The sequence below is a fragment of the Molothrus ater genome, chromosome Z, assembly GCF_012460135.2.
Source record: "Molothrus ater isolate BHLD 08-10-18 breed brown headed cowbird chromosome Z, BPBGC_Mater_1.1, whole genome shotgun sequence".
Classification (NCBI taxonomy): Eukaryota; Metazoa; Chordata; class Aves; order Passeriformes; family Icteridae; genus Molothrus; species Molothrus ater.
Window position 1 is genome coordinate 1 of NC_050511.2, and position 72,089 is coordinate 72,089.

Sequence of the window (72,089 nt, forward strand, 5' to 3'; positions counted from 1 at the left end):
TATTTACACATCTGCTGCTGCTGCTGCTGCTGCCCAAAGAAATGGAGATGTCCTTGGCATTGCTCCTTTCTTTTTTCCGGGAATCCTGACTGGCAGCGCTTCCAAATCCATTAACTCCGGACTGGCAATGGGAATTTTTACATCAATATTGTGGCTGGTTTGATTTCCTGGTTTCGTTTCATTATGCTCCTTTCAGGAAATCGTGTGCGGTTGGGGTTTGGGATTTCTCCAAGGATGGACTGGGATGATGCTAAAAATCCCTCCCATCCCAAACAATTCCCTGCCTCTCCGTCATTAAAAAAGCAGCACAAAGTTGCTCCAAGTTGATCCCTAAAATCCCTGGACAGTTTTGGCCGTTCCCTCCCCGATTCCCGTCCCGATTCCCTTTTTGCAGCTGCGTGACAGAGGTGGTGTGAAAAGGAATTGATGTTGTTCCGTGGTGGCAGACACTAAGGAGAAAACCCCAAACCTGCCAGGCTGCAGTGTAATCCCATTTGAGGAAACGTTGAAATCGTTGCTGCAGAAGGTTCAAGAAATACCGAGCGGGCTGAGTCACATCCACAGCATGGAAAATTTGATCCGAAACGTTTACAATTTAGCAATTGAAAGCTTTTGAATGCTGTGTTGGGTAAACTTCACTAATCTGCAAAAAATTCCAGTTCTCCTCGTAATAACGGGAACAGAATCAAAGCCGCGGGGATGAAACGGGAAAATCCCGTTGCAAATGTAAAAGGATTTCTGCAATATTCCTGCTCAGCAAAGGCAGGGAGGTGTGGAACTGGGAAGAGCAGAATACTCCCAGGGCTCAGCACGTTATCAGTGGCACCCAGAGGTTGGATGGCGTCACAGATCCGTGGATCTGCTGCCTTGGAGGGGTCACCCGGTGTCCCAAAGTTCCTGGGGCTCCTCCTGGCAGGAGAAGGTTCCGCCAGGTTCCACGGGGCTGTACAGGAGCTTTCTCCTTGCTGGAAGGGGACGAGTGGGACCAGAGCCTTGCCAGAGGGGACACCTGGGAACGGCAGCGGCGGTGACAAGCGCCACCAGCTGCGCTTGGGGACAGGACTGGCGGTGGCCTTGGCTGGAGGCAGCATCTCTTTTTCACACTCAGTAATTCCATCAGCGTGAATGCGTTCCAGTGCCATTGCAACTGTCACTGCCAGTGCCATCGTCACTGCCACTGTCACTGCCACTGCCGCTTCAATGGCCATGGCCATTGTCACTGCCATTGCCACTGCCATTACATTCCATTGTCACTGCCACTGCCGTTTCAATTGCCATTCTCATTGTCACTGCCATTGCCATTGCCATTACATTCCACTGCCATTGTCACTGCCACTGCCACTGCCACTGCCGTTTCAATGGCCATGGCCATTGCCATTACATTCCACTGCCATTGCCATTGTCACTGCCATTGCCATTGCCATTCTCATTGTCACTGCCATTGCCACTGCCACTGCCGTTTCAATGGCCATGGCCATCGTCACTGCCATTGTCACTGCCATTACATTCCATTGTCACTGCCACTGCCACTGCCGTTTCAATGGCCATGGCCATCATCACTGCCATTGCCACTGCCATTACATTCCATTGTCACTGCCATTGTCACTGCCACTGCCGTTTCAATGGCCATGGCCATCGTCACTGCCATTGTCACTGCCATTACATTCCATTGTCACTGCCACTGCCGTTTCAATTGCCATTCTCATTGTCACTGCCATTGCCATTGCCATTACATTCCACTGCCATTGTCACTGCCACTGCCACTGCCACTGCCGTTTCAATGGCCATGGCCATTGCCATTACATTCCACTGCCATTGCCATTGTCACTGCCATTGCCATTGCCATTCTCATTGTCACTGCCATTGCCACTGCCACTGCCGTTTCAATGGCCATGGCCATCGTCACTGCCATTGCCACTGCCACTGCCGTTTCAATTGCCATTCTCATTGTCACTGCCACTGCCACTGCCATTGCCACTTCAATTGCCATGGCCATTGTCACTGCCATTGTCACTGCCATTACATTCCATTACCATTGCCATTGCCACTGCCGTTTCAATGGCCATGGCCATCGTCACTGCCATTGCCACTGCCATTACATTCCATTGTCACTGCCATTGTCACTGCCACTGCCGTTTCAATGGCCATGGCCATCGTCACTGCCATTGCCATTGCCATTGCCATTACATTCCATTGCCATTGCCACTGCCGTTTCAATTGCCATGGCCATTGTCATTGTCACTATCATTGCCACTACCCTTGTCACTGCCATTGCCATTGCCATTGGCGTTCCCATTGCCATTGCCATTGCCATTAACATTCCATTCCCTTTGCCATTGCTGTTCCCATTGCCATTGTCATTGTCACTGCCATTGCCATTGTATTTCCCATTGTAATTCCCATTGACATTCCCACTGCCATTGTCACTGCCATTGCCATTGCCACTGCCATTCCTATTCCCAGTGCCATTGTCACTGTCATTCCCAGTGCCATCATTGCCATTGCCACTGCTGTTGTCACTGCCACTGCCATTCCCATGCCCGCTGCCATTGCCGTTTCAATTGCCATTGTCACTGCCATTATCATTGCCATTGTCGCTGCCATTATCATTGCCATTGCCATTGCCATTCCCGTTCCCACTGCCACTGCCACTGCCATTGCCATTGCCATTGCCATTGTCACTGCCATTCTCACTGCCGTTGTCACTGCCATTGCCATGACCATTGTCATTCCCGTTCCCGTTCCCACTGCCAGTGCCATTGCCATTTCCATTGCCATTGTCACTCCCGTTGCCATTGCCATTTCAATTGCTATTGCCATTGCCATGCCCACTGCCATTGTCATTGTCACTGCCATTACCATTTCCACTACCATTGCCACTATTGTTGTCACTGCCATTGCCATGCCCACTGCCACTCCATTACCATTTCCAGTGCCACTACTATTCCCATTGCCATTCCATTGCCATTGCCATTGTCACTGACAGTGCCATTGTCACCGCCACTGCCAGTCACTGCCACTGCTACTGCTATTGCCACTCACACTGCCATTACCATTGCCATTGCCATTGCCATTGTCACCGCCACTGCCGCTGCCATTGTCACTGTCACTGCCATTTCATTTGCCATTTCCATTTCCATTGCCAGTTCAATTGCCACCGCCATTGCCATTGTCACTGCCATTGCCATTGTAATTCCCATTGCCATTGCCATTGCCATTGTCACTGCTGTTGTCACTGCCATTGCCATTCCCATTGCGATTTCAATTGCTATTGCCACACGCACCACCATTAGCATTGCCATTCCTGTTCCCACTGCCATTGTCACTGCCATTCCCGTTGCCATTGTCATTTCCATTGCCATTGTCACTGCCCATTCCATTGCCATTACCATTGCCATTGTCACTACCATTGCCACTACTGTTGTCACTGCCATTCCCATTGCCATTCCCACTGCCATTCCATTGCCATTACCATTCCCATTGACATTCCATTGCCATTGTCACTTCCATTGTCACTGCCATTCTCATTTCAATTGCCATTGCCATTCCCACTGCCATTGCCATTGTCATTGCCACCGCCATTGTCACTGCCATTGTCACTCCCATTCCCACACGGCCCCATGGTGTCCCAGCCCAGGCCCTGGCCGGCGCTGCCCCCACCCCACAGCTGGGAAAGTCCCTCCTAGGCCATGGAGCTGGACCTGGCAGCCACATCAGGCCCTTCCCAAACTCCTCTAGGAACTTTGGAGCCCTGGCTCCTCACCACCTTCCCAGGGAGCCTCCAGCTGTGTTTTCATGGATTTTCTGGATTTTCTGGAGTGCGGGGAGGCACAGGAGGGACAGACACATGCCCTGCTGCTCCCTGCCTGAGTGCAGCAGGCAGCGTTGGAATTTCCATGCTTTCCTTGGCTTCTCCCAGGCTTTCTCAAACTGCCGCAAGCTCCAACAGCGTCCAACAACTCCCAGCTCTTTCCCAATGCCCCGGGATGAGCGATGTGCATTAGAGCTGTGGAATGATGTGCGGCAGCCACAGCTCCGTGTTTTCCTTGGAAGCTCCTGGACGGAGCCAGCCTGAGCATTGCCACTATTTTGACATCATGTATTTACTTTAGCAAACTCATAATTAAAGAAGGGAGCAATGGCTCCCTCATAAACCTCTAGCACAGAATCCTGGGATCGTTCCAGTTGGAAAAGATCTCCAGGACCATCAACGCTTCTGATGAATGGTTGGACACCTCCCTCCCACTCCAAACAACATTCCCAGTGTCCCCCACCTTCTATTTCTCTGCTCCCTTTGGGATTTATCGATTAGGATTTCAAAAAGCTTTCAAAACCCATTCCAAGCGTGTCCAATCTGATTTTGCATCACGAATCCACAGTTAGAGATACAGAACATCAATAAAATATAAGCAAAATGGATATGAAATACTAAATATCACAGCATGGAAAACTGAAACAAATCCCTGTATTTACCGTCAAACCAAGCCCAAAAAAATGAGGATGAGGACTTGGGAGGCCCTGGAATTTTATTCCTAATCCATTGATCCCAGTTGCCCCACCCCAGTGAGGGAGGAAATTCCATGTTCTTACTTTGTATTCTGGAATTGACAAAGGGAGGAGAGAGATTGTCATGTGAGCCGAGGTCTCTGCTCGCCATGTGGTCATAGTGAGTCCCATCTCCATAGTTCTGGCAAGAAACGGGGGAAAAAAACACAATTTTACACCTCAATTTGAAGGCTGCTCTAAAAACCATCATTCCCTTGGGGTTTTTTCCCTGCTGATTGGCTGGAGCGACACATTTTTAGTGCCGTTTCCAAGTTCTGTTCATTAGGAAAAAAAAAAAAAAAAAAGAGAGAGTCCTGACTGGAGAGCTGGGTGATGTTCCTGAAATCCTGTGTGGGGTAAACCAGCAAAAAAAAAACCCTCTGGGAAGAGTCCTCCTGCTTAGAGCAAGGAAAAAAGCCTCTGGAGGAAGGAGGTCTCCCGCTGGGGGAATTCCATTCCAGCAGGAAAAAGCGAGGTCAGGTTGTTTGTGGAATAATTCCTCGACTTAATGCCCGGCCTCGATTTAAAATTCCCCAATCCTTCTCAGGCTCGTGCTCCTTTTCTTTCTATCTCCCCACTTTCATTCAGGGCTTTGGAGGCAGAAATAATCGGTGTGTGCCAATTGCCCGATTTCCTTTTCAAAACATTTTTCCCTCGGAAGCAATACAAGTGTCAAGGGGAAAAAAAAAGGGCAGGAAAATCAAACTGACAGATGGAAGCTGGGATGACGTCAGGGATGCAAAGCAGGAAAGAAGAAAAGGTGCTGGGATTCCTTCCTTGGAGGCAGGAACGGGGAAATGAGAGCTCCCGGGGAAGGGACGTGGATGGAGGGTGAGGAGGGGATGAAGATCCTGCTCTTCCTCGCTGTCCTTCAAGTTAATTGGGAAACAATTCAAACAAATTTAAATAAGGGGCACGAGGAAGGCGCTTTCTGCTCTGTGTGTTTTAGGGATAAAGTGGTGCTGAGCCATGGAGGGAGGGCAGAACTGGGATGTTCCAGTTGGGAGCAGGAGCTGCCAGCACTCGGGAGGATCCAGCTGTGCTGCTGGAAAATCTGCTCTTCCCACCAAGCCATCTCCATCCCAAAGTGTCAAAAAAATGTGGATAACTGTCCACAGGCACAATTGAACTGACTGAGCCCAGCTGGCTCCTAAATCCCAGAGAATGCCGAGCCAGAGGGAGCCCACAGGGAATTCTGCTCCTGAGCAGGGACCGTGGGATGTGGCTGTGCCCAGTTCCAGCCCGGAGCACTCAGGGGATGTGCCAAAATCCCCCCAATTTTTCCACGGACAAAGAGAAGGGTTTGAGCTGCTCTGGTGAGGATCCTGGGCATGGAATGGGCAGGCAATGAAATCCCAGCACCTCCAAATCCTACCAAAAATCCCTAAAAATGCACCTGGGGAGCAGCCTCTGCGCCAGCTGCGCTTTGGGGTGGGGGGGCTGCCTAACCCCCTCAATAATTGCTTCATTAATATGCACAGAAATCGTGGAATGCTCTGGCTTGGAAGGGACCTTCTGGAGCATCTGAAAGGCAGTGGCAGGCTGAGGTTTGAAATGGAAACACTGAGAGGAGCCATTTTAATGAGAATGCGGATTCCTGAGCCCACAGGACTGCACATTTCCATCTGCAGGGGATAAAGATGAAATTCACTTACCCTGGATGGACTCGGATGTCCTGCATTCCCCCAGGACCCTGAGCTAGTTCTGTCTTCTACATCTGGGGACAAAAAAGTTCTTTAGGCTTCGTGGCAAATCATTCCCGCCTTTTGTGAGAAATTAATGCTTCAAATTAATCTCCTGGTGCCTTTAATTAAGAAGCAGGCGTGAGGAGCCGAGGCCAGGAAGTGGCTCCTGACCCCGGGGCTGAAATGAACTCATTGAAATTCACGGCGGGGATGGAGCTGGACCCTCAGGAACGCTGAGGTTCGAGCGGCAGCACAACTCCTGCCTGCCTGCCTCCAAAGTGATGGAATTTGGGAATCTTGGCATCCCATCTTCTCCGAGAGTCCAGCAGCAAGCAGGGACTGGCGGACACTGCCAGCAGGACAGAGCTGATGTGGTTTTACCAGAATCGCTCCTCCAGTTTTTATGGGATGGAAGGGATTTCAAGGATCAGCTGTCCTGGGTTGCTGCAAGCCCTGTCCCTCTTCCCTGCTTAAATCTCTTTAAATCAAACCCATCCAGGTTTTAGGATCAGTGGGAATTTCAGCTGGAGAAGGGTGCTGAGACTAAATCGGGGGAATTTCCAAGATTCCAAACCTGACACTTTAATTCTTTCCCCCAATTAGGATTCCTATTCTCTCCCATAATAGATGAACACGTTAATAGCACGAGACACTCGGAGGTAAATATTTAATTAAGCTCCAGGAAAAAAAAAAAAAAAAAAAAGGGAATGAAACTGTGGATCATTTACCTGACAGATCCGATCAACCATTCCATTAGGTTAATTAGGCAGATTTTTTAAAAATCAGTTGTGTTATGTAACAGACAATTAACTCTGGGGAGCCCCTGCTCAGAATGCTGGGATGGGGCTTTTTAATCAATAACTCCTGGGTTTGGGTGGGGAGGAGAGGTCCCAAACCCAGCACAGAAGGGCCTGGTGTCCACCTGGAGTGATTCTGGAATTAAAGGGATGATTTTAGGGATTGTCCAGAGTGGGGCAGCTCCCTGGGGAGGGATTCCCCCCCAGCACCCCAAAAATCCCTGGCCTCCTTCAGAAAGGGACGGGACTCGATCTTCAGCAGTTCCACCCCAATTTTCCTGGGATTTCACCCCAAAAGTGCCGAGCGCCGCCGCCCCTCTGTGAAGCATCACTGAGGAGCCCTAATGAAGTAACCCTGACGGATGAATCCATTTCTTTGTCCCTAATCAAATCCAAGCAGGTTGACATAAGCCAGGAACTGAATCCAGTTATTCCCTGGTAATTGGAAAAAGGCCCTTTAGTTCTCATTAAAACAATCTTTGGCCACGGGAGGAGAAGGAGGCTCCGGCCTCAATGGTGCCCAGGAAAAGCCCCAAAATGCAGCTCTGGAGGAACCTGGATCCTCCAGTTCCTGCTTCCAACTCCAGCTGAGCTCCAGAGGGAAAGGAGAGGATCCAGAAAAAAGCTACGGGAAAAAGCAGAACTTTTGCAACATCCTCAATTTCCAGCTGGGATATATGGAGAACTTCACAAGGTCAAGGTTGGAAGAGACCTTGTCATGGGCAGATTTGGGAATTGGCCTCAGGAAATCTGGGATGAAGGATTTGGGTTTAAAGGATCACCAGGGATGGGTGAGGAGGAGCCTCAGGATCCCAGAATCACCAGATCCATGAATCCCCTTGTCATGGGCAGATTTGGGAATTCTCCTCAGGAAATCTGGGATAAAGGATTTGGGTTTAAAGGTTCACCAGGGATGGGTGAGGAGGAGCCTCAGGATCCCAGAACTGCCAGATCCCTGAATCCCCTTGTCATGGGCAGATTTGGGAATTCTCCTCAGGAAATCTGGGATAAAGGATTTGGGTTTAAAGGATCACCAGGGATGGGTGAGGAGGAGCCTCAGGATCCCAGAACTGCCAGATCCATGAATCCCCTTGTCATGGGCAGATTTGGGAATTCTCCTCAGGAGATCTGGGATGAAGGATTTGGGTTTAAAGGATCACCAGGGATGGGTGAGGAGGAGCCTCAGGATCCCAGAACTGCCAGATCCCTGAATCCCCTTGTCATGGGCAGATTTGGGAATTCTCCTCAGGAGATCTGGGATGAAGGATTTGGGTTTAAAGGATCACCAGGGATGGGTGAGGAGGAGCCTAAGGATCATCTCATGGCTCAGCTCTGCTCCCAGCCCCATCCAGCCCAGAAGACTCCCAGCTTTTTGGGGCCACCTGGAGCGAGATGATCCCTAAATTTCCCCAGGATCTGCGGGAATTTTGTGTCAGTCCGAGGAGGGTGGGGGAGATGTGAGGCTGCTGGTTGTGGTCCTATTGCACTTCCCAAAAGCCCCTAAACTGGGCCTGCTAATCCCAATTAATTTCAACAGGCCTGGTTGGTGGATTGAGACCTTTCCTGCTGTTTTGCTCTTCAAAAGAAGTTGGATTTATCCGAGTATTAGCTTGAAAAACTACATGAAAAAACCCAGCTCAACAAAATACAGAAGGAGGATTAAAGAGGAAGATCAAGGGAAGAAGAAACCTGGATATTTGATAAGCTAAAGGAGTGGAAAATTTCAAATGCACATCCATTGATCCAATCTTTTTTTGAAGGTTTTGCTCTAAATATCATCAGGACATGAGAAGAAAAGCCCAAAACAACAGGCAGGGAGGTGATGTGGAAGAAGGACGGGATGAAGGCCTCAAACACTTGAAAAAATTCACTTTTGCAATGAAACATGGCATTTCATTTTCTGCCTGAATTTCCACAAATATCCACGGAGAGTTGGAGACCCCGCTCTGAAGCGGCAGCAGCGGAAACAAACCTGAACTGTTCCCAACAAAGAATCCCATTGTGCTGCTGGGGGTGAGCTCATCCTTGCCCACACGGTCCCAGCAGCCACACACGGTTTATTTATCCAGGCCATGCTCAGGGCTGCTGCATCCCAGGATTCTAGCAGCTCCATGGATTTCCAGCCTGGAGCGGTGGCAGGTGTCCCTGCTCCCTCAAACCCTTCCAGCCCAGAAATTGTTGCTACTGGGATGGCTCAGAGAGCTCCCGACCCCAAGAGTCAAAGGGGATTTTCTTATTTTAGCCTTTGGTTTGGAGAATAAATAAATTCCCAAATTTCTGCTCTTTGGGGAGCCCGTGAAAACGGGAGCTGTACGGGAACATCAGAATGTTCTGGGATAAAAACTGGGATGATGCTACAAACAAAACACTCCTGGATGTGGAAGAGAAAATCATTTCACTGCACAATTCCAACTTGGAATAATGTCATTTATTCCCTTGCTCCAAGAGTCTCCCAACTAATTGTGCTTTGGACAGAAAGGCTGAAATGAGGATAGAAAAGTCTGACGTGCCCGTGAATGCCAAATTAATTCATCACACGGATTAATTCATCACTGTGGGACACACAAAGCACAGCCAGGACACCGGGATTGCTTTGCTGGGGACACACGCAGGTAGGGCTGACAATGGTGAACAGCCAACAGTCCCACAATGGTTTGCTCTCAATATCAGGAACCTCCAGGAACCTCCTCCCAGCCCGTGGAGCTCACTGGGATGTCACAGACAATGGTGGACACCCAATGGAGTCACCAGTGCCACAATGGTTTGCTCTCAATATCAGGAACCTCCAGGAATCTCCTCCCAGCCTGAGGAGCTCACTGGGATGTCACAGACAATGGTGGACACCCAATGGTCACCAGTCCCACAATGGTTTGCTCTCAATGTCAGCCTGAAGGAATCACCCAGCCTCTGGAGCTCACTGGGATGTCACAGACAATGGTGGACACCCAATGGTCACCAGTCCCACAATGGTTTGCTCTCAATGTCAGCCTGAAGGAATCACCCAGCCTCTGGAGCTCACTGGGATGTCACAGACAATGGTGCACACCCAACAGTCACCAGTCCCACAATGGTTTGTTCTCAATATCAGCCAAAGGAACCTCCCAGGAACCTCCTCCCAGCCTCTGGAGCTCACTGGGATGTCACAGACAACGGGGGACACCCAATGGAGTCACCAGTCCCACAATGGTTTGCTCTCAATATCAGGAACCTCCAGGAATCTCCTCCCAGGCTGAGGAGCTCACTGGGATGTCACAGACAATGGTGAATACCCAACGGTCACCAGTCCCACAATGGTTTGTTCTCAATGTCAGCCTGAAGGAATCACCCAGCCTCTGGAGCTCACTGGGATGTCACAGACAATGGTGCACACCCAACAGTCACCAGTCCCACAATGGTTTGCTCTCAATATCAGCCTGAAGGAATCACCCAGCCTCTGGAGCTCACTGGGATGTCACAGACAATGGTGCACACCCAACAGTCACCAGTCCCACAATGGTTTGCTCTCAATATCAGCCTGAAGGAATCACCCAGCCTCTGGAGCTCACTGGGATGTCACAGACAATGGTGCACACCCAACGGTCACCAGTCCCACAATGGTTTGCTCTCAATATCAGGAACCTCCAGGAATCTCCTCCCAGCCCATGGAGCTCACTGGGATGTCACAGACAATGGTGAATATCCAACAGTCACCAGTCCCACAATGGTTTGCTCTCAATATCAGGAACCTTCCAGAACCTCCCAGCCTGAGGAGCTCACTGGGATGTCACAGATGATGGTGGACACCCAATGGAGTCACCAGTGCCACAATGGTTTGCTCTCAATATCAGGAACCTCACGGAATCTCCTCCCAGCCCGTGGAGCTCACTGGGATGTCACAGACGATGGTGGACACCCAATGGAGTCACCAGTCCCACAATGGTTTCAATATCAGCCTGAAGGAATCTCCCAGCCTCTGGAGCTCACTGGGATGTCACAGACAATGGTGCACACCCAACGGTCACCAGTCCCAGAATGATTTGGGATCTCAGGGATGATCCCATTGCACTCCTTCCAGCAGAGCAGGTTTCTCCAAGCCCTGCCCGAGGCCTTGGACACCCACGAACTGTCCCAAGGTTATATCCAAAAGGATCTGCAAAAGCTCTTCCAACCTCCACGCCCGCACATCTGCTCCTTGCCCTTCCCTGGGCATTTTCCCTGAACTCATTTCCTGCAATGGAAGCCTGAGGAATTTTCTGGCACTTCTGGAAAAGTTTCCCTCTCCCTGCAGCCCTTGAAGGCTCTGCCAGGGATCGCTTCTGTTTGATTTTGTGCGGAAAACTCACGGAGCGAGGGGCCCTTGAAGGTTCCTTCATCTCCTACCTCTGAGCTCTGCCCTTTGCTCCAGCAGCATCTGCTCCCTTTCAAGCTGCCCATATGCTCTGCAGAAACTTCCAGAGCTCCAGCCTGTTCCCACAAGGCAGCAGCTCCTTGCTGAGGGGACTCATTAAAACTGGAGATCCTAACGATGGAAATGCACCCGTGGCTGGCCACGGGACAGGTTTGGCCACTTGATCGTGCCTCAAGTCATCTCCTCATCAGAGAACACCTCTGGAATTCCAGCTGGGAGAGAGGCCCCGTCTTTCGGAGCACATTCTGTGGTTTTTCAGCCGACGGGTCATTAGGAACTAAATTATCCTTACAAGTGTCTTGTGAAAGGAATAAATGACATCCCCTGCACCACGGAAGGATAAATTCAGCCCCATCTCCCTGGAATATTCATCCCTGTCTGCATTGCGAGCCCAGCCCGAGCTCAGTAGGAGCAAACAGAGGTGGGAACTCTCCACTCACCCTGTCTGGAGGCAAATCCTCTTCAGCCTCAGGGAAGATGAAGGGGGGCCTTTCCTGCCGAGCCCGGGGAAGGTCTCACTGAGCCGAGGGAGCTGCACCGAGCCCCGGGCAGGGCTTGGAGGGAGCTGGGCTCGGATTTGTCCCTCAGTGCCCTCAGGGAGCTGCTCCAGGCAGCCCCGAGCCCAGGATTTGTCCCTGGAGCCCAGGATTTGACCCTGGAGCCCAGGATTTGACCCTGGAGCCCAGGATTTGTCCCTGGAGCCCAGGATTTGACCCTGGAGCCCAGGATTTGTCCCTGCAGCCCAGGATTTGTCCTCATGCCCTGAAGGAGCTGCTCCAGCCGCCCCAAGCCCGGGATTTTTCCCTGGAGCCCAGGATTTGACCCTCATGCCTTGAGGGAGCTGCACCGAGCCCCGAGCCCAGGATTTGTCCCTGCAGCCCAGGATTTGTCCCTCATGCCCTGAAGGAGCTGCTCCAGCCGCCCCAAGCCCGGGATTTTTCCCTCATGCCCAGGATTTGACCCTGGAGCCCAGGATTTGACCCTGGAGCCCAGGATTTGTCTCTGGAGCCCAGGATTTGTCCCTCATGCACTGAGGGAGCTGTTCCAGCCGCCCCAAGCCCGGGATTTGTCCCTGGAGCCCAGGATTTGACCCTGGAGCCCAGGATTTGACCCTGCAGCCCAGCATTTGTCCCTGCAGCCCAGGATTTGTCCCTGGAGCCCGGGATTTGTCCCTGGAGCCCAGGATTTGTCCCTCATGCCCTGAGGGAGCTGCTCCAGCCGCCCTGAGCCCGGGATTTGTCCCTCATGCCCTAGGGAGCTGCACCGAGCCCCGAGCCCAGGATTTGTCCCTGCAGCCCGGGATTTGTCCCTGCAGCCCAGGATTTGTCCCTGGAGCCCAGGATTTGTCCCTGGAGCCCAGGATTTGACCCTCATGCCCTGAGGGAGCTGCTCCAGCCGCCCTGAGCCCGGGATTTGTCCCTGCAGCCCAGCATTTGTCCCTGGAGCCCGGGATTTGTCCCTGGAGCCCAGGATTTGACCCTGGAGCCCAGCATTTGACCCTGCAGCCCAGGATTTGTCCCTCATGCCCTGAGGGAGCTGCTCCAGCCGCCCCGAGCCCGGGATTTGTCCCTGCCGCGCTCCCCCCGTGCCTGGGGCCCGGCACATCCTGTTTACAGCCCGAGCTGCTCCTTCCCAAGGCATCCGAGCGTGGCAATTGTTGTCCTTTGGAATATGGTAATTGGGATATTTTTACCCAGCTTCAGAACATATTTCCAGCCCACAGCAGACTTTCGACAACAATGCAACTTGGAAAGCTGTAAATATGGGACAATCATCCCCAAACACCCAGCTAGCCTTCAACACGTCTTGGCATTTGGGACAGCAGCTCCACTCCAAACATATGGCAGGGAAAGCTTTGCCTTTGCAAGGAATGAGGGGCTTTGCTCCCTCCTGATTTCGGTTTTGGGGTGTTTGAAGGGCTCTGTTCCCCATTTCCAGCCCTCCCCGTCCAGCTGGAACAGGAATGTGAGGAGGCGGCGCAGGGGCGGGCACGGACGCCACGCCCAGGCGAGAGCTTCAATGCGTTTCCCTCCAGAAAATCCTAAAATCCTGCAACAGTTTCGATGCAGGGACTGCTCCAAGCCCTGTCCTGGGACGCTCCAGGGTCCAGGGAGGGAGGAATTCCTGCCCAAAACCCCACCCAGCCCCGTCCGGTGGGTTCTGGTTCAGACCCTCCCTGGGTTCTGTCCCTCCAGGTCCCTCTCCCAGCAAGGCCTTGGCAGTTGTTGGAGGGGATTTCCACAAATGCAGGACTGGAGAGGCCCGAGGATTTAATTAGCTTTGTTTAGAAACGGGTAAACAAAGAGGGATGGCTTTAATGAAAAGGGACAAACAGCATGGAAGCAGCTGGAAGGGGTTTTTTTCTATCCCAACTGCTATTTTATTCCAGTCTTGAGTCACTTCTACCCCCACATAAAACAATTTTAATTCAGGCCAGACACCTAAGACCGGTTTCATTCACACGGGCAGCTAAACCTTGGAGCAACCTGGGCCAGTGGAAGGGGCTCCCTGCCCTTGGAATGGGATTTTCCTTCGGGTCCTTCCAGCCCAAACCATCCCAGAGCCCTGCTGCAGGAATGTGGTGTCAGCATTAATTGGGAACTCTTCCAAACCCCACCGTTCACTCCAGGGGTGTCTTTAAAACCCAAACCCACCATAAACTTGTGCCTCTCGTGGTTTCTTTGTGCCTCATGAAAGGCTCTTTTTATATCACTCTCCGCTTGCTCCAAAGGGCCCGCAGCAAAGGGCAGCGTGGGCCTGGAGTGACCCCAAGGAGCAAATCCCAGCAGAGCCAGGGGAACCCAGGAGAGTTTCCTTGGAGGAAAAGCCAGGAAAGGCAGGAATTTCCTTGGAGGGAAACTGAGGAAAGGCAGGAATTTCCTTGGAGGAAAACTGAGGAAAGGCAGGAATTTCCTTGGAGGAAAACCCAGGATTTTCCTTGGAGGAAAAGCCAGGAAAGGCAGGAATTTCCTTGGAGGGAAACTGAGGAAAGGCAGGAATTTCCTTGGAGGAAAAGCCGGGAAAGTTTCCTTGGAGGAAAAGGCAGGATTTCCCTTGGAGGAAAACCTAGGAAAGGCGGGAATTTCCTTGGAGGAAAACCCAGGAAACCAAGGAAAGATTCCTTGGGGGAAAACCCAGGAAAGGCAGGAATTTCCTTGGAGGGAAACTGAGGAAAGGCAGGAATTTCCTTGGATGAAAACCCAGGATTTTCCTTGGAGGAAAACCCAGGAAAGGCGGGAATTTCCTTGGAGGAAAACCCAGGATTTCCTTGAAGGAAAAGCCAGGAAAGGCAGGAATTTCCTAGGATGAAAACCCAGGAATTTCCTTGGAGGAAAAGCCAGGAAAGGTGGGAATTTCCTAGGATGAAAACCCAGGAATTTCCTTGGAGGAAAACCCAGGAAAGGCAGGAATTTCCTTGGAGGAAAACCCGGGAAAGGCGGGAATTTCCTAGGATGAAAACCCAGGATTTCCCTTGAAGGAAAACCCAGGAAAGGCAGGAATTTCCTTGGAGGAAAACCCAGGAAAGGCTGGAATTTCCTTGGAGGGAAACCGAGGAAAGGCAGGAATTTCCTTGGATGAAAACCCAGGAATTTCCTTGAAGGAAAAGCCAGGAAAGGCAGGAATTTCCTTGGAGGAAAACCCAGGATTTTCCTTGAAGGAAAAGCCAGGAAAGGCAGGAATTTCCTTGGATGAAAACCCAGGATTTTCCTTGAAGGAGAACCCAGGAAAGGCAGGAATTTCCTAGGAGGAAAACCCAGGAAAGGCAGGAATTTCCTTGGATGAAAACCCAGAATTTCCTAGGAGGAAAACCCAGGAAAGGCAGGAATTTCCTTGGAGGAAAACCCAGGATTTTCCTAGGATGAAAACCCAGGAAAAGCGGGAATTTCCTTGGAGGAAAAGCCAGGATTTTCCTTGAAGGAAAACCCAGGAAAGGCAGGAATTTCCTTGAAGGAAAACCCAGGAAAGGCAGGAATTTCCTTGGAGGAAAACCCAGGATTTTCCTTGGAGGAAAACCCAGGATTGGTTCATCTTGGGTGCATCCATTGAGGAGAACCTTTTAATAATATATATCTAATAATATAAATATAATATACAAATACATAATAATATAGAAATAAAATTTATGTAAATAGAAATAAAAATTATATAAAGTTTATATAAAGATATGTTTAGATAGAAATATATATTTATATAAAAATATATAATCAATATATTTATATAATATATAATTTATATATTTATATAATTTATAATTTAGAGATTTATTTAACATATACAATTCATATATTCATATAAAATATGCATTTTATAAGTTCATATAACATATAGCTTATATATTTATATAATATAAATTTTTAATTTATATAATATAATTTTTTAAAATTTATTTTATAAATTATACATAAATTTTTATAATATAAATTTTTTAATTTTTTGTATAATGTATCATTTTTACATTTCTGTCTTTTGTATATGATGTAATATATAATTTATGTCTTAGTATAAAACTTATAGAAATATATAAAAAATGTCTATTAAAAATATAAACAATATATAAATAATACATATTAATATAACTATAATATTCTGTAGCTCTGCCTGGTCTCTGTTTATATAAATATAAATAAAATTGATATTAAATGTATAAAAATATATATTTCTATATAAATATATAATTACATAAATACATAAAGTACATAAATACATAAATACATTATATATTTGTATAATATCCGTAACTTATATATTTATAGAATAGATATCATTTATATATAATATAATATATCATTTCTATCTTTATAAAATATATAATTTATATATATATATAAAATTTCGAGAAATGTATATAAAATTTATATAAAATAAAAATAGTATATAAATAATATTCCCAGATATTAGAATATAATCGTATTTGGGAATATTATTCATTTACTATTTCTATATTATATACAGAAATACCATTTATATTTATGAAATATAAAGAGTATATCAATAATATTCCCCAAAAAATCCTAGAAAAATCCCCAAAAAATCCCCAAAAAAATCAAAAAAAATCCCAAAAAAATACAAAAAAATCCCAAAAAATCCCAAAAAAATCCCCCAAAATTCCCCAAAAGTTCCAGAAAAATCCCCAAAAATCCCCAAGCAATCCCCCGAGCTCTCCTGCCCCGGCCAGGCTGGCTGTGTCCCCCGGGAGCACCAGCGGCGCAGGACGCGCCTCATTTCCGAGCCTTTGGGGCCTTCCTTCCTCCGAGCGCTCCTGCTTTCCTGTTTGTGAGGGCCCCAACGCCACAGAGCACTGGGAACGGGTGGGACAGCAGCGGGGATCCCACAGGGACCCACAGAGCTCAGGGATCCCACAGAGCACTGGGAACGGGTGGGACAGCAGCGGGGATCCCACAGGGACCCACAGAGCTCAGGGATCCCACAGAGCACTGGGAACGGGTGGGACAGCAGCGGGGATCCCACAGGGACCCACAGAGCTCAGGGATCCCACAGAGCCAGGGGGATCCCATAGAAACAGCAGGGAACCCACAGGGACCCCACAGAGCTCAGGGATCCCACAGAAACAGCGGGGATCCCATAGAAACAGCAGGGAACCCATAGAGATCCCACAGAGCTCAGGGATCCCATAGAAACAGCAGGGAACCCATAGAGATCCCACAGAGCTCAGGGATCCCATAGAGGCAGCGGGGATCCCATAGAAACAGCAGGGAACCCACAGGGACCCCACAGAGCTCAGGGATCCCACAGGGACCCCACAGAGCTCAGGGATCCCATGGAAACAGCAGGGAACCCATAGAAACAGCAGGGAACCCATAGAGATCCCACAGACCTCAGGGATCCCACAGAGCCAGCAGGGATCCCATGGAAACAGCAGGGAACCCATAGAGATCCCACAGAGCTCAGGGATCCCACAGGGACCCCACAGAGCTCAGGGACCCCACAGAGCCAGCGGGGATCCCATGGAAACAGCAGGGAACCCATGGAGATCCCACAGAGCTCAGGGATCCCACAGAAACAGCAGGGAACCCACAGGGACCCCACAGAGCTCAGGGATCCCATGGAAACAGCAGGGAACTCATAGAAACAGCAGGGAACCCATAGAGATCCCACAGAGCTCAGGGATCCCACAGAGATCCCACAGAGCCAGCAGGGATCCCACAGAACCAGGGATTTTTTGGGATTTTTTGGGGATTTTTGGGGGGATTTTTTTTAAATTTTGGGGGGATTTTTGGGGGATTCTTTCAGGATTTTTTGGGATATTTTTGGGATTTTGGGGGGATTTTTTCAGGGATCTCACAGAACCAGCAGGGGTCCCACAGAAACAGGGATTTTTGGGATATTTTTGGGATTTTTGGAGGGATTTTTCTGGGATTTTTTTTTAATTTTTGGGGGATTTTTGGGGGATTTTTCGGGATTTTTGGGGGATTTTTCGGGATTTTTGGGGGATTTTTTTGGTGGGATTTTTCGGGTTTTTTTTCAGGGATCCCACAGAACCAGAAGGGACCCCACAGAACCAGGGATTTTTTGGGATTTTTCTGGGGATTTTTGGGGGAATTTTTGGGGGATTTTTTTTTAATTTTTGGGGGATTTTGGGGGGATTTTTTTGGGATTCTTTCGGGATTTTGGGGGGATTTTTTGGGATTCTTTCAGGATTTTGGGGGGATTTTTGGGGATTCTTTCAGGATTTTGGGGGGGATTTTTCGGGATTTTTTGGGAGATTTTTTGGGAGTTTTTTCAGGATTTTTCAGGATTTTTTGGGGATTTTTTCAGGGATCCCATGGAACCAGCAGGGCTCTCACAGAACCAGGGAATTATTTGGAATTTCCTGCCTTCCTTGGCCTCCAGGGCGCTCAGGTTCCTCCCCTCAGCACTCAGGAGGTTCCGCTCCACAGGAATTCCTCTGGGATGGGCAAAGAAACCCCAAATCCCCGAGGTTTTGCAGCTTGGAAGGAAGTTCCCACACAGCACAACTGGGAGCCAAACAAAAGCCATTGTGTGCAGAGGAGAATTAATAAGAATTAATATGGTTTCCATTAATTGGTGAAACATAGCGTGGCAAAACTTGAGGGATTTGGATAAAAACAACCCTGAATTTACTGGAAAATGAAATAGGATAGGATCAGCTGAGCCTTGAGTTTCAGGAAGCCCATCCCAAATGGGAGGAATTATATTTGTGAAGCTGCTCTTGATCAGTTCCTGTGCAAATCAAATCCAAATCAGCCCCGAGAAACGACGACATCTTCCCCCAAAATCCCCAGGAATCCCACGGCAGCTCCATTTCTCCTTTGCCCCAAGCTCTCCTAGGTTCTACCCATTCCCAGTTTCTGCAAAAACCAGGAATTGGGAAAAGAAACCAACAGCTCAGCCCAAAGTGAAGCCCAGCCCAGCCCAGGATGGTTTTTTTGCCCTGAGCTGGCTGTGTATTTATTTTTTATAGGAAATCTGGCAAATGGAAAGCACATCCAAGGCCTTGGATTTTTCCTATAAATATCTCAGCAGTCCCAAATCTCCAAGCACAAGGCAAATCCGTTTGAGTCCTTTCAGGAAATTCTCCATGACTTCCTGTCACAAAGTCCAACAATCACTGTCTCTTCTCCAACCACTTTGCTTCCAAAGCCAATCCTGACTTTCTCTCCAGAATTCCATCAAAATTCTCATCCCTGCTGTCATTTTTGCCTGGAAGTAAACCCAGAAAACCTCTTACTCCTTGCCAGAAATCCAGTGTAAGGTATACAGGAATACTTGGAATCATGGAAATCCCCATGGGAAAATCAAATTTGGGAATTTGACCGGTTGGGTTGTGGAGCCGGGAGTTTATGGATGGAAATAAACGGATTCGTTCCCGCTTCCACGGAGATAAAATTCCTTTAAATCTAGAATATGGAAATGCAGGGATCCGGTTCCCTGTTAGTTAATTACCCCTGGAAAATAATTGGGTGCCAAATCTGGGCAGGCTCCTCACTTTGGCAGCTCATGACAAGATTTCTCCATAAAGTGCTGAGAAAATAAAGACAATTTTAGAGCAAATTGATCAGAGCGCAAATATTGATCCTTTTGGCCTTCCTTGCAGTTCATTAACGAGGGATTCTCCCCCTTTAAGAAAGCAAATTTTTGTGTGATCCCCCTTGCTCGGTGCTAATGAATCCTTTCATGCAAAATTCCCGGAGCCTCCGGCAAAGCCTGAAAAAATCCAGCAAATAATCTGGAGTGTCGGGAATAACCCCGGTGGATACCTGCAGCTCCCTTTGCCGTGACCTTTGGCCAGGAGGATTTGCCAGCAAACTCCCAATAAAGGAGTTGGCAAACACGTCGGGAGGCAGCCGCAGCTTTCCTGCTCTCTGTGGGAAGTTTATAGCCTGGATTCCGTTCCAATGGCTATGCATATCATTAGCATATTTAAATAGGCTGCTTCCCAAATTAAAGTGGAAGCAGCTATAAAATGCTGTTGGCTCAGCGGCTCCTTCTGAATCAAAATTCAGCCTTCCTGAAGTTGTTTTTTTCCTTGACTTTCGACGGAGAGGGAAGACTTTGCAGGGAAAATAAACGAGGCAAAAAGGCAGTTGAAGTACTCGGTGTTTACTACTGAGATACTCCTGACTGCGTTTACCAGGAGCGCCGGGGAGAAAAGCAATTTGAATTCTGCTCAGACAAAAACTCCAGGCCGGGCCAGCTTTCCGTCAGAATTCTCCTTGGTGCTGCATTTTCCTGCTGTGGATCCCCCAGAGCGCAGGAGCTCCAGCCCTGAGAGCATTTCTGGGGTTTGGAACAACCTGGGGGACCCCTCAAATCCCTTCCACCTTCAAATGTCTTCCACCTTCAAATCCCTTCCACCTTCAAATCCCTTCCACCTTCAAATCCCCTCCACCTTCAAATCTCTTCCACCTTCTTCAAATCTCTTCCACCCAAACCGTTCCATGATTGCCAAAGAGTGCCAGGAAAGCCGCTCCCTCCCTCCTTCTGGCCCACATTTCTTTTAAATGTATTTTGACAATATTCTCCTGCATTTATTGCACTTTTGGCTTTCCCTGCCCGCTCTCCAGCCCGTTCTGGACTCAGCAGCCACAGCCTGGATGTCCATCCCCACATGATGCAAAGCAGGAGGGAACCGCTCCCTCTTTTCTCCTCTTTTCCTGCTGAATGGTGGCACGAAAGCAGAAGGAAACACATTCTCCTAGTCCAGCAGAAATATTCAAGGGGGTGAGTCAGGAGTTCCAAAAATACATTTCCTAAGCTGCAAAACAGAGCTGGATGTTGCCATGGCACTTTGGGAAAATTCCCAAGTCTCCAGCTTGTTTCAGAGATGAATCAAGTGGGAGCGAGCGGAGTTTTCGGTCACTTTTACCACTGATTTCATTTGTTGCTCTTTCCCCTGGCTTTCAGGTTTAAAAGCAAACCTCTGAGAGGGATTGAAAGGGGCAGGTCAGCGTTTAGTATGGATTTCCACAAGTGGATTTCCAATAATGGCAGAATCCCGACACCTCCCACTATTCCAGAATGTTCCAGACACCACCCAACAAACATCCAACATCCAACCAACGAGCTCCGTGCTTCCCAAAAGCCTGTTCGAGTTTCCCAGTCTGCAAATCCTGGATGGAGCCAGCCCCGCATGAAAACCTCGGTTCAATCACTTCTTGCACACAGACAGCAAGATGCACTCAGAGGTGGGTGTTCCCAAAAAAGAAAAAGGAGGAAAAACCAAAAGCACATTTCCAGTCCAGGCTCTTATTCGCGCCTGTAGAAGCGCGGACCGTGCGACGTCACCTCGCTGTCACCTCACCCTGGATCCATCCCCAACCCATTCTGCAGGGAAAAAGCAAAACCTGCTGCGACCCTGGCTCCTGCTCCTCCCAAAAATGGCTGGAAGCTGAACCCTTAAGAAGCCCCTTTTCAATTCCAAAGGAAGAACGGGAGGGATGGATTTGGTTTCCTTGCAAAATCTCCAGTTCCTGTGAGATGCAAATCAGCTCTCAGCCATTCGCTGGGCTTTGCAGAAATCAAAATTAGGTGAGAAAATCAATAAATTAGCGATTTCCCGGGATTTAACAATCCTGCCTCCATCATTCCCTCCAGCAGATCGGCCCTGGCTTTACATTTCCAGCCTTCCTGTCAAAAATAGATTTAACACCATTCTAACATTTTGTGCTTTTCTCAAGGATGGCAAGAAACAACTCCCAGGGAGCACTTCCATCAATCAGAGCAGGAGGAGGAGGAGGAGGGAAAAAGTCAAGGAAAAGCAACAACCAAGTGTCCAAGGCCAGGCTGGATGGGGTTTGTCCCAGGTTTTGGCAGGGATTGCAATGGGGCGACCATCAAATCCCTTCCGTCCCAAACCATTGGGATTTTCCATCCAATGGGGCGACCATCAAATCCCTGCCATCCCAAACCATTGGGATTTTCTATCCAATGGGGCGACCATCAAATCCTTTCCGTCCCAAACCATTGGGATTTTCTATCCAATGGGGCGACCATCAAATCCCTGCCATCCCAAACCATTGGGATTTTCTATCCAATGGGGCGACCATCAAATCCCTGCCATCCCAAACCATTGGGATTTTCCATCCAATGGGGCGACCATCAAACCATCCCAAACCATTGGGATTTTCTATCCAATGGGGCAACCATCAAATCCCTGCCATCCCAAACCATTGGGATTTTCTATCCAATGGGGCGACCATCAAATCCCTTCCATCCGAAACCATTGGGATTTTCTATCCAATGTGGTGCCCATCAAATCCCTGCCATCCCAAACCATTGGGATTTTCTATCCAGTGGGGCGACCATCAAATCCCTGCCATCCCAAACCATTGGGATTTTCCATCCAATGGGGCGACCATCAAACCATCCCAAACCATTGGGATTTTCCATCCAATGGGGTGACCATCAAACCATCCCAACCCACTGGGATTTTCTATCCAATGGGGTGACCATCAAACCATCCCAAACCATTGGGATTTTCTATCCAATGGGGCGACCATCAAATCCCTGCAGACCGAAACCATTGGGATTTTCCATCCAATGGGGCGACCATCAAACCATCCCAAACCATTGGGATTTTCTATCCAATGGGGCGACCATCAAATCCCTTCCATCCCAAACCATTGGGATTTTCTATCCAATGGGGTGGCCATCAAATCCCTGCCATCCCAAACCATTGGGATTTTCTATCCAATGGGGCGACCATCAAATCCCTGCCATCCCAAACCACTGGGATTTTCTATCCAATGGGGTGGCCATCAAATCCCTGCCATCCCAAACCATTGGGATTTTCTATCCAATGGGGTGGCCATCAAATCCCTGCCATCTCAACCCATTGCCCAGCTCCTGACACAAGCAGGGCACTGTCCAAGGAAGAAAAGGGAGTGGAAAAGGAGAATGCTGGAGCCCTTGGAGTGGTTTTATCCGGAGTTTAGCGGGTGAATGCTGTGAATCCCAGGCTATTCAGCATTCCAGCAGCAGCAGCAGCAGCAGCAGCAGCTGCACAGCCCGAGCCTCAAACACCGCCCTCCTCCCATCGCAGCTCATTTTATCCATTGTCCCTGCGGAGAGGAGCCACAGGAACATTTGCAGGGTTCCATAGGAAGTGCCAATGGCGGCTGATGAGAGCAATTGGGGATTTCAATGGGAGGAGAGAGGTAATCACAGCGCAGCGAGCACAGCTCCACTCCAGGAACCTCAGCACGGCCCGGGGGGAGCATCTGCAACGCCACCACCATTCCTGAGAGACGGAACAGGACAAAAATTGGTTTATAGGACCTGAGCACAAAATGAGAGCCCCCCGGAGCAGCGTTTCCAGTTCCTGCTGAAACCCCAGAGGCACGGCTCGGCTTCCAGGGGTGCCATCCACCCTCTCATTTCTTGTGCCACCTCTGCCCAAATGCTCAGTGTCTCCAGCCTCTCCCAGCCCCAAAGCCAGGGGGAATGCTGGTGCCCACGCTCCCTCCCTGTGTGCCAGTGTTCCAGAGCCATGGGCACTGCCAGCCCCGGTCTGGGTGAGCTGTGCCCACTCCCAGCCCCAGCCTGGTAAGGATGAGCTGTGCCCATGTCCCAGCCCCAGCCGTGGTGAGCTGGGCCCATGTCCCAGTGCCAGCCTGGTCAGGATGAGCTGTGCCCATGTCCCAGCCCCAGCTGGGGTGCACTGTGCCCGCTGCCAGTGCCAGCCTTGTCGGGATGAGCTGTGCCCATGTCCCAGCCCCAGTCTGGGTGCGCTGTGCCCATGTCCAGCCCCAGTCTGGGTGTGCTGTGCCCATGTCCAGCCCCAGTCTGGTCGGGATGAGCTGTGCCCACTCCCAGCCCCAGTCTGGGTGAGCTGTGCCCGCTCCCAGCCCCAGTTTGGATGAGCTGTGCCCGCTCCCAATGCCAGCCCCGGGTCAGGATGAGCTGTGCCCATGTCCCAGCCCCAGCCTGGTCGGGATGAGCTGTGCCCATGTCCAGCCCCACTCAGGATGAGCTGTGCCCATGTCCCAGCCTGGTCAGGATGAGCTGTGCCCATGTCCAGTACCAGGTCAGGATGAGCTGTGCCCATGTCCCAGCCTGGTCAGGATGAGCTGTGCCCATGTCCCAGCCTGGTCAGGACGAGCTGTGCCCATGTCCCAGCCTGGTCAGGATGAGCTGTGCCCATGTCCCAGCCTGGTCAGGACGAGCTGTGCCCATGTCCCAGCCTGGTCAGGACGAGCTGTGCCCATGTCCCAGCCTGGTCAGGACGAGCTGTGCCCATGTCCCAGCCGAGTCGGGACGAGCTGTGCCCATGTCCCAGCCGGGTCGGGATGAGCTGTGCCCATGTCCCAGCCCCGGGTCGGGATGAGCTGTGCCCATGTCCCAGCCTGGTCGGGATGAGCTGTGCCCATGTCCAGCCCCAGCCTGGTCAGGATGAGCTGTGCCCATGTCCCAGCCTGGTCGGGATGAGCTGTGCCCATGTCCCAGCCTGGTCGGGATGAGCTGTGCCCATGTCCCAGCCTGGTCGGGATGAGCTGTGCCTGCTGTCAGTGCCAGTACCAGGTCAGGATGAGCTGTGCCCATGTCCAGCCTGGTCAGGATGAGCTGTGCCCATGTCCAGCCCCAGTCAGGATGAGCTGTGCCCATGTCCCAGCCTGGTCAGGATGAGCTGTGCCCATGTCCCAGCCTGGTCGGGATGAGCTGTGCCCATGTCCCAGCCGGGTCGGGATGAGCTGTGCCCATGTCCAGCCCCAGTCAGGATGAGCTGTGCCCATGTCCCAGCCTGGTCGGGATGAGCTGTGCCCATGTCCCAGCCTGGTCAGGATGAGCTGTGCCCATGTCCCAGCCTGGTCGGGATGAGCTGCGCCCATGTCCAGCCCCAGTCCAGATGAGCTGTGCCCATGTCCCAGCCCCAGTCCGGATGAGCTGTGCCCATGTCCCAGCCTGGTCGGGATGAGCTGTGCCCATGTCCCAGCCCCGGGTCGGGATGAGCTGTGCCCATGTCCCAGCCTGGTCGGGATGAGCTGTGCCCATGTCCCAGCCGGGTCAGGATGAGCTGTGCCCATGTCCCAGCCTGGTCGGGATGAGCTGTGCCCATGTCCCAGCCTGGTCGGGATGAGCTGTGCCCATGTCCAGTACCAGGTCAGGATGAGCTGTGCCCATGTCCCAGCCTGGTCGGGATGAGCTGTGCCCATGTCCCAGCCTGGTCGGGATGAGCTGTGCCCATGTCCCAGCCTGGTCGGGATGAGCTGTGCCCATGTCCCAGCCCCGGGTCGGGATGAGCTGTGCCCATGTCCCAGCCTGGTCGGGATGAGCTGTGCCCATGTCCCAGCCGGGTCAGGATGAGCTGTGCCCATGTCCCAGCCTGGGTGCGCTGTGCCCGCTGCCAGTGCCAGCCTGGTCGGGATGAGCTGTGCCCATGTCCAGCCCCAGTCCAGATGAGCTGTGCCCATGTCCCAGCCCCGGGTCGGGATGAGCTGTGCCCATGTCCCAGCCTGGTCGGGATGAGCTGTGCCCATGTCCAGCTGGGTCGGGATGAGCTGTGCCCATGTCCCAGCCGGGTCAGGATGAGCTGTACCCATGTCCAGCCCCAGCCTGGGTGCGCTGTGCCCGCTGCCAGTGCCAGCCTGGTCGGGATGAGCGGAATGCAGCCATTCCTGCCTGACAATACCGGCTCTTTGTTTTCCCGGGCTCCCCAATCTGTCCGTCCATCTGTTCTGCCTTGCTTTAGAATTCCCGTTTGAAGCTCCTGGGGAAGGATTCTCCTCTTTGTTTCGCCTCTGCTCCCTCCCAGGAGCTCGGAGTTCAGAGCCAGCCCACCCTGGCATCGATTTTCCAAAGAAATAAATAAATTAAACCCCCTGTTTTACTGGCATCCAATTTGTTTCCTCAATTTACGGTAAAAAAGAATCACTGCAGATTCCCAGGAAATGGTTAAAAAAAAAAAGATGGCTTTCCTTGGGCAAAGATGGAAAAAACAATTTCAATTCCTGGACTCCCAAACTTTGGAATACAAAACACCTTTTTTTGTGAAAAACAAGGATTTCCTATTTGCTCCTTGCCCCACTCCTCTGCGTGACTGGAGCAGAATGTGGAGGCAGCCATGGAAATCACAGATTTCCTTTGCCCTGCTGCACACTGGGAATATCCCCAAATCCATCCAAAGCGCTCACAAACAAACCCATTCCTTGATTTCCTCTTGGAAAAAAATAAATCCCTCCATTTGTTTGGTTGGATTTTTTTTTTCCCAGTCTGTTTTCCTTCCTTGCCTCATCAAGCCAATGATAAAGCACAAAAATGGATACGGTAAAGGCATCAAACATGGCAAGAATGGGCAAGGATTAATTAATAGTTCATTAATTTTCCCCATGGAACAGGAAATTCCCGGAGCCTGAGGAGAAGCCAAGGGTCTCAGTGTGGTCAGACAGGTTTGATGGCTCCACATGGATTACACTAAAAACTCCTCCTGCACGAGGAAAATATTTATGATCCCAATATTTTGAGCAGGAAACATGGAATAAGGAGGCCCTGCTCATACAGCACAACCCTGAGAGACAAAACCCACCAAACCCAGATTTTATCCTAAAGAAAAATCAGATTGCACAAAGCTGAGAGACCAAATCTTTCTAAAATACAACTTCCAAATTCATTCCGAATCCCTGGCTCTTGTTTGCTCTGGGGAGACTCAGAGCAGGGCAAAGGAAACAAAATTCTGCTGATTGGTTATTGCCCTGCCACGAATGCATGGAGGAGGCAAAAGCCAGGCAGGACCATGTCCCAGAGATGTTTTAATTGCTGCTATAAAACCGTGACAGGGACAGAAACATTTTCCTTTCTTTTAAGGAAGTCTTTTCCTTGATAGGATCTCATTAAACATCGCTGGAAAAGAAAAACATCCCATTTACAGGATAACATCTCCTCGTGCTTCAGGTCCTTCCAGGCTTGAAACACGAGGCACTAGCCAAGGAAATATGGATATTTATCTCCTTCCTGCCAGAAAAAAGTCCTGCAAACAGCAGGAAACTTCCATGGAATGGGATTTGCAGCCTAGAATGGGGAAATTCCTCCTGTTATGGATCATGCTCCCATTCTGGAATTTTTCCTGTTTGACAGTCGGTCACAGGTTGGACTCAACCACCTTGGAGGTCTTTTCCAACCTCAGCGATCCTGGGATTTTGTGATTTTCCAGACCAGGTCCCACAGCATTAAATGAAAATGGAATTTAATCTCCTCCGTGGATATGAAAAAAAAGAGCACTGGAAAAAACCCTCCCGGTGCTTTTAGTCCCTTTTCAAGAAGTTCTATCAAATAAACGTCTTTGGCCAACTCCATTAGGGAGCAATTAGACCTTAATGGCCGTCTAAATCCATTATCAGTGGACATTTAACCTTGCAATATTTAAAGATAATATTTAATTTCAGCAAATTAATGGGCTGCCTGTGAGACCAAAGAGATCTACTTAGGCTCTCTGCTTTTCCATCGGGGATGTTTCCCTTTGGGTAGTGTGACAAGAAGCTGGGAAAGTTGCTCCTCACGTTTGGAGCTCCAATAAAGGAGTTCAAAGCAGAGCAAGATCTCAAACAAGCACCTGCTTTATCCTTCTTGCTGCTCCCATTGCTTCCAGATTTATTTCCATATTCCCATACCCATCCATAGCTATTTTTGATCCACCATTCCAGGCTGCTCCAAGCCCTGATCGTGGACACTACCAGGGATTCAGGGGCAAAAACTCCTCTCCAACCCTCTCAGAGCTGCCCAGGCCAAGGAAAATGTGAATTGTACACAGATCTAGAAATTCCAGCTTAAGGAGGACGTTTCCCGTTTCATTCCGAGGTTCTTCCCGCTTCATTCCCAAAAGGACGGGAATGAAAGCAGGAGAACCTCCAGTCCTGTGATGCTCTAAGATGTCATCGCCAGCGTCTCTTTGAAGCCAAGTGACAACATCCAACGTCTGCACTATTTCAGTCCCTGGAGAACTTCCCTGATGGAAGCATGGAAAAAGCTGGAGAAGCTCCAGAAGTAGGTTGCCATCTCATTGCCACGTTGGAAGAAGGTTAGAGGTGTTTCCTCTGTGAACTGAGAGCTTTAAATAGCGCTGACTTTGCACGGCGGCAGGGAGGAGCTGGAGCTGGCGCCGATCCACGGAATTTCCGAGAGTCACAGCCAACTCCAGCGCTGAACACGCGTGGAATTCAGCGTGTCAGAAGGGCAGGAGAAGATCCTTCCTCTGGCAGAGCCGCTGGAACTCATCTTTGGTGGGAATCATGGAATGGGTTGGGTCGGAAGGACCTTCAAGCCCATCCAGTGGAGTCATGGAATGGGTTGGAAGGACAAAGCCCATCCAGTGGAGTCATGGAATTGTTGGGTCGGAAGGACCTTCAAGCCCATCCAGTGGAGTCATGGAATGGGTTGGAAGGACAAAGCCCATCCAGTGGAGTCATGGAATTGTTGGGTCGGAAGGACCTTCAAGCCCATCCTGCCCAGGATCACTCAGCTCAGCCAGAGGTCCCGGGACAGGCACCCTGTGCCAGGGCCTGCCCACCCTCCCAGGGGAGAATCCAACACCACTGAGGAGGAGCTGTCATGGTGGAGGAGGCAATGGATGGACACCAAAGCTGTGAAAGATCGGTTTCCACCGAGAAAGCACCAAAATGCAGGATGGTGGAGGAGGCAATGGATGGACACCAAAGCTTTGGAAGATCGGCTTCCACCAAGAGAGCACCAAAATGCAGGATGGTGGAGGAGGCAATGGATGGACAGCAAAGCTGTGGAAGATCGGTTTCCACCAAGAGAGCACCAAAATGCAGGATGGTGGAGAAGGCAATGGATGGACAGCAAAGCTGTGGAAGATCGGTTCCCATCGAGAAAGCACCAAAATGCAGGATGGTGGAGGAAGCAATGGATGGAAACCAAAGCTGTGGAAGATCGGTTTCCATCGAGAAAGCACCAAAATGCAGGATGGTGGAGGAGGCAATGGATGGACAGCAAAGCTTTGGAAGATCGGTTTCCATTGAGAAAGCACCAAAATGCAGGATGGTGGAGGAAGCAATGGATGGACACCAAAGCTGTGGAAGATCGGTTTCCACCAAGAAAGCACCAAAATGCAAGGAGTATAGCTGTGCCTTCACAAACCTAATTAATTTCAGGAATTCCAGCCTTGGAAAGCAGCAATTAGGGAAGGGTGCTTGGCCCTTGGCTCACCCAGAAGAGCTCCATGCTGGGAGAAGGTACTGGGGCCATTGCCTGGGTGTGTCCTCACCAACCCCTCACGTTTCTGGGCTTTGGGGTCAGGACCATCCTGCCCCACACGGGGAACCGGGCTGTAATTACACACGCTCCTGTCAGAGTGGAATCTGTAGTACATCGTTAATGTGTAAATGACTAAATAACTTAATTAGGTGAAATGAAGTGCACTTACAAGCACAGATGCTTACGTCGGATCGGGATAATGTGGTGTGTGGGAATATATCCCTGTTTTTTTTAAAGATGTTTATATTTAACTGTAGGCCAAGGAAATGAGGAACACGCACTGGTGAGAAAGATGGCAGGGAATTTTTTTTTTTAAAGGGAAAAATGTTTACCACATCCTTACAAATTAATGGAGGAAACCATTTTTAAATCACTTCAAAGTGCTGGAAGGAACCAACTTTTTAATCCCTGAAAATATCCCAGTAAAATCCTAAGGGAAGAGGACAAAAAGTGGTTCTTTGGGCAAGCTCCAGCTTTCCATGGAGCCTGACAAACGGAACAGGAGAAGCGCTGAAACCACTCCCAGCCCTTCTACTCATCCATATTCATCCTTCCCCTCTCCCCAATCCATGGAACACAAGCACTGAATGAGCCAAATTATGGCATGTGTGCTTCAAGGAGGCTTCAACCAGGAAATGAGAGATTTCATCTGCCATTGATGGATAAAAGGGAAGGAGATGAGGAAGTTGTGGAGCTGGAGCACAGCTTATTCCCAGAAAACAACCTGGGGTAGTGGTCAAGTCCCTCCCAACCCAAACCATGCCAGGACTCAAGGAAAGGAAATCAAAGTTCCCAAGCTGCAGCGCCCACACAGCATTCTCCATGCTATTTATTAATTAGCTGCCTCTAATGACAAAGAGAAGTAGCTCTTTGTTGGAATTTCAAAAAATTCCTAAATGCAGGATTCGGCAGCAAGCTGCCCAAATTTTTGGTAATTCCATACATAAGCACCACTAAACGAGAAGTTTTTCCTGCAAGTCCTCTAAAGATCCCTTTTCAAGCTGGAAAAAGAAGTTGTCACAATGATTTTGGGAGAGCAGAATTTGGGACTGAGTCAAAAGTGTCGGAATAACGAGTTGGAATCTGTTGCTATTAGTCACTGCCTTGGAAGCAAAGCCAAAGCTGTTAATGCTGGGGATGTTGAGGAGTGCAGAGACTTGGAAGGAATTTTCTAGGATGAGATGAAACAGTGAGGTGGCAAATATTCCCTTTCGTTAGGTGCAAAGGAGAATTGTACCTGGCAGGAAGGGGAGAGGAGGTGTTTGCCTCTCCTGGGAAGTGTCACCCTTGGAAGAGCCTCCATTTCACATCTCCTCCTTGGGAGCCAAACGAAATCAATTAATTCTGCAACTGGAACCAATTAACCCTCGCAAAAGCACAACGCCGAGCGCGGTGGCAGTCTTTAATAAATGGGAGAAATGGAAGAAATCCATAAATAAGAACAGAAAACGCCACAGGCTGGACTGTAGCAGGTGGGCTCCTCATTCTGCAGAGACAGCACGAGAGTTTGAGGGTCTAAAAACCAACAGGGACTTGCACAAAATGGGGATTTCATTGGGAAGATCTAAAAACCAACAGAGAATTCCACAAAATGGGGATTTCATTGGGAGGGTCTAAAAACCAACAGGGACTTCCACAAAATGGGGATTTCATTGGGAGGATCTAAAAACCAACAGGGACTTGCACAAAATGGGGATTTCATTGGGAATCTAAAAACCAAGAGGGACTTGCACAAAATGGGGATTTCATTGGGAATCTAAAAACCAACAGAGAATTCCACAAAATGGGGATTTCATTGGGAGGGTCTAAAAACCAACAGGGACTTCCACAAAATGGGGATTTCATCGGGAGGGTCTAAAAACCAACAGGGACTTGCACAAAATGGGGATTTCATTGGGAATCTAAAAACCAACAGAGAATTCCACAAAATGGGGATTTCATCGGGAATCTAAAAACCAACAGAGAATTCCACAAAATGGGGATTTCAGCGGGAATCTAAAAACCAACAGGGACTTGCACAAAATGGGGATTTCATAGGGAATCTAAAAACCAACAGGGACTTGCACAAAATGGGGATTTCATTGGGAGGGTCTAAAAACCAACAGAGAATTCCACAAAATGGGGATTTCAGCGGGAATCTAAAAACCAAGAGGGACTTGCACAAAATGGGGATTTCATTGGGAATCTAAAAACCAACAGAGAATTCCACAAAATGGGGATTTCATTGGGAATCTAAAAACCAGCAGGGACTTGCACAAAATGGGGATTTCATTGTGAAGATCTAAAAACCAACAGGGACTTGCACAAAATGGGGATTTCATTGGGAATCTAAAAACCAACAGAGAATTCCACAAAATGGGGATTTCAGTGGGAGGATCTAAAAACCAAGAGGGACTTGCACAAAATGGGGATTTCATTGTGAAGATCTAAAAACCAACAGAGAATTCCACAAAATGGGGATTTCATTGGGAATCTAAAAACCAACAGGGACTTGCACAAAATGGGGATTTCATTGGGAATCTAAAAACCAACAGGGACTTGCACAAAATGGGGATTTCATTGGGAATCTAAAAACCAACAGGGACTTGCACAAAATGGGGATTTCATTGGGAATCTAAAAACCAACAGGGACTTGCACAAAATGGGGATTTCATTGTGAGGGTCTAAAAACCAACAGAGAATTCCACAAAATGGGGATTTCATTGGGAGGGTCTAAAAACCAACAGGGACTTCCACAAAATGGGGATTTCATTGGGAGGATCTAAAAACCAAGAGGGACTTGCACAAAATGGGGATTTCATTGGGAATCTAAAAACCAACAGAGAATTCCACAAAATGGGGATTTCATCGGGAGGGTCTAAAAACCAACAGGGACTTGCACAAAATGGGGATTTCATTGGGAATCTAAAAACCAACAGAGAATTCCACAAAATGGGGATTTCATTGGGAATCTAAAAACCAACAGAGAATTCCACAAAATGGGGATTTCAGCGGGAATCTAAAAACCAACAGGGACTTGCACAAAATGGGGATTTCATTGGGAATCTAAAAACCAACAGGGACTTGCACAAAATGGGGATTTCATTGGGAGGATCTAAAAACCAAGAGGGACTTGCACAAAATGGGGATTTCATTGGGAATCTAAAAACCAACAGAGAATTCCACAAAATGGGGATTTCATCGGGAGGGTCTAAAAACCAACAGGGACTTCCACAAAATGGGGATTTCATTGGGAATCTAAAAACCAACAGAGAATTCCACAAAATGGGGATTTCATTGGGAATCTAAAAACCAACAGAGAATTCCACAAAATGGGGATTTCAGCGGGAATCTAAAAACCAACAGGGACTTGCACAAAATGGGGATTTCATTGGGATTCTAAAAACCAAGAGGGACTTGCACAAAATGGGGATGTCAGCGCGACGGGATGGGATCGATCCCGTTTGACTGCAGCACCTCAACGCAGGGCCGCGCTCCCCGAGCTGGTTGTACAAGGGGGATGAAGAAAGATCCCTTGAAAGAGACACCTTAAACCCTTATCACCTTAAACCCTTATCTTCAAGGGAGATAAAGCTGCCTTATCTTATTCAGATGCCTTGTTTGAGGGAGATGGGTGCCATCTGTGACACGAGCCAGCAGCTCCCTTCCCTTCCCTTCCTTTCCTTCTTTCCTTCCCTTCCCTCTCCCAGCACGGGAACACTGCTGTGCCTCCAATCCCTGCCTGAATCCGTTCCTGGCCTTATTCAGCTTTTTTTTGCCCTTTTCCAACCGAATTCTGAGCAAACGGGGTCCTGCTCGACAGATTATTGCAATTCTCTCCTGAGCCGGGTCTTGCCGACAGAAAGGGGCTTAAACCAGCAAAACAACCTTGTAAATATTGTTAATAATATTCCTGTAAATATTATTATCAATATCCTTGTAAATATTATCAATATCCTTGTAAATATTATTCATAAAATTCCAAAGCGATTCCAGTGAACACACAGCTCCATCCCACCCCTCTGGACACCATCACGGGTTGATTTTTCTGGCGCTGAGCTGAATAAGAGGAAACAACTTTCTCTTTTAAAAAAATCAAAAAGAAATAAAGCTGCTTCTTTTATAATCCTGCACTTTCTATTTAAGCTCCTGCTCTTTTGGATTAAGGAAAGAACAACTCTCCATTAGGGCCTGCCCTGTTTATCGACATCACAATTGTACCCGAGAGCCACAGGAATGATTTCACACTTCAAAAGATGCTAGAAACCAGTTTTATCTCGATGTAAACTTTCAATAGAATATTTAATAAAACTCATCCTCCCCTTCTAGTCAGATACTGCGGTTTGATGGCTACAAGCATTTGCAGGGAGGGGGATTCCGGGAGTGGAAAAATGCAAATAAAAATGACTTTATCTGCACAGTTTGGACTTACAGGGGTTTCACTTCCTTTCTCCCCTCCTAAATGTTCAAAAAAGAACTTTTTATGCACCTTAGACAAGACAAGAGAAGGTTGAAACTAAAGGGGCTGGCGCCGCTGCCTGAGTCCCATCCACGGGCTGGACACAGGAGCGTCCCTGGTTTTGGAATGTGTTTCACCAGTGCCCCATACCACACTCACAAAGCAGTGGCAAAGCTTTCAATTCTGCCTTTGTGCTGCAAAAAAACTCCATTTTGTCCCCAATTTTGCCCCCCAGAAGCGCCGCAGTGCTCAGATAACGAAGGGCTTTTCCCGTTTTCCCGTCCTAAACGAGTCACTTTGTGCACATTATCGAGGAATTGATTTTCAGTGGGACAAATCCTGGTGCTTCGGCTGAATTGGGCGTGTGGCTGAAAGAAAAGGCCAATTTAATGCCAATAATCCCGTGGTTGGAGGTTGGTGCCAGGGGAGCAGCACCTGTGCGACGGAGCCGGATGAAATCCAAGCTCTGCCTTTCTGTCCAGGTGAAATTCTGATTTGAATTTCCTATTTTAGCAGCACGTTCCCAGGGTTGGCTGTGCGCTCCAGCCACGGGCAGCATCGCCGCTCCACACTGACCAAAGCTTTTCGTCAGAGCTCCGCCGGCGAGCGAGCGCCGGCGCCGCTGCTAATTACCATGGCTTCCATAAGGCAGGGATTCCAGCCTGGAAACAGGAATCCAGGCAGGAAAGATGGGGAAATGTATGTGGAATAGAACCAAAAAATATGTGGCATAGAGATAAAACAAACAAATTCATGGAATATAAATGAGGACCTGAGGAGAGGGAAAAGCCTGATGTCCAATGGCTTCCATAAGGCAGAGATTCCAGCATGGAAAAATGAATCCATGCAGGAAAAGTGGGGGAAATATATGCAATAAAACAAACAAATATGTGATATATAAATAAGATTTAAAATTTATACTGATAATTTTATAATTTATATAAAAATTTATATATATATTATAAATATAATTGAGGGCTTTAGGAGAGGGAAAAGCCCGATGGCCAATGGCTTCCATAAGGCAGAGATTCCAGCGTGGAAACACGAATCCATGCAGGAAAAGTGGGAAAAATACCTGGAATAAAACCCCAAGAAAATATAGTATATAAATAAAACAAACAAATTTATGGAATATAATTGAGGACCTTAGGAGAGGGAAAAGCCCGATGTCCAATGGCTTCCATAGGGCAGAGATTCCAGCGTGGAAAAATGAATCCAGGCAGGGAAAATGGGGGAAATATATGGAATAAAAACAAAAAATATGTGGCATATAAATAAAACAAAAAATTTATGGAATATAAATGAGGACCTTAGGAGAGGGAAAAGCCCGATGGCCAATGGCTTCCATAAGGCACCATGGAAAAATGAATCCATGCAGGAAAAATGGGGGAAATATATGGAATAGAAATAAAAAAAATATAGTATATAAATAAACCAAACTAATTTATGGAATAGAATTGACGGCCTTAAGAGAGGAAATAGCCCGATGTCCAATGGCTTCCATAGGGCAGAGATTCCAGCATGGAAAAATAAATCCATGCAGGGAAAGTGGGGAAAATATATGGAATAGAAACAAAAAAAAATATGGTAGTAATAAGATTAAAAATAAGATTATAATAAATAAATAAATAATTAAAAATAAATAAGTTTAAAATGTATATATAAATATAAATGAGGACCTTAGGAGAGGGAAAAGCCTGATGTCCAATGGCTTCCATAAGGCAGAGATTCCAGCGTGGAAAAATGAATCCAGGCAGGAAAAATGGTGAAAATATATGGAATAAAACAAAAAAAAGTATATAAATAAGATTAAAACTTTATATATAAATATGATTGAGGACCTTAGGGAAAAGCCTGATGTCCAATGGCTTCCATAAGGCAGAGATTCCAGCATGGAAAAATGAATCTATGCAGGAAAAGTGGGGGAAATATATGCAATAAAAACACCAAATATGTGGTATATAAATAAGATTTAAAATTTATATTGATAATTTTATAATTTATATATATATATTATGGAATAGAATTGAGGACTTTAGGAGAGGAAAAAGCCCGATGTCCAATGGCTTCCATAAGGCAGAGATTCCAGCATGGAAAAATGAATCCAGGCAGGAAAAATAGTGAAAATATATGGAATAAAAGAAAAAATAATAGTATATAAATAAGATTAAAAATTTATATATAAATATAATTGAGGACGTTAAGAGAGGGAAAAAGCCTGATGTCCAATGGCTTCCATAAGACAGAGATTCCAGCGTGGAAACACAAATCCATGCAGGAAAAGTGGGGAAAATACATGGAATAAAAGAAAAAATAATAGTATATAAATAAGATTAAAAAATTATATTGATAATTTTATAATTTATATAAAAATTTATATCTATATTATAAATATAATTGAGGGCTTTAGGAGGGGGAAAAGCCCGATGTCCAATGGCTTCCATAAGGCAGAGATTCCAGCGTGGAAACACAAATCCATGCAGGAAAAGTGGGGAAAATACATGGAATAAAACCCCAAGAAAATATAGTATATAAATAAAACAAAATAATTTATGAAATAGAAATGAGAACTTTAGGAGAGGGCAAAGCCCGATGTCCATTCGGTAACGTTCTGCTTCATAAATTAATTCTCTAATTTGTGGTGTTTACAAAAGAGCTAATTTTAGGAATGGGAATTTTCCTCTGTTTATCCAACAAGACCCAGGATTTCCTAAGTAAGTGGATGTTTCCAAAGAGTATAAAATCAACAAAGGGATTAGGGACAGCAAACCCAAGTGAGGCGACGCTCGCTGACAACTCGGAGCCCGCCGAATAAAGAATGGCCCGGGCTCTGCTCGGGCCCTCACACATCCTCCTGTGCACAATCCAAGGGAAATAACTGAGCTGGGAAAAGCAGGAAAAGCTGCAGCAACCCAGGCCATGCTGCTGCTGTCAGGCTCTCGGGCCACTTCCATCTCTGATGTGGCCTCTCCCAAAATACCTGCTGTCGCTCGTCCCTTAAAAACAGGATTAAAATGAGGTTGTGCCCTATGGAAGTCTCAGCAGAGACAGACTGTGCTCCCAGCCATTCCCAAAATCCACCCAAACAGCCCCGTGCCACCGGAATTACAGCGCTTGGCTCTGTCCCAAGCTCTTCCCTGGCTCTCTTTGTTCCTGAAATCCCAAAGAAACGAGTCTGCTCTGGGTAATTTCATCAATCCCAAATATTTCAGCCTCTCCTCCGTCAAACAGGCTGGAAGTTTGTATTCCAGCCACAAACTTCCCGCCGAGGTTTGTCCTGGAAATGCTGCCGGACTCTTCAGAGCAGGTGCTCCTGCAGTCCAAGGCCATAATTCAATCATGCCTTGGGCTGACGTCAGGAACAAAAAACAACTCAAAGGCTGTTTGTGAACGGGCCCAGAACCCCTGAGATTCAATTAGAGCCTTGATATTCCATGGGGAATCTTATTTAGCTGGATTTAATATCACCAAAGCTTGGGAGCAGTTATTTATCAAATAGGTCGAGCGCATTTAAATGTACAGGCAACGGAACAGCGCGTTAACCCCACAATCCCAAAATTTCAGGAGCACCACGGGCAGGAAAACAATCTGATTTTTAGATACAACAGCACAAAAAGAACCCAATCCCGGTTTTTTAGGGATTGTGGCTAAGAATGAACCCAGGGATTTTTGCCATTTGTGGACCAGCAGAAATGCTGATTCTCCCACAGGGTTTGGTTTGGGTTTTAACATAACTTGGGGTGTATGGGGTGACACACACACATGTAGGGTGGAGGATGCACACACATGCAGGATGCACAAAAAGAACCCAATTCCTGTTTTTTAGGGATTGTGGCTAGGAATGAACCCAGGGATTTTTGCCATTTGTGGACCGGTAGAAATGCTGATCTCTGTGTCCATGATGTCCCACAGGGTTTTGGTTTGGGGCTCTAACATAACTGGGCTGGGATCATGGATCACACACACACATATAGGGTGGGGGATACACACACAGATATAGGGTGGGGGATACACACACACACATACACACAGCATGGAGGATACACATACACAGCATGGAGGATACACATACATGGCATGGAGGACACACACAGCATGGAGGATACACATACATAGCATGGAGGATATACACACATAGCATAGAGGATACACATACACAGCATGGAGGATACACACAGCATGGAGGATACACACACACATACATAGCATGAAGGACACACACAGCATGGAGGATACACATACATAGCATGGAGGATACACATACATGGCATGGAGGATACACATACACAGCATGGAGGATACACATAACATGGAGGACACACACAGCATGGAGGATACACACACACATACATAGCATGGAGGATACACACAGCATGGAGGATACACACAGCATGGAGGATACACACAGCATGGAGGATACACACACATAGCATGGAGGATATACACATACACATAGCATGGAGGATACACATACGTAGCATGGAGGATACACACAGCATGGAGGATACACGTACATAGTATGGAGGATACACACATACACACAGCATGGAGGATACACATACACGGCATGGAGGATACACATACATAGTATGGAGGATACACACAGCATGGAGGATACACACGCACGCATAGGATGGAACAGGTAACACCCACGTGATAAGAGATGCGCACCCATGACAAAGGGACGCACATGTGTGACAAAGCAGGTGTCTGTACAGACACATCCATGTGCCCAAAGGGACCCTACACGCACACATGACAAAGCAGCAGACAGAACTGCCGCACACACCGAGGATAAAGCAAGGAGCCCCGCACACGCGTGACAGGGCAGACCGTCACACATGACGCGCGGGGAGTCACGCACACGCATGACAAAGAAGGAGCCTGTCCATCCCCACCCAGACGCAGCCAGCCAGCAGTGCCCTGCCCTGCCATCGGGAAGCTGGGCACAGGGCAGGAAGGCCGGGAATGCTGCCAGCAATGCCGGCTGCATCCTGCATGGCACCTGCCGTCGCCGCTTCCCCTCTCCCGGGAGCCTGCCTCCTCTGCTGCTGCTGTGCCAGGGTCACTGCTGTGCCACAGAGCCGGAGTAAACCCTGAGTAAAGCGCACGGGAGAGAACCCCACCGTGCCCAATCCCATCCAGAGCCCGCAGTCCGGCAGCGCCGGCTCCAAACTGGATGCACACCAGCCCTCACAACAATGGGACGCAGCTACTACTGCCATTACTAGCAGGAGTAGTCTTGAAGGAGGTGGCCATTGCCACAAAGCTCTCACACCAACAATGCACCCAAATGATCCCACTTTTCCATCTGCCTGGCTGGATGAAGCTCCACTGCCTGCCGTTTACCATGGAGGAAGGAGTGGACACTCCAACTTCTCCCCAGGCTTTTCCTAATAGAGTTTGTTAGGAAAAGAAATTCCACAGCAGCCTTTACCAAAAATTTAGCAATGAATTAAGAATTTATTTGGGCATTCTGACCCTCTGCTTTGCCAGGAAGGTTTCCCTGCAGACAGCCCTGAGATGGAAATTTGTGCCCGAATGTCAATGCCGCATCCTGCGTGGCACCTGCCATGGCCGCTTCCCCTCTCCCGGGAGCCTGCCTCCTCTGCTGCTGCTGTGCCACAGAGCCGGAGTAAACCCTGAGTAAAGCGCACGGGAGAGAACCCAACCGTGCCCAATCCCGTGGAGCATTGTCCAGAGCCCGCAGTCCGGCAGCGCCGGCTCCAAACTGGATGCACACCAGCCCTCACAACAATGGGACGCAGCTACTACTGCCATTACTAGCAGGAGTAGTCTTGAAGGAGGTGGCCATTGCCACAAAGCTCTCACACCAACAATGCACCCAAATGATCCCATTTTTCCATCTGCCTGGCTGGATGAAGCTCCACTGCCTGCCATTTACCATGGAGGAAGGAATGGATGCTCCAACCTCTCCCCAGGCTTTTCCTAATAGAGTTTGTTAGGAAAAGAAATTCCACAGCAGCCTTTACCAAAAATTTAACAATGAATTAAGAATTTGGGCATTGATTAAGAATTTTGGGCGTTCCTCTGCTTTGCCAGGAAGCTTTCCCTGCAAACAGCTCTGAGATGGGAATTTGTGCCCGAATTTCCCGGCTGGAAACCTCGGAAGGACACAGAGGTGAATTTTGGGCACAGGACACCTCCCAGAGAAGCAGAAAGCGGTGCAGGCCCCTGCACACGGCATCAGCTGCGGGAGGGGGAAATTTGGCACGGGCTTTTCCCGATCAATAAGGGCAAATTCAATTATTGCAGGGAGCGGGACGGAGCTGGTGCAGCAGCAACTCCTCCAGTAGCCGCTGGCAGATGGCACATCCTATTGCATGTGTATTCATTCTCTGTGCTACATCAGCTGAAACATTCCCAGGTTATCCCAGCTTTTCTCCCTGGTGTCCACCACCCTGGTAGCTGGGGATATTTTGGGGAAAGACCTTTAAGCCATAATCGCTCCTTATAAAATGGCAACGCTGGTGTTGGCTGATTTAAATCCCAGCATGAAAACCACAGGTCAACGGGTCCTCCCTTCTTCCTGCCATTTGCAGAGCCCCAAATTTCCAGCTACAAGGAGTTTACCACGAGGAGTAAATGTTTGAGCTGTAAAGCTTCCAGAATGACTTTGTTTATCAGAGCAGATGAAGGAAAAAAAAAAAAAGCTCAAGGAATCATTTGAAGCTCAAAGCAAAACTGTTTATAGGACAGCTTGTAGTGCTCCAAGATTCCAGAGAGATTTCAGCAATTAACAGCACAAACTTCCATAACTTAATTCTGTTCTATATGTGCAGTGTTCAGTTGCTCCTGTGCTATTTGAGTTGTTCCCCGTTACGATTCTGCAACGAGATTTGCTGATCCTATAAAAATAAATCTTCAAGCGGCTTCCTCACAACATTCCAGGGATCCCAAAGCAGGGGCTTGAATCCTCTGACTTCCTACATAAGGAAAATATCCAAATAATGCCCAAATTCTCTTTAAATAATGGCAGGGAGATAAAAAAATTCAATCACTTTCATTTTGCAGTAGCAAAAAAAATAAGTAGTGAAAGATTAAATTTGGTGTTATTTGTGCCTATTTCGCCTTCCTTGGCAATTCAGGCCACAATTTGTTCCCAGATCCCTGAGACCCAGAGAATAATGGGAGCCATCGTTCCTGTTCCTGCTAAACTTCAAAAAAATTGAAATCACTTTCTTTTTGCAAAAATAATTCGTGAAAGGTGAAAATTTGGTGTTCCCGGGATTATTTCTGCCTATTTTGTGTTCTTTGGGATTTCAGGCCATGAAATTCCCAAAGAATTCTGACAAAAATCCATATGAATTTGGGAGTGGCACGAGTACAAATCCAATGGGAAAAAGCCAAATTGTACCTCACATGGGTTTTTTGTCCCTGATCTCCAAGCCAGGCCTAAGTTCCCTGGTTTAATTTTGTTCCCAGATCCCTGAGAGCCAGGGAATAATGGGAGCCATCGTTCCTGTTCCTGCTAAACTTCAAAAAAACCAATTCAATCGCTTTCTTTTTGCAGTAGCATAAGAAAGAAGCGGTGAGAGATGAAAATTCGTGTTCCCAGGAATGAGGCATCGTTCCTGTTCCTGCTAAACTTGGCAAGGACAGGCAGAGTGTCCCCACACCGAGTGACATTTGGCTCCAGTCGCTCCGACGGGGAACTCTGAATTATTAAATATATTTAAGGGAGCGTGGAAAGAGGAGGAGAAAAGCCCCTAAAAATCTCCATCTCCATTATCCAAGGGGAATGAGTGAGCTGGGTTGATCTGTTTAATTACCACGAGAGCTCCCAGACTGAAATATCTGAATCTCTGAAATATTAGCCTTGGAAAATAGGGAATGGGATTCCAGAGGCCTGGAATTCTGCCTGGCAAAGGCGGCAATGTGAGGAGACGCAGACAGAGCCAACACCCAAACTCCAGCATCCTTCTCCCTCTTTCCTGGAATATCCCGTGAAAAATGGGAGCCGCCCATGGAACGGCAGCAGCTTCCTTTTTAAGCCAGGTTTTTACTCCAAAATCTCCTTTAGAGGGTTTTTTTCCCCTCTTTCTTATTCTTCTGAATGGTATTTCTGCACCAACCACAGCCCTGGTTTCCCAAGCCCTCCCTGGCACACTCGCTGCTCCTGCTGAGAGCAGCGGGATCCGCGCAGGCATCCCAGGTGTGCCTCACCTGAGCAGCTCCAAAACATCTTCCTAATTCCATTTTTTGGGATGATCAAACAATAAGAACAAAATCCTGCGGCTTTCCCACTCTCCAAACCCAGACCGTACTTGAAAAAACCCCGCAATATTCGTTACGATTTCCTCCCTGAATACAAAACGCAGGAATTGAAACTGTGCTGGATTTGCCATTCCCTCGTTAGAGATGTATTAATTTGTTGCTCTAATGCAGGCCAAGCCCTAATCAAACTAATGGCAAAATGAAAAGCGAGGATTTAAATCCTTTAAAGGGACTTAGCTTGATTTGGTCAGGCAAAGATTGGAGGTTTTTTCCCTTTTTTTCTGGGCCACGGGAATGGCCAATGATAAAAATTCCGCTTTCCTCTGATTCTGCTGCCACCCACACGCTATTGAAACAGCTACAGAGTGGGCAATCCAGAGCAGATGCTCCCAAACGGAGGTAAAATTCCAGCCTTTAAATAGAAGGAGCAGAAATTGAAGGGAATCAGGAAGATGTGGGCTTTGATTAGCAGATAAAAAAGCGAAATATGTCAAATGTGACAGACCCGGGGAATTCTTGGGGGAAAAGCTCCTCCAAAATGCGATCCCCAGCGATCATCTCTTCATTTTATAGTGCCTCACACTGAAATGGGGATCAATTTCAGATACATTTACTATGGAAGAGATGGCAAACTCCACCCAAAATTTTAGTAGACGTGAGAAAATGAATTTGTTTTTGGCAAGCGTCCTAAAAAAAGGGCAAACAAAGCAGGAAAAATAAAAAGCAACCCCCCACTTCAGCCCCAATGAATGTGCATTGTTCGATTGAAGTAACAGCTATTAAATCACTTTCCAAATGCGATCTAAATTGGAGGCAGCTCCAGGGGAGTTTGCTTCCCCATGCCTCCAGTCTCCCCCAGTTCTCCCAGTGCAGGTCAGAGGCTGCAGCCGTGCTTCAGTGCCCTGCGCCGAACACCTGCGAACATCAAACAGAAACTCCTGCTCCTTTCCTGGCCTGACAAAAGCCTTTCATGTGAAAAATGCTCCCTGGGAATGTCACGGCTGGAGCTCAGGTTACATTCCTTTCTCCCTCGCAGCCCTCCCCGCTTTGGAACATGGGGAGAAGCCATGTTTGTGGAATTCAACACTCAAAGGGAACGGGGCTTTACTTTCTTTTCCCTCGCACGTCGCAAATCACAACACGGCATCACGGATTAGCTGAGCAAAAAGCCACGGGGATGACTTTAAGCAGGAATTATTCCCACACTTCCTAAAGTCCACTTAGTTTCACTTCCCTGCTTGGGATTACTTTGAGGCGCCTGGTTTTTATTTTAATCTCCGTTTTTCTCCCCTCTGGAAGAGAACTTTGGGCTTAAGGCAGACAATCTCCATAAATCTGGTTTTAAAGAGGAATATTTAAAGGTCAGCTCAAACTTCAGAGGGACAACTTGCAGAAGGAAAAGCAGGATGCAGCCCGCTGCCTGCAATTCCCCGTTAGCAATCTGCATAATTAGAATAACAGCCTATGTCCGCTGTTATTCATGGAGCTGCCTTCAATCCTGCCACGGGAGCAGCATCCAGGTATTTATTCACAGATCCAACCCCAATTTCCAAGCCCTGGACAAACAATAGCCACCAAGTCCACGCTCAAGGCCACAAACCCGCCCTTTAGCCGGGAGCAGAGGGGGAATGAAGCCCCAACTTTATTTTCAATTCCCTGTTTAATGAGCAAGCAATAGATAGTGCAAGTGGGAGATTGCCTCGATTTTCCTTTCCAGAACCACCCTTTGCTGCCATTGTGCGCGCAACAGCCGCCGCTCCGCCGAGCTTTCCTTCATCCTCCAGCCACCGGTGCTTCAGGGAATTCTCTGGGAATTCTGTCCGTGCCACACTTCAGGTGTTGTTTGAAGTGGGTTTTATCTCCTCATTCCTAACTTCCTGCAGCTCATGAAATCGCCCTCCTGGCTACCAAAATTGCTCCGATCCTTTCGATTCTTTAACACAATTTAATCACTCCCTGCTCCCATTTGTCCTCCTGATCCCAATGACTCCAGAGATGAGGTTTAGGAGGAATTATTAAATATAACTCTGGAGTCATTTGCTGTCAGCCCAAGTGGTGCTTGCTGCATGGACTGGGCTCTGAGCATGACAAATTGATTTGTCTGGCACAACCACTCCGCGCTCCTCTCCAGTGAAAACAAATAGAGTGGAGATTCTAGACCCGGCCTCATCACTTCCAAAATTATGGCAGAAAAGGACAAAAACTGGGATTCAAACCTATAGCTCATGTTTGGAAAGTTATCCCAGCCCAACAGCAAAATTCTCCAAGTTGCTAGCTCACAATATCAGCAGGTTTGGGAAGGTAAAACAAACCCAGGTTGTTATTTAGAGAGCCTAGATAGAATAAAAGGCACAAAATGGGAGTTTAGGTGGAGGTTGATCTGAAGAAAACCTGACCAAACTTCCAAGCCGAAATCCCGCTCTGGAAATAAAAACCTAAAGGATGCCCCAGCGCATTTAATAAACCACCGAATAAAGAGGAGTCTTGAAATGAGCAAAGCTGCAAAGATCAGGTGTGAAACTCCCTGCAAAGAGAGGTTTCTCTGTGAATTTCAGGGAAGCCTTGCCCAAATTCCCTGCACGGCGTGCTGGCATGTGGAATTGCCTGGGAATTGCAAACACCGCAGCTCCCTACCTGGCCGCGGAGGCACGGAAAAGCAGCTGCACCCCAGAGCAAGGAAACGTGCACTGGGGATCTCTGGGAGCCCTCATTTGCCAGGCACATAAAAGCCCCTCTAGAAACTTGGGTTGCCAGACAATTATTGTCCACACATGGTGTACTGCGGAGAGCTCCGAGGCCGCTTTTGTCATCCCACCGCTGTTTTTAGGGAGCGCGGGAGATGCCCACCAGCCCTGGCACAGCCAGAGGAACAAATCAGCCACCTCAGCTGCAGCAAAGTCTTCCAAAACACTCTCACGTCTAAAACCAAAACGCCCTGCCCTTAAGCAGCGAGAGAAAGTCACTTGAATAATTTAATGCCCAAAAAATATTCCAGCAGCAAACAGCCCTCTCTAATCCTAAAGACTTTCTTTTCCTGGTGTTTATTCTCAGATACTTGTTTTATTTATTTAACTGCAACAGCCTTCAATTCTGCTTCAATTCTAATGCACAAAATTAATTTGCACACAAGAGGTTTTGACTATAGTCCCCGACAGACAAAGAGAGGCTTTGGAATTGGAAATAAAAAATTCTCCAGGGCTCAAATCACTCAAAGAAAAAGATAAATCTACTGTAAAACTAGAACAATTTTAAGCAATGATTAAACAGAGGCGAAGTCCAGGGGTTTTTAAAAAATCAGAAATGTGTGGCGACGCTCTAAAAACCTCCCAGGCTTGTGGAAATACCAATAATAATAATAATAATAATAAAAATCAGAATCAGAATAACCGGCGCTTAGGAATAATTCCGCTGCAATCCGAACGAATCTGCTCCCCACGAGAGATTAAAGCACCACAACAAAGGTAATGCCTATGGATAAATAAATCCCAACGTTTTCGCTACGGATGGAACAAAAAACGGTACATACTTGAGCCAGTAAAATGTCCACTTGCCAAGGAAGTTGGTCCATTTTTCCCGCTGCTCACAGGAGGTGAAAACATCTATAAAAAAAAAACAAACAAAGAAGCATTACTAGTGCAAAACAAGCAATTCCCGAGTGCAGTGGCAGTCCAAAGTTGCTGGCACATTCCTTCGGAGTTCCTCTCCCCCGAACCGTCAGCCCCCACAGCCCTGCAGAGGCTGATTCCGGAGCGCTCGCATCCCCCAGCGCCCCTCGGCACCGGCATCCCGCTTTTCTCAGGCTCATTAGCTTCCCAAACAATCTGCCCTTGCCGGAGCCTTTGAGCCCAGCAGCATTCTCCTCCTCGCCGGGAAGCGCCGACAAAATTTGGGATGCGAAAGCGCAAAAAAAGTTGGGATGGGTCGCAACCTTGGTCATCAACGTAGCAACGTCCATTTCCATCCCGCTCCAGGATTTGCCTGGCATGTGGGAACCCAAATAATAATAATGCAAAGTGCCACCTGCCCTAAATTCTCATTCCGTCTCTCCCACCGAGCAATTGGAAGCCAGGCTCGCTCCTCGCCCCCTCTCCCTCCCTCTCGCACTCCTCTCTCTCTCTTCCCAGCATTTATTTCGACCCTAATTGGTTTCTCCCTTCTCCGACGTGTCTAGTGGATAATACGCACCTTCCCTGAGTCAGAGCCTGCAAAAAGCCAAGGAACAAATGGGAAAAGTGCACCAACAAGCAGAGAGGGGGCTGCGAAGCTGCCGCAGGCTACGATTGCTGGCCAAACTTCCCCAAGCCATCCCTCAGAAGCCGAGGCTGGAGCAGCAGCACCAGCCTGGAGCACACAGGGGAAAGGGGGGGGCTTGAGGAGCAGACCTGCCTCTCGCAGCACAAGCTCCTGCCCAAAATAAAGAACTAAGTGGATAGAGAGATATTCCTGACATATTGGGGGGAAGGGAGGGGATGGGGAGAGAGGGGAAGGAAGGGGCTGGAGGGGGAGGGGGAGCCTGACAAAACTAGACAAGTGCACGCGTCCGGCGCAACGTTCGGCCTCCAAACCAGCCCAGGGGGACAAAAATCCCTCTTTGCCTCGAAAATCACTCCCGAGTCCTGCCTAGGGCGGGGAGGAGAAGGTTGCAGCAGTTTTAATGCCAGCAGAAGCCATAGGAGATTTCAGGGAAAACTTTAAACTGAGACGGTCGTGGATTTCTTTGCACTTTCCATGTGCCAAAATCGAAACAAGGGAAGAACCGAAAGGAGAATATCAGCGAGTCATTAGCAATTAATTAGTTCGTGTGCCAACGACGCTTGAAAATCGAAAGCACGATAAAAGTGCAATATCGGTACGATGGAATGATGAGAAATGGTCAGTTTTCGGGGCGTTTCTTTTGGCAGGAATTATTTGAGCCGTCCGAGACATGAAACCAAGCTGCGAACGCGCCTGCATCTCCCATCACACACAATCAGAAAGACTAAAAATACTCAGTTTGGATTTTTTTTTTTTAAAGCGAAAAAAATATTTACCATGCTTCTAGCTGCTGATTAAAAATTGCCCAATGTACTTAGAGCACAGTTTGGGGTTGGTTTTGTTGCTTTAGGGTTTTTTTTGGCTGGATTTTCTTTTTGTTAACAGAGCAGCTAGAATTTTTTTTTTTACAGCTGTTGCTAATTTCCACCGTTGTTTCTTACCGCACTGAAATCCAGTAAATCACTCAGTTCTTTGTCCGTCCCTAAGGCAGCCATTCGCTGTTGGTGATGCATTTTAGCAAAATCACACAAACCTAGAAACATGGAAATAACCGCAATCAGAAATCCCGAGCCTTGCAGGAAACACAGTCGGATTTTGCTTTTTCAAGGGGGGGTCGGGGAGTGGGTGGTTGAGAAGAAGAAGGGAGGGGAAAAAAAAGATGGAGGGGCAGCAAAAAAAAAAAAAAAAACACCCAAAAAACACAACAACAAGAGGAAAAAAAAAAAAAAAAAAAGCGATATTGTATTTCCAAAGAGGCGAGCCAAACCCGGCAACATCCACTCTTAAACCCAAATCCGGAGGAGAAAAAAAAAGGCAAAGCCTCTCTCCCGGAGCATCATTTATGCAACAGGAGGTTCAGCGAGGAATGAATGAGGATCCCAGAGAAGAAACTACAGCCATCCGCTCCCAACTTTTTCCCTTCTCCTTCTTCCACGCAAAGTAGCGTTTGGAGGCACAAACGGCAAAGAGCGAGGAGCAAAAAAAAAGCCACGGCGAGATGCGGAGTGCAGGTTCCGGGGGCGGGGGGGGCAGCGGGGGACAATTAGCCCCGATTCCTAATTTGCGGAGCGGAGGGGGGGATGAGGCCGAGCAGAAGCCGGCAGCGGCTCGGGCCTGTGCGGAGGCAGCGCCCGGGGGGAGGGGAGCCCGGCGAGCGAGGGAAGAGGGGAGAGGGAAGGGGCGCGGAGCCCAGCCCAGCGCGGCGGCCCGAGGAGCCCGGCCGGCCCCGGCGCCGCCTCCGTACCCGCCGCCGCCGCTCATGGAGCTCCGCGCTCGGCTCCCGCCCGCTCCCGCCGCACTTTTCCAAGGATTCCACGTTGGATTCGCCCAGCTCGCGCGCACACATGGCCAAGCGCGTTTATACGGGGCCGCGGACGCACGTGACGCGGGCACTTGGCCGAAAGGAACAATATTTTTTTTCCCCTTTGGATTACCCGTTCCCTTCGTCTTTTTGGGTTTTTTTAGATTTTTTATCTAGAATCCCGCTTTGTTTTGGTCGCCTTACTCCCAACGCCCAGCTTTGCCATTTTCCCAGAGCATCGCTGCAAACTTTGCGAAGCAGCCCCTTGGATTTACGCGCAAGTTTTTGGGGATGCTGCCAGCCCCCCCCTCCCCTCTCCCCTCGCCCTTCCTTCCTCCCTCATCCCCTCCGCCACTTTTATTCCGCATTTTCCTCTCGCAGGCCGGACACCACTAGAAAGAACTCCTCGGAGTTCATTTTCCGGTAGGAAATAAAGCAGCGGCGAGTCCCCGCGTCTGCACCTTGGTGTATTTCCCACACGTGTAGTTACATCTTATCTATGCAATGTATATACAATGTATCGATTTACACAGCCCGGAACTTGCACTTTCTTTTTCTTTTCTTTCCTTTTTTTTTTTTTTTTTAAATAACACATCGGGATCGACAATTTCAATCAAAAAATAAAAATGAAAGCAAAAAAAAAAAAAAAAAAAAAAACACAGACAAGTTAGTCTAACAGCAAATTGGAACTTTACCTTAAATGGCCACAAATATGTTCACAATATTCCAAGGGGGAAAAAGAAAGGAAAAAAAGGAGTAAAAAAATAAGCAAAATAAAAAGAGAGGAATCTTCTGCCAAAGTGCTTTATTGTCTCACACGTATGTGACCCTCCAAGACCACCAAAAAGTAGGGAAAGTGTCAGTCCTGCTCCGGGTTATTCCACAGCTTTACAGGCACACTACACCTGGCTTTGTTGGGATTTGGGGGGCCCGGCCACCGGCCACAAAAATCATATAAATTAGATTTAAAAAATGTAAAAATTCAAAACCAAGGAAAAAAAAAAAAAAAACAAAAGGAAAAAAAAGAAGGTCCGACAACTTTTGCCCTATTGTTTTTACAGACACATGGTGACGGGCTCGCAGCGCCGCGGCTCTCGGGGACTTGCCCCCTCCTTGTCCTTCCTTAAAAAAAGCCAAAAGCAAAAAACCCAAATCCCGAAAAAAAAACCCAGGCGACTCCCCCCTCGGGGGAGCGCGGGGCCGCCCGTTCCCCAACTTGGTCCAAGTTTAGAGCAGCGCCCGCCGCCTCCTCCGGCTCAGCAGCGCGGCCTCCCCCGCCGAGCCGCGGCCGATCGCATCCCGCCCGGGCAGCCGCATCGCCCGCCGCTCACATCCGGGCAATGCCCGCCGCCTTATAAGCGCCGCCGCCGCCGCTCGCAGACAATGACGAGGAGGAGGAGGAGGAGGAGGAGGAGGAGGAGGAGGGCGGGAGGAAGCGGGCGGGACGGCGCGGCGGGGCTCACAAGATGGAGGGGCCCCGCCGCCCCTCGCCCCTCACGTGCTCCCTCCCGCGCAAGCTCCGGGGATCGGTGCCCGCCGGGGCCGGGCCCGCGGCAATGCCCGGGGGGCTCCGGCTGCGCTCGGCCATGAGCGGGCCGGAGCGGCTGCGTGCCTCAGCCTCAGCACACCCGGGAGAGACGGGCTCCAGCACACCCGGGAGGGGCTCCAGCACACCCGGGAGGGTTTCAGCACACCCGGGAGGGGCTTCAGCACACCCAGGAGGGTTCCAGCACCCTCAGCACACCCGGGAGAGAGGGGCTCCAGCACACCCGGGAGGGTTCCAGCACACCCGGGAGGGGCTCCAGCACCCTCAGCACACCCTGGAGAGAGGGGCTCCAGCGCACCCGGGAGGGTTCCAGCACACCCGGGAGGGGCTCCAGCACCCTCAGCACACCCGGGAGGGTTCCAGCACACCCGGGAGGGGCTCCAGCACCCTCAGCGCACCCGGGAGAGAGGGGCTCCAGCACACCCGGGAGGGGCTCCAGCACCCTCAGCGCACACGGGAGAGAGGGGCTCCAGCACACCCGGGAGAATTCTCAGCACCCTCAGCACACCCGGGAGGGGCTCCAGCACACCCATGAGGGGTTTCAGCACCTTTAGCACACTCATGAGGGGTTTCAATACCCTCAGCACACCCATGTGGGATTCCAGCACCCTCAGCACACCCATGAAGGGTGCCAGAACCTTCAGCACACTCATGAGGGGTTCCAGCACCCTCAGCACACCCATGAGGGGTTCCAGCACCACCGTGAAGGGTTCCAGCACCCTCAGCACCCCCGTGAAGGGTCCCAGCACCCTCAGCACACCCATGAGGGATTTCAGTACCCTAAGCACACCCATGAGGGGTTCCAGCACACTCAGCACACCCGTAAGGGGTTTCAGCACCCTCAGCAAGACCTAGGATGGTTTCCATCCTCCTCAGCAGACCTGTGAAGGGCTTCAGAGCCCTCAGCAAACAACACCTTGAAGGATTTCAGACCCCTTAGACAACCCTCAAAGGGTTTGGTCCCCTAAGCAAACCCCATGAGAGGTTTCAGAACCATGAGGGCTTCCAGGGCCCCCTCATCCCACCCAGAACACAGCAAACCCTGTGAGGGGTTTCACGTGCCCTCAAACCACAACTGGTTACATCCGCCTCAGCAGTTACCTGCAGGGCTTCAGGTCCCACAGACTCCCGATGGATTTCACGACTCTCTGCCATGATCAGACTCTGTGAGGCCGTTTCGGCTCCCATAGATCCTCCAAGAGTTTCTCCCGCTCCCGGCCCTCAGCCGATGCCGTGGGGGGCTCGCTCCTCGTCGCCATGAGGGGGCTAACGCCATTCCGCCCTAGCGTGAGGGGGCGCCCTGGAGTGAGGGGGCGCCATCCCGCCACTCCGCCATGAGGGGGCTCGCGCCAGGCTGCCGTGAGGGAGCTCGCGCCGCTCGTCCTGAGGGAGCTCGTGCCAGGCTGCTCTGAGGGAGGGAGTTTCCGCCACTCCATCGTGAGGGGGCTCGCACCAGGCTGCCGTGAGGGAGTTCCCGCCACTCCGCCATGAGGGGGCTCGCGCCATGCTGCCCTGAGGGGGCTCGTGCCGCTCCATCATGAGGGAGCTCGCGCCGCCCCGCCGTGAGGGTGCTCGCGCCGCTCGTCCTGAGGGAGCTCGCGCCGCTCGTCCTGCGGGGGCTCGTGCCACTCCATCGTGAGGGAGCTCGCGCCGCTCCATCGTGAGGGGGCTCGTGCCACTCCGCCTGAGGGAGCTCGCGCCGCTCGTCCTGTGGTAGCTCGGCCCACTCCATCGTGAGGGAGCTCGCGCCAGGCTGCCCTGAGGGGGCTCGTGCCGCTCCATCGTGAGGGAGCTCGCGCCGCCCCGCCGTGAGGGGGCTAGCGCCCGGCTGCGTGAGGGAGCTCGTGCCACTCGTCCTGAGGGAGTACGTGCCACTCCATCGTGAGGGAGCTCGTGCCAGGCTGCCCTGAGGGGGCTCGCGCCGCTCGTCCTGAGGGAGCTCGTGCCACTCCATCGTGAGGGAGCTCGTGCCAGGCTGCCCTGAGGGGGCTCGCGCCGCTCCATCGTGAGGGAGCTCGCGCCCGGCTGCCGTGAGGGAGTTCCCGCCACTCCGCCCTGAGGGAGCTCGCGCCAGGCTGCCATGAGGGAGCTCGAGCCGCTCCATCGTGAGGGAGCTCGCGCCGCCCCGCCGTGAGGGAGCTCACGCCTCTCCGCCCTGAGGGAGCTCACACCACTCCTCTGTGAGGGGAATCCCGCCACTCCGCCGCCGTGAGGGGATTCGCACCACTCCGCCCTGATGGAGCTCACACCTCTCCGCCCTGAGGGAGCTCACACCTCTCCGCCCTGAGGGAGCTCACACCACTCCGCCCTGATGGAGCTCACACCACTCCGCCCTGATGGAGCCCACACCACTCCTCTGTGAGGGGAATCCCGCGACTCCATCGTGAGGGAGCCCACACCCCTCCGCCGTGAGGGGCTGAAACTTCGGGCAGGCTTCCTTAGGGCTCTGGCCCAGACCTGGTCCCTCAGAGGCCCAGCAAAGTTTCCCGCCTTCGCCTTGGCGCCATTGCTGAGGCGCCGTGAGGGGCTCCAGCCCCCTCAGCCGCCGCAAACTCTGTGAGGGGTTTCAGCGCCTCAGCCGTGATCAGACCCTCGAAGGTTTTCAGCCCGCTCAGCCCTCAGCATCCCGCGAAAAAAGGTAGGTTTGAAATATACATTTTTAAAATGTTTTTTGGGAGTGCTGAGCCCGCAGTGGGGCTGGTGCACGAGCAGGTGGTGGAAATGAAAATAAAGAAGGGAATGGGGAAAAGCAAAGAGAGGGGGAATGATATAAAGTCATGGAATGGTTTGGGTTGGAAGGGTCTGTCACTGGACAGGAATGCTCCAAGCCCCATCCAGCCTAGCTTTGGACACTTCCAGGGATGCTGCCTTCAAATTAATGATGGATTTGGTTAATAACGGGCTGTGCGGTTTTATTTGGAAATTAAGTAGGAAAAGGGCTAACCCAACTGCCACCCTGGCCCCGGTATTATTAATTTTCCAGGTTTAATCCTCTGGATTTTATACTGTCCCCATATGTCCTGTTTTCAGCAGGCCACAGGAATTCCATGTGGACAATTGGCTGAGCAGGGGGGCTTTGGCTGCCTCAGAATTCACAGGAGGCAGACCTGGGAAATTTTATCAGAGTCCCCTCCCCTGGAAGTGTCCAGGGCCAGTTAGGATAGGGCGTGGACAAGTGGTCAAGGGGGATGGAACTGGACAGTCCTTAGAATCCCAAACCATTCCCCGATTCTACCAGGGTGATTGTGAAAATAAGTTGATGGATGTTATGGAGCTGCAGTAGCTGATGCCATGAATGAGTCCATGTGATCCGGAGCTGCCATACTGGGTTTTGGGATAAAACCAAAGTGGAACATAGCTGAACTTGATAAATTTTATAGGGTAAACCCCCAAGTCACCAAAGTGTTTGTTTCTCCACTTCCCGAAAATAAACAAGTGGGAAAATGGAGCAAGAAAAACCTTGTAATTGTCATGCAGTTTCTCTCTTTGTGCTTCCTTGTTATGGTGTCAACATGAGGCTAGTTTGGCTTAGAGGGGAATGTAAACTTGCTAATTTCTGTACAGCTTTGCAAAGAGTGTGTTTCACTCATTGCCTCAGAAATACTGCAGATTTCCGTGGAAAGGTACTCCTGGAGGAGGGAAAATATTCTTCTGTATTTGCCTGAATTCCGATTAAAATTTGGTTTGTTTTCTAATTCCCTAATGAAATAGGATGTTTGATTTCAATTAAAGTGAAATGTCATCATTTTCTGTTGTACTAATGGTTATGGAATACTGCAGTCCATTAGGGAGAAAACAGTGGATTTGGGAAAAGGCCAAGAGGTGCAGGGGATGTAAAGAGATTTTCCATGTATTTTCAATGTTTGTGATGGGCATATGTAGGTCATTATGGAAATCCATGGGTGGTGATGACAGGAATACAGAGAATACAATAACGCAATCTCTTATTGAGATTTCAGCAGGAATTGTTGGTATTTTGTAAATCTGGAGAAATGTTTGGAGCAACCTGGGCCAGTGGAAGGTGTGGCAGGGGGGATGATCCTTCAAATCCCTTGCTTCAAATCTCCTCCAGCCCAGCCCTGAACAATTCCAGGGCCGGGGCATCCACAGCTTCTCTGGGAATATCATTTGGAGCGACCCTCTGGGAGAGTTGATGGGATTTAACAGTTTACTCCTCTCTGTGGTATTCTTTACATTCTTGAGTGTTCTTTGAAGGCTCTCCACTGTTGGCAAAAATTTGTTGTCGTTGTTATAAATGTTTTTATATCTGATTTCGTATCTTATTTGTGTTATTACTGTTTGCTGTTGAGCCTGGACCCGTCGGTGGCTGGGGACCCTCGGGCTGAGTCCCGTTGCTTGTCCTTGTAATTGAATTAAAAGTTGCTGTAAAAAATACATGGGAATAAGAATAGGAGAGGGATGAAGAAGGAAATAATTGGGGAGTACGTGGCTGGATTAGTTATTGTCCCAATTAGCTGCCTGAATCAGCTCCTTGACAAGGAACACTGAGGGAAGAATAAAGGGCTATCGGTGACAGGGCCAGTTTTTAGGGAAGCTGCTCCTCTAAGTGTATTATGATTGCAATATAAAGAGCTGCAGGTTTCAGTTAAATGGATTTTGATTCTGCTCATTTTTCTAACACTAGATTTGTTTCACTTCCATATTAATCTCCTTTTATTAAACCATAGAAATGCCAACCTTTGTTTTCCTGGGAGCAGCCTAGGACATAATCTAACTTCACAAAAAAATACAAGTATTTGTGCTTAGTGAAGAGGCTGAGGTTGGATTTAAATCCTGTGAACTGGACACACAGTTATGTCATTTCCAAGTCCAGGAGAAGTTGATTATTTGGAATGAACCTGAGGACAAATTCCTCTCCAAAGTCACGGCTTTAAGCTGTGCCACGGGAGTTTCAGGCAGGATTTCTGCACGGACGGGGCTGCGCAGGAGGTGCTGGAGTCCCCATTCCGGGTGGAGCCTGGGAGACACAGACGCGTTTGTGCAGCGTCTCTGGGCCGCCTCCCACACAGGAGACACAGGATCCCTTCCCTCAGCAACGTTCTCACTCCTTATCAGGCACTACGTGTAATAAATAAATACCAGGCGCGGTTTGGAAGCAGCCAGGGAAATGTGTGGAGCTGTCCCTAAAAGCTCCTGGTCCCCAGCAGGAATTCTAGGGCCCTGCTCAGCTCCATTGATTGTGCTGTCTGTAGAGAGGGAGCTGAAAGGGTTGCAAAGAAATGAGAGATTAGGGAAAAAGGAGTCAGGGATTTATCCAACCCCGTAATAAATGAGATCATTTCTAAGAAAACTCAGCTGTCACCGAGCTGCCCTCCTGTCCTGTCCCCGCCTGGCAGGGCCACGGCCCCGTCCCTGTCATTGGGAAAGGTGCAGCAGCCAGGAGATCCCTAGGATGGGCCGTTCCAGGCCTGGTCTGAGGCTCCAGGGGACACATCTGGGATTCCTGAGCTTCGTTCCAGTCCATCCACAGCCAAGCTGCCTCCAGCTGGCACCTCCCGCCACTCGGGGCCGGTCCATGAAAGCCTCTCCCTTCCAACCCAAACCGTTCCTGGATTCCGAGATTGGAATTTCATCCCCAGGCAGCCGAGGAAGGTGAGGGTCAGGGGAAGGGGAGTGAGGCAGAGCAGGGAAGGTAAAGGAGAGGAAATAAAGCCATGTTTTCCACATGGATAACTCCCCAGCAATCCGCTGGAAGAGGGATTTGGTCCTATCCTGAAACCCCAAACCAGCCTCGTTCGGATTTGCCAAGCACCTGTGAAAGAATGCAGCTGCAAGGCCCTGGGAAAACAATGGAACTGTGACAGTTTATTAATTTAAGGCAGCCCCGAGATTTATTTGGGAAAGCAGCGATACCACTGGAGGACTCAGTGCCATTCCTGAGGTATGCCCGGGGCTGTGGATGTGTGGAACTCCAGTTTGGGAACTGGGACACCTTACTGGCTCTGGCAACAAAACAAATTATTTTTCATTCCATATTCCTTTGATAGGTTGGGATTTTTCCTTGTTTTCTATTTTTTTTTTTTCAATATAGTTTGCTCTGGCTATTTTTTTCTGGTGAAGCAAGGGTTTGGAAAGTGCAGGCAGCATTTCAAACTGTGATCTGCACAGATGGGAATGAAGGAACATTCTCCAGGCAAAAATTGTTCTCAGAGACATTTGGATTGAGCAGGATTTGTCTGTGTGCGGGGTGGAACATCCTGATTTCCAGCAGGAGGGTGCTAGGGCAGCGCAGGGCCCAGCCCAGCGGATCCAAGCCCTTCTCCCACGGCAGAGGGCCAGGAACCCGTGGGCAGGGCTGTCCCAGGGAAAAGCCCCCAGGATCGGGCACCGAGGTGCTGTGTCCTCCCAAACCTGGCTGCTTTTAATGAGTTTGAGGTGTGTGCGCGCGGAGCCCTGCGCTTGATGAAGAGTTTCTGTCACCGCAGGCAGCAGTTACAAATGACAGGGTGGGCAGGGATGGGCCGGGCAAATCCAAAACAATTTGCTTTGCATAGATTAGCAGCTCCTCGAGAGATCCCACATTCATCTGGGAGAGGTTTGCAGGGTGCAGTGTCACAGAGAGGCTTTGCTGCCCACGTCTTGTGTTTTTCCCCACTTCCCTCCTCGCTTCCCTCCTCCCCCTTTTGGTTTCCAAACCGAATTTCCCGATTTCCAGATGCAACTGCAATATAACGTGGAAATAAAAGCAGGCAGTTAAATTATCAGAGCACATAATCTCTCCCAAAGAAAAAGGGGGGATCATCCAACTCCATCTTCCTGCTTATGGGTCCCTGTTGCTGTACTGGTGCTAAATACACCAGGAGCTCGGCTCATCAAATTTTTAAGCACAGGATGCACAAAGGAAGCTCCAGAGTGTCTGGAAAAGCTCGTGGCATCGGTCAAAGGCAGCTCTTGGGGCTGAGGCGCTGCCAGCTCCCCATTCATCATCACTTCCCTTCCATGCCTGCGTTCCTTTTGTTCTCCAAACCCTAAATTTGCACGGTTTAATTTTCCTCCTCTCCCGGAATGGCTTTGCAAATGCTTAGCCTTAAGTAATAGTCAGTAAAGGCGAATTACCTTAAATCAAGCAAGGGTTATCTAATTTAGAAAATAGGAAATAGAGAGAAAATCAAACTAAATGAAATGTAAACAGGATAATTCATAGCTAATCCATGGGCTTGCTCAACAGGAGGAGTCTTTTAGTTGTGCTCAGTTCTTAGCACAACTCACAGGTGTTTGAGCCCAAACCGACAGCATCTTTAGGCCCTGTACTCCCAAAAGTGATCCCAAAAGTGATTGCCAAAATCCTAAGGGAATGGGATTTCTCATGTCCATTTTTGTTTTATTGTAGCGCCTCCAGCCGAGCTGCTCTTTCCTCAGTTTCCCTTTTATTGGCACACAGCCACTTGTAAGCGTGTGGGGATGGGATGGCACCAGGGCAGACTCTCCTGTGACATTTAGACAAGACATTCCCTACAATCCCACACTGCCTCGGGTTGGGGCACTTCAATATCACCTCCTTGCACTAACCCAGGTGGCACAAGCTGGCCTTGGGCGCTCCCAGGGATGCCACAGCTGTGCTGGGGCCTCCCCACCCTCCCGGTATCCCAGCCCGAGCTCCCCAGTTTCCCCACCCTCCGGTTCCCTTGCCTGCCTTTTTATTAATATTCAGCTCAGCGCCGTCCCACGGCCTAATGAAGCTTATTACAGGATCCTGGCAGAAAGCTTTCCAACTTCCTTCCAATTAGCACTCGGTGCTTCAGAGGAATCCTCGCAGTACAGGGGAGCTGTTTGGCAATTGCACGGCACCTTTTTTTCAGCAACTTCACTTAAGATGTCCTTGTTAGATTAAAGACTCCTCAGATGCTGATTACCCCCTCCGGGTGGGTTCTTCATTGTTCTCCACACTCACGAGTCCTTTTATATGTTTTATTTAGGCTACAGCTTACTGGGATCGTCCTGGTTTATTAAGGAACGCTTTGGGTTGGAAGGGGTTTTAAGGACCATCCTATTCCAACCCCCGGGACACTTCCAGGGAAGGAGAGTCCGCTCAGATGAAGGAATTTCAGATTGGCACATGAGAAAATGCACCGGGACTGGTTCTGAAATAAAGTAGAACATTCCCAGCACTGCTGCTGAGCTGCTCCTGTGTGAGCTTGCCCTGAGACTTCCTTGCAGTGGGAAAGAAATGCAGAAATGCATCCCTGTGATCCGCTCCAGTGCTGGTGTTTCCTGTGCCCCGTTCCTATGAGCAATCCAAGGCCAGCTTGGAGCAGCCTGGTGTCGTGGAACGTGTCCCTTCCAGCCCAAACCACTCCAGAATTCCTTCCAGAGCCTTCCGTGCCCCAAAGCCTGCACCCAGGATTCCTGCTCCTGTTTCCATGCCAGTGATTCCCAAGGGATGTTTTGTCTCTGGTGGTAAAATGAGGACAGGACTGGGGTGCGCTTTCCACCCCTGAGGTCCCCAGGAGGGAAACCCGGTCCCAGCCCTTCTCCCAGTTTTCCCTCAGATTCTGACGAATTCCCAGTGATTGCTTTTCCAGGGAAACCCTAACAATGAGAATTTTTCGAGGTTAGAGACACAATTTGGGCAAAGGAGCAAACTTCATTGCAGCGTGGCAATTAAGGCCAAGGAATATCAGCAGGTCACATCTTGCTTCCGGTGCATGGGGAATTGTTTTTCCGTGCAGTTTGGAGGAAGCAGCGTCGGGGCTGTGCTTGGTATTTAAAGCAAACAAACCTCTCAGTTAAATGAGACTGTGGAATGGGGCACGAAAGTAAAACCGAGAGCGTTAAATTACAGATAACGGGGGAAGAGTCCAAATTTTCCCAAATGTTCTCGGTTCTCGGTTTTTTCCTAACGACCGTCGTTATATTTTGATGTGGTTAATAATACAGCAGAGGTTAAATGAAACATGAAAAAGGGCTGTACATTAAAATTGAGATAACTCTTCCTTCAGTGAAGTGGAACCCAGCAGATGTAGCTGCACACTGTAATTGCTGCCTGTTTCCTGTCACTCTGATTAAGTTGCATTGTCCCTGCTCCAAGTGTAGGAATCAGTGGCTTCCCATAGGGCACAGCATGGGACAACAGGCAAATGACTCTGTGCACCTCCTGCTTGTCCTGGTAATGCTATAGGCACACAATATCCATTGATGACTCCTAAAATCAATAGGCTGTGCAGTGGCAGAGGCACTCCACTCAAGGGCTGACATTTTGGGAACAGCTCCATTCCCCAGCTAGGATTTTGGGAATGGTTCCATTCCCCAGTTCAGGAGGCCAGATGAACCCAGGGCCTGGCTGCTGTGTTAATTCTGCTTCTCAGGGGTCACTCTGCACCTTCCAGTGCTGCTGTTCACCTTGTTCTAAAGCCTTGGGATCCCAGAGTCATGGAAATTAGTGAATTGTACTGGGATCCCAGAGTCATGGATATTAATGAATTGTACCGGGATCCCAGAGTCATGGATATTAGTGAATTGTACTGGGATCCCAGAGTCATGGATATTAGTGAATTGTACCTGGGATCCCAGAGTCATGGATATTAGTGAATTGTAGTGGGATCCCAAAATCATGGATATTAATGAATTGTACTGGGATCCCAAAATCATGGATATTAATGAATTGTACTGGGATCCCAGAGTCATGGATATTAGTGAATTGTACTGGGATCCCAGAGTCATGGATATTAGTGAATTGTACTGGGATCCCAAAATCATGTATATTAATGAATTGTACTGGGATCCCAAAATCATGGATATTAATGAATTGTACTGGGATCCCAGAGTCATGGATATTAATGAATTGTACTGGGATCCCAAAATCAAGGATATTAGTGAATTGTACTGGGATCCCAAAATCAAGGATATTAGTGAATTGTACTGGGATCCCAGAGTCATGGATATTAATGAATTGTACTGGGATCCCAAAATCAAGGATATTAGTGAATTGTACTGGGATCCCAAAATCAAGGATATTAGTGAATTGTACTGGGATCCCAGAGTCATGGATATTAGTGAATTGTACTGGGATCCCAGAGTCATGGATATTAGTGAATTGTACTGGGATCCCAAAATCAAGGATATTAGTGAATTGTACTGGGATCCCAGAGTCATGGATATTAGTGAATTGTACTGGGATCCCAGAGTCATGGATATTAGTGAATAATACCTGGGATCCCAGAATCATGGATATTAGTGAATTGTACTGGGATCCCAGAGTCATGGATATTAGTGAATTGTACTGGGATCCCAGAGTCATGGATATTAGTGAATAATACCTGGGATCCCAGAATCATGGATATTAGTGAATTGTACTGGGATCCCAGAGTCATGGATATTAGTGAATTGTCGTGGGATCCCAGAGTCATGGATATTAGTGAATTGTAGAGGGATCCCAGAATCATGGATATTAGTGAATTGTAGTGGGATCCCAGAGTCATGGATATTAGTGAATTGTAGTGGGATCCCAGAGTCATGGATATTAATGAATTGTACCTGGGATCCCAGAGTCATGGATATTAGTGAATTGTACTGGGATCCCAGAGTCATGGATATTAGTGAATTGTACTGGGATCCCAGAGTCATGGATATTAATGAATTGTACTGGGATCCCAGAGTCATGGATATTAGTGAATAATACCTGGGATCCCAGAGTCATGGAAATTAGTGAATTGTACTGGGATCCCAAAATCAAGGATATTAGTGAATTGTACTGGGATCCCAGAGTCATGGATATTAGTGAATTGTAACGGGATCCCAGAGTCATGGATATTAGTGAATTGTACTGGGATCCCAGAGTCATGGATATTAGTGAATTGTACTGGGATGCCAAAATCATGGATATTAGTGAATTGTACTGGGATCCCAGAGTCATGGATATTAGTGAATTGTACTGGGATGCCAAAATCATGGATATTAGTGAATTGTACTGGGATCCCAGAGTCATGGATATTAGTGAATTGTACTGGGATCCCAGAGTCATGGATATTAGTGAATAATACCTGGGATCCCAGAGTCATGGATATTAGTGAATTGTACCTGAGATCCCAGAGTCATGGATATTAATGAATTGTACTGGGATCCCAAAATCATGAATATTAATGAATTGTACTGGGATCCCAGAGTCATGGATATTAGTGAATTGTACTGGGATCCCAGAGTCATGGATATTAGTGAATAATACCTGAGATCCCAGAGTCATGGATATTAGTGAATTGTACTGGGATCCCAAAATCATGGATATTAGTGAATTGTAGTGGGATCCCAGAGTCATGGATATTAGTGAATTGTACTGGGATCCCAAAATCATGGATATTAGTGAATTGTACTGGGATCCCAGAGTCATGGATATTAGTGAATTGTACTGGGATCCCAGAGTCATGGATATTAGTGAATAATACCTGAGATCCCAGAGTCATGGATATTAGTGAATTGTACTGGGATCCCAAAATCATGGATATTAGTGAATTGTACTGGGATCCCAGAGTCATGGATATTAGTGAATTGTACTGGGATCCCAGAGTCATGGAAATTAGTGAATTGTACTGGGATCCCAGAGTCATGGATATTAGTGAATTGTACTGGGATCCCAGAGTCATGGATATTAGTGAATTGTACTGGGATCCCAGAGTCATGGATATTAGTGAATAATACCTGGGATCCCAGAGTCATGGATATTAGTGAATTGTACTGGGATCCCAGAGTCATGGATATTAGTGAATAATACCTGAGATCCCAGAGTCATGGATATTAATGAATAATACCTGAGATCCCAGAGTCATGGATATTAGTGAATTGTACTGGGATCCCAGAGTCATGGATATTAGTGAATTGTACTGGGATCCCAGAGTCATGGATATTAGTGAATAATACCTGAGATCCCAGAGTCATGGATATTAATGAATAATACCTGAGATCCCAGAGTCATGGATATTAGTGAATTGTACTGGGATCCCAGAGTCATGGATATTAATGAATTGTACTGGGATCCCAGAGTCATGGATATTAGTGAATTGTACTGGGATCCCAAAATCAAGGATATTAGTGAATTGTACTGGGATCCCAGAGTCATGGAATGATTCCTGCTCGTCCTGGTCCTGCTCTAGGCACACGATATCCATTGATGACTCCCTAAATCAATAGGCTGTGCAGTGGCAGAGGCTTCCATGGGAGAGGCACTCCAGTCCAGTGTGAATGAGTTCATCTTTGAGGTCCCTTTTGAGCCCAAGCATTCCTGGATTGTGTGATTCCAGGGCAGGGTGGCAGGAGGGCCCTTGGAACTCCCTCAAGCACCTTTAGAGGTGCTGGTTTGGAGCATTCCATGAAATATTTGCCTGGAAAACTGCTCAGAGTTGTTGTACAAAGCAAGGACCTTTAGCTTGTGGGAAAGTGAAGAGATTTCTTTGCTATTGGTTGTGAATTTTGCTCTCTACATTTTGGGCAAATTTACAATTTGGGGTTGAAGTCAGAGGACTTTAGAGGAGATCCAAGAGGGAAATGTGAGGGGATGGGAGATCAATCCTCATTTTCAGATGATGTTTGAGTGGATTCAGCACACTGCTGCAGCAAACCAGAATTTGGGATTTTCTTTCCCTGGTCAATTATTTTTTTGTACAAAATTTTTTTTTTTTTTGGTACAAAACCAGGGTTGGCATTTTGGGAATGGTTCCATTCCCCAGTTCAGGATGCCAAATAAGCCCAGGGCCTGGCTGCTGTGTTATTTCTGCTTCTCAGGAGTCACTCTGCACCTTCCAGTGCTGCTGTTCTCCTCATTCCAAAGCCATGGGATCCCAGAGTCATGGAATGGGGTGGCTTGGAAAGGAACATTCACCTCTGCAGAGCTGTAAGGTCCCTCCCAGCCCAACCCGGCCTGCAAAACCAGGATTCTAGAAAATCCCCTTTTGGCTGCTTAATCCCCAGTTGGATCTGGGGCCTGGCTTTCTAAAAATGGAAATTAATATTAAAAGTCGTTCCTTAACACATGTTTATTTTCTAATTTCTAGAATGTACCTATTACACTCTCCAGACACATGTGCTTGATTATAATGATTATCATATGTATTTTCCAAGGCACTCATCACCATAATATCAAATGTCATTAGAGAAATTAGGGAAGAGCAGCAGCATTCCTCCCAAGGAAAAACCAGTTTCCTCCTTTCCCACCACAGTAGTGAGAGCGCAGAAGCTCAGCTGATTTTCTGCCACTTTTGTTTCAGCTCCACACAAAACAACCAAATCCCCTGGGAAATGTGCAGCGTGCACCTGAAGCCAAAAGCTCTGTGAAAATCCCGTGTAAAAATGGCCTGGAACCCAAACCTGGGCCTGGCCACCGAGCCCTGCTTCTCCTCCAGGCACTCCCAGCACACCCTGGCTGTGGGCAGGAGCCGAGGAGGGGGAAAACACAAGGACCTCGGCTCACAGGCCCTGCCTGGAATCCTGCCTGCTGCTCCCGATTCAAAGATTTCCTGATGAAAATTCCGATTTTTGGAGCACAACCCGGTTTCAAGCCCTGGGAGGAGATAAGCGAAGCGCCAAGGGATTTACATGATGCTCCACGTGTCTTCCCAGAGGTGGGACAAACGGATCTGGATTGGTTTAGGAGAGCCCAGGGGGTTTTATTTCAATATTTACTTCTTTAAGCTCCAGCAGAGGAGGGAAACAGCTGGAGATGACACAGCCATCCCCCAGTTCCAGACCTGGCTGCTTTGTCTGGAAAACACGTGTTGGCTTTCAGGGCTGTGTGTGTCCAAGAGAGAGCAGAGCACGCGGGGACCCATGGAGGAAGGAGCACTTGGATGTGGCAGTGCCCTCACAGCTACACCACTCCTTCTCTTTAATTAATTAAAACAAGCCTTGTTCTTCCTCAGCAGCATCACCTTCCCGCCTCCCAGCAGCTCCCAGGGATTTGAGGTCTTGGCTTTGGCTGCTGCTCAGCAGAAGAGTCCTTAAATCCGGTCTGTGTCGTGGGGGTGAAGCAGCAGCAGCAGGGAGCTGCCTTTGGATTGCTGACTCCGACTAAATCCTTGGGTTTTTTCTTCCTTTGCGTCATTTCTGTGATTATTTTTGTGCTTCATATGCTCAAAAATCCCTGGGGAATAGGGGGAAAAAAAATCTCTCTTTTTTTTTTTTTTTTTTTCATATTTTTGCTTTGCAAGTCACTTTGTAAAGAAGCACTTTGGTGTCTTCAGAAGGTTCGAAACCCACCTGTTTCCTGGGAGGAGAGGCAGAGCCCAGTGGGAACTTTAGGGGAAATGAAATATATTGGCCCCACACCTGGGAAGAGGGATTTTGAGCAGGATTTTCAGTCTCAAAGCAGAGATTTCTTTTGCTTGTAGAAGGAGAGCTGGGAGAACAGAGTGTTCCTCCTGCTCTGGCAGGGATTCCTCTCTGCCTCCGTGCATCCCAGGCATGCCAGCAGCGCTCCAGGGAAGGACTCACCTTGGGCAAAACAGACCAGAGCAGGGGCAAAGGGACCGGCGGGGCTTGCGAGGACACTTGAACACTTCTAAGGTCACTTGGATAATCTAATCCTGCTCAGGATGATATCTAGCTCCGGCAGGAACTCTTGGAAGGCTTTAAACAACATCCATCTTCATTATTTCCCACCCTCGCGTCTGTATGATTGATTCCTGCTAAATTTGGTTTAATTGCTCAGAAGGTCTTAAGGAATGACATTTGGAGAGAGCCAAATGGGATGTCTGAGCTCCCCCTGCTGCCACCGAGCACCCGTGCAGTCCCAGCCTGGTTTGGCTCCGAAGGGACCTTAAAGTGTCTCATTCCACCCCCTGTCACCTTCTGCTGTCCCAGGGTGCTCCAAACCCCGTCCAAGCCAGCCAGGGATCCCCACCCAAAATTTCCTCCCAAAATCCCACCTACGCCCGCTGTCCTGGACAGAGCTGACGGGACAGGGAAGGTAAAACTGGAAATAAATCCCCATTTGTGCCCAAAAAATCAATAAGCAGGGAGAGAGCCCCGTCAGGCAGAGGATGGTGGAGCAAATCCGACATTAACTACTCATTATTTACACTCCGCCATCGCCACGAGCCGGTGCGTGGCCACAAAAGCTGCGGCAAGATCCCCATTTCCAAGCAGAGTTTTAATTATTTGTAAAAGCTTTCAATTGTTCACCAGATAATGTCATGGATTGGTCCTCCCAGTGTGAAGTGCAACCGTCCAGAACCCCCACAGTATTATAAATAGGCTTCGGAGCCGGGATTGATTGATGTTTGGCATAAAATCTATTCCTCGGAGCATGTGTATTCCTTCTGTTCACCAGTTTCATACAAATATACTTGGGCTGATTTTTTATTCAAATCTCCAATTTATGTCGGGTTTCGACTGTTAAATATTTAAAGGCTTTTTCATCTTTTTTTTTGCCGTGCGAGGTAGGGAAATCTCGCGCCGAACGCAAACAAGACTCGGAGATTTAGCGCGTTCCTGGGGGGGAGAGAAAAGCTTTATTAATTATATTGAGACTCAAATAATAGTCTTGCCTGACACTAATGTTCCATCAGTTCCAAGCACAAGGATCCTATGGGATAGCTTTAGAGCCCTTATCTGGATCCATTTATGGCTCCATAGAAGGAGGGATTTAATGAACGGCGCTCGGAGTTTGGAGAGAGGCTCGGAGCCGGGCCCATAGCGAGCAGCTATTCCAGGGGAGTCCCTGGCCCTCTGGCAGGAGACATCAAATAAAAGCGAGCCTGGAGGGCTCTTCCAGCAATCCCCGCGCCCGTCCCGCGCTCCCCAGCTGGAGGATTCCTCCTTGCTCCACCCCTGACAGCCGCGCTCTCCGAGGAGCCGCGTCTCTCTGCCCCAGTCTTAGTTAAGTTTGCACTTATCAAATCAATACTCCCAAATAACTTTATCCTGGAATTTTTCTGACATCGGGACTTTTATTCCGTCCGCCCTTTTTTCCCCTGTGGATTTCGCTCTCCTCACCCTGGTGGCTGTGATTAATTCATTTATTCATGTCTTTGCAAGAGTGGGAGTCAGGAGGCCAGACCCAATTATGTCTTATTTATTATTTGGTGTAGTAGAGTAAAATCTGGAGACACAAATGAAACAATGGATGTGTTTTCCTCCTCCCACTGGAAATTCTAATTGCTGCTAGAAACACCACGGCTTACCTGTTGCTCCAGCACCCAAATGGCCCTAAATTGATGTGGGGTTGGTAAGGGAAGGGAATAAAGAGATCACAGGGAGGAAATCAGGCTGCAGGATCTCCACGTCTCACCTAAAAGCTACTTTAGCATTCAGATAATTCACCTGTATTTTGGAAGCGCTGTGAATTCCAACAGAGCTGGGAAAGGTTCCCTTTGGATGGATATCAGGTTTCTGGCTCCCAGTTTGTTACCCTGGCTAAACCGGTGCTTTACTTGGTGCCCCAATCACTGTAATTGTACCTGTAGTGATTTCCCAGGATCTTTTTGTCTCTGGGTGCGGAACCTACACAAGGTCAGGCCCCAAAAGCAAGGGAAAGGGACGTTCCAGTGCTCAGTGGAAGCTTAAACTAGGAATTAATTTATCTCTGGTAGCACTTGACAAAGCTCAGCTCCTGATGCCTCAGCCTTTATAGTCACATCTGTTAGTTTAGAGCATTTATTGGAGGAGCCTTGACAAAGACAAAAACAGATGATGGAAATCTCATCTGTCAAAACTGTTATTAAAGCTGGGAACAGTGTGAGGTTTGGTTTCAATTGAAAGCATCATTTATATTTTATCCAACGTTTTGCAAACAATACCGCTGGGGAAGGATTTGGGGGCCCTCAGTGAGGCCCAGCTCCTGCTCAGGGCTGGAAAGGGGAGTTGCAGCACTGCTGAGTGGGGTTTCGGCGAGTCACAGCAAGGTTCACAGAACAAGCTTTACATGGCACACAACGAAGCGGAGCCCGTTTCCAAAGGCAGCGTCCGATCCCTCGGCTGCCATTGCCGGCACTGATGGCTGCATTAAACTAATGATGGGGAGATCTCCGAGGAGGCAGCCTGGCAACTGGGAACGGGGCTTTCCAAACACTCGGCATTAACCGAACTCTGCTCCATTGGAGTCAAACCCTGCCCGAGTTCAGCGGGAGCAGGAGGAGCGCAGCTTCCCTGGGAGCCCTTCCCAAGGGCCGCCAGCAGCAGCCCTCAGATATTCCTAAAACACCCTGGCATTCTCCTGGGGAAGGGGTTCCTTGTATTGCTTTCCACTGCAATGTTTTATCTAACCTCATTCCAACATTCAAAATATTTCCAAGTCCAAGGCGCTCTGCTGGAAATTTGATTTTTCCCCACAATTTGTGTCTCTATCCCTCCCTGCTGCAGTAATTTGGGGCTGTTAGAGTAGCACTTTCTGATACCTGAACATTTGTATCCCTTCCCTGGGAGCGTTCCCTTGGGGCAGCCTGTGCAATGGATCCTTAAGGATCCTTCAGCCTGGGACCGTGTGATTTTCCACCCTGTGCCCCCAGGAGCAGCTTGGAGCACCTGCAGGGCCACATCTCACCTGGATTTGGGCTCCCAGCCAGGACAGGCAGTAGCAGGCCCAGGAATCAATAGAAATAGAAATAGAACTAGAAATAGAAATAATTATATAGAACTTATAATATATGAATATAGAATATGTAAATAAAATATAAATATATTATATATGATTATATAGAAATATAGATATCGTTATGAATATAAATATATAATATATATTATATATTATTATATAATACATAATATATTAAAATATAAATAAAATAGAGATATAGTGTATATTATATATAATATATAATTATATATAAAGATAGAATATAATATACACTATGATTATATAAATATGAATATAAATATAGAAGGCAAATTCAATATCAATTAAGATAACCAGGATAACGTGTGTGCCTGAGCTCCAGGGCAGCCAGGACTCTCCCTGAGCTCCCTGCCACAGGAAATGCCTATTTTGGGAGCAGGCTATCAGATCCCAGCAGCACATCCCTGCCTGCCAGGCACTACCTTGCCTATCCCTAAATCCCATCCAACTTCAGTGCTCAACTTCAGCTTTCTTGGGATGGGCTCTGGCTGCCTCCTACTCGTGCCTTTCTATCCTTAGCAGGATTCACAGGCTTTCAGCTCCCTCACACTTCTCGCTCTCTAATCTTAGTGCTGCTGCCAGCTTTAGGGAGGATTCGAGCTCCAGGGTCTCTCACTTGTGTGCAGGCTCTTTCTGGGACACAGCCAAGTAGGTGAAAACCTCGGCGAGGGGGAAGGGGAGAGCTGGGACCGCTCCCAGATGTGGCAGCCTGGAGCTAAACCTGCCTCAGGATCCCGTGCTGCTTTCCTGAGGTGCTCAGAGGGCTCTGGGCAGGAGCAGATGGCAGCTGGGCGGCTCTGGAGCACCTGGCATTGTGACCCTTGTTCTGGGGGTTTCAGCACACACGGGACAAAGATCCATTCCCTGGCTTTGGAGCTGCCTCACTGCTCCCAGCCTGGTGATCCCATGGGCCACAAGCTGCTCCTCTGGCAGGTGTCTCCTGCTTCGTCTCTCTTTGCTCCCAAGGGTGTCTGTGCAGGTTGGATCAACTCTCCAGGCTTCCCCAAATAAAACCTTCCAAGGTGGCTGCTCTGCCACGTGTTCCCACTGAGGGGGAAGCCATTCCTGCATCTCTCCTGCTGCCCACAGAAACTGTGGCTGCTCCAGCCCTGGAATTATTCAAGGCCAGCTTGGAATAGTGGAAAGTGTCCCTCTGATGGCAGGGAGAAGTTCCTTGAGGTCCCTGCCAGTCCAGCAGCTCTGTCCTGTGTCTGCAGCTGGGAATTGGGTGCAGGGAGGCACCAAGGGCCAGGAGAAGCTGCCCAGGGTTTGCTGTCCCTCACCCTGTGGCTGCAGCTGGGAATTGGGTGCAGGAAGGCACCAAGGGCCAGGAGAAGCTGCCCAGGGTTTGGCAGAGCTGCTGTTCCTCACTCACCCTGTGGCTGCAGCTGGGAATTGGGTGCAGGAAGGCACCAAGGGCCAGGAGAAGCTGCCCAGGGTTTGCTGTTCCTCACCCTGTGACTGCAGCTGGGAATTGGGTGCAGGAAGGCACCAAGGGCCAGGAGAAGCTGCCCAGGGTTTGCTGTTCCTCACTCACCCTGTGGCTGCAGCTGGGAATTGGGTGCAGGAAGGCACCAAGGGCCAGGAGAAGCTGCCCAGGGTTTGGCAGAGCTGCTGTTCCTCACTCACCCTGTGGCTGCAGCTGGGAATTGGGTGCAGGAAGGCACCAAGGGCCAGGCCAAGCTGCCCAGGGTTTGGCAGAGCTGCTGCTCCTCGCTGAGCTGTATTCTGAATTCCCACATATCCCTGTTCCCATGGCTGGGATGACGTTTGCCCGGCATGATTCATGCTGTCAATTCCTGCCTGGAGCTGCACCCAGGAATTTATTTTGGGATACCTACCCGGAGGATGGAGATGCAGGGAAAACACTCCTGTGCCAACTGCAAAGGCAGGAGCACTTTGGCTTTCCCTCATTCAGGAGTGGTCAGGCCTGGAGCAGGTGGAATTTCTGCTCAGGCCGTGTTTTTACACCCAGAGGAGGCTGGAAGTTGTTACTCTGACCAAATCAATGCTGTGAGAGCTCTGTGGCTCCAGAATAAACTGATCCCGTGGTTTCCTTGGTGCATGGTCAGAGTCAGCCCTCAGGAGCTTCCTGTGGTGCAGGCAAATATTATCCTGCTTTTCCAAGAAGAAAACCAGGACGTGGCCCTGATTCTGAGACCCATGCCAGTCTTTAACTGAAATGTTTAAATAGGGGATGATCCTTAGGGATGGCAGCTCTGCTAACTGCTGGAAATCAGGATATGTGCAGGGACAGCAGACACTCACAGGGAGCAGTGGGCACTATTTTATAATCATATTGCAAAGGATAAATAAAATATTGCGACAAAAGGTGGGAATGAAATGGAAATAACAACAAGTTAACTTGGTTGTGTTTATGCAGGAGTTCAGCTGCTCCTAAACTCCATGGCCTGGGAGGAAATGCCTTGTTCAGCCTCACTCTCGGGGTATTTGACTCATGAAAACTCCATGTAACCTTGGGTTTGGAATACTAAAATCCCCCTGGAATATTTATTCATGTGAAATGTGCAGCTGAAAGAGCCATTGTGAGCTGGGGCTTGCAAGTGGAATATTTGCCTGGCTTTGGCAAGGAGGAATATCGTAAAGAATTCGGGGAGTGGAATTGGATTCCTGGTTTTCCTGGGCCTGGTGGCCTTCCTGGGGCTGTTTTCTTTGGGCTGCCTGCCTCGGTTATGTCATGGCTCTTTTTGCTAATGAAGCACCCGGGCCAGCCTGGAGTTAGCAGAGAGGAAGTGGGGGTGATGGAAAAGAGGGGGCAGAGCCCGCCCTGTACCTGTGTTTTTGCATGGGGAGCCCCTCAGGTGAGCACAGGAGTGTTGCTGTTTATTAGGCACATCCATTCCATAATTACTTGGCAAATAGGATCATTATATCTGGAGTTACGGAGCACTTCAAACATTAATTGCCACCTAACTTGCAGATTTCAGCTCTGATACACAAACCTAATCATCACTCATTAAGTATTAAAGAAGAGAGCACTGCAAATATATTAAATTACTGCAGATCACTGATTAAACCAAATCCTTGGGAATTCCTAAAAGCCTCCTGAGGCACTGGGATTCACTTCCAAGTGACCATTGGGAATTTAGGCTCTGAACACAATGGAATGGTTTAGTGGAACTGGGGAATCCCTCAATGATTTGGGTTTAAGGGTGTGAAAAACGCCACTCACTTGGTTTTAAAATTAGAAAAGTTTCATAATAATCAAATGGTTAGAAAAATAGGAATACAGTTGGAGTAACAACAATTTGGACAATTTGAATTAGGCCAATATGAGACAATAAAGACAAAGAGTTATGGATGTCTGGGTGCCTTTTCTGGGCAGCACAAGCCCGGAATTCACAGAGGATTAGCCCTTAAAAACAACAGCCTGTTGCACATTCATACACCTCATCCACGGTGCATAAATTCCATTCAAACACAGGATTCTGTCTGGGCATCCTCAGCTTCTTCCTCACAATCCTGACAGCGCCCTCGTTTCTTCTGATAATGGGCAATAAATTCCTTTTCTCTGAAAGATTCAGGTGTCCTGTGCAAGTCCTTTCTTTCAGAAAAGCACCCTCCACAGCATCGTTTCTGTTTGAACATTTTGTTATAACCTAAAACTACATTTAAGAGAATGAACACAGCATCACCTTCTAACACAACACATCCAATATGAATTGGAATATTTGCCCAAAGCCCATCATCAAATACAAGCATTTTTCACCGGGGACCCTAAATCCCATGCTGTGCCGGAAGCAGGGACACCTTGCACCGGTCTGGGCTGCTCCAAGCCCTGTCCCAGCCAGGCACTGGAGCCACCCCAGCTCCTGTGCGTGCTCTGCAGCTCTCTGAGAATGGCTTTGGGATGGGCAAACGCAGCAGGGAAATGGGGAGAGGCAAGGGCTGTGTCCAGCCACCCGCCACGGTGCTCTGCAGTCACCTTCCCAAGGTTTCTGCCCAAAAATAGCCTGAAAGGACTTGGAGAGGGCCCCAAGCTCACCCTCATTCCCGGCTCCACACTGGGTCCTGTCCTATGGCAACACATGGACAATGAGCATCATCTCATGGAGAGCTTCATCCCTGCCTTCAGCTGCAATATTTAGAGGCAATTCCAGGCCTCAGCCTGATTTTCATCCTTTTTCAGCCTGGCTTGGAACAGTTTCTCTGGGCTAGCTGGGCCCGTGCCTCAGAGATGTTTGTGTTTTCTGTGGGTAGTTCAGCATTTCCTTCCCCGAAATGCCCCCCAGAGCCTGCCAGCAGCCGATTCCCTTGCAGTGAGCAGCTCCAGGTGCTCCAGCGGATGCTTTGGAAGACTCTGCCTTGCTGGGGCTCTGTTCAGACATTTCCAGCTTTGACAAACGGCCCAAACTCCACGGATTTTACATTCTCCCCATTTTCCCTTTCCAAAATCACTTTTAGCAGGCCAACATTCCATGAAAAGCAACCTCCACATGCATCCATCCATCCATCCATCCATCCATCCCACCCTTCTCTTTTATGGCCCTGACTCCATTTGCTGCGCTGCCCAGGCTGGGGATGGAGCCATCCCACCTGTCCAAGTGCTTCTGTCGCTTTTCCAGGGATTTTACAGCAGCCTGCAGATGGCTGCATCCTGCACGTGCCTTTTCCAGAGGGCTGGGAGCTCCAGCCAGCTTCCCTAAATCCTCCTGTGCCAGGGAGAGTGCCCAGTGTGGGGGGAAAACAGCAGCACAGGGAGCTGATCCTTCTGGGAGCCATGGAATATCCAGGGCTGATCCTTCTGGAATCATGGAATATCCAGGGAACCATGGAATATCCAGGGCTGATCCTTCTGGGATCCATGGAATATCCAGGGCTGATCCTTCTGGGATCCATGGAATATCCAGGGCTGATCCTTCTGGAATCATGGAATATCCAGGGAACCATGGAATATCCAGGGCTGATCCTTCTGGGAACCATGGAATATCCAGGGAACCATGGAATATCCAGGGCTGATCCTTCTGGAATCATGGAATATCCAGGGAACCATGGAATATCCAGGGCTGATCCTTCTGGGAGCCATGGAATATCCAGGGCTGATCCTTCTGGGAGCCATGGAATATCCAGGGAACCATGGAATATCCAGGGCTGATCCTTCTGGGAGCCATGGAATATCCAGGGCTGATCCT

At 48.8% G+C, this 72,089-nt stretch overlaps 1 protein-coding gene across 1 annotated transcript; it reads right to left on the reverse strand.

Moving 5' to 3' along the window:
• Window positions 1–4,554: 4,554 nt before the first annotated feature.
• On the reverse strand, window positions 4,555–47,662 carry TCF4 (transcription factor 4; the record flags this gene model as incomplete). Its single annotated transcript, XM_036402516.2, has 5 exons — window positions 47,300–47,662; window positions 46,974–47,065; window positions 45,305–45,377; window positions 6,201–6,262; window positions 4,555–4,687 (listed from the first exon to the last, which is right to left on the reverse strand). Coding segments are annotated over exons 1-5 (370 nt in total), but the record flags the coding sequence as incomplete, so codon positions are not given.
• Window positions 47,663–72,089: the final 24,427 nt, after the last annotated feature.